This window comes from Ictalurus furcatus, chromosome 6 (genome assembly GCF_023375685.1).
Source record: "Ictalurus furcatus strain D&B chromosome 6, Billie_1.0, whole genome shotgun sequence".
Lineage (NCBI taxonomy): Eukaryota > Metazoa > Chordata > Actinopteri > Siluriformes > Ictaluridae > Ictalurus > Ictalurus furcatus.
The window spans coordinates 21,704,120-21,775,882 of record NC_071260.1 but is presented as its reverse complement, the minus strand read 5'-3'; the positions used below and the strand labels follow the sequence as shown (position 1 = coordinate 21,775,882).

The 71,763-nt window shown below is 38.9% G+C and overlaps 3 protein-coding genes across 8 annotated transcripts; all 3 read left to right on the top strand.

Moving 5' to 3' along the window:
* Positions 1-7,779: 7,779 nt before the first annotated feature.
* Positions 7,780-14,184, top strand: slc38a11 (solute carrier family 38 member 11). The gene is made up of 11 exons (XM_053627911.1): positions 7,780-7,888; positions 8,930-9,004; positions 9,231-9,365; positions 9,877-9,942; positions 10,048-10,154; positions 10,306-10,385; positions 10,720-10,790; positions 12,317-12,478; positions 12,621-12,733; positions 13,306-13,437; positions 13,635-14,184. Exons 2-11 carry the CDS (start codon positions 8,944-8,946, stop codon positions 13,926-13,928), a joined length of 1,221 nt encoding a protein of 406 aa, XP_053483886.1. The 5' UTR covers positions 7,780-7,888; positions 8,930-8,943; the 3' UTR covers positions 13,929-14,184.
* Positions 14,185-17,141: 2,957 nt separating this feature from the next.
* mbnl2 (muscleblind-like splicing regulator 2) lies at positions 17,142-54,776 on the top strand. 6 transcript variants are annotated; one of them, XM_053627103.1, is made up of 11 exons: positions 17,142-17,429; positions 24,954-25,533; positions 40,531-40,695; positions 41,284-41,493; positions 43,027-43,263; positions 43,996-44,049; positions 44,369-44,522; positions 44,851-44,886; positions 46,618-46,785; positions 48,412-48,500; positions 50,832-50,982. In XM_053627103.1, the coding sequence occupies exons 2-11, from the start codon at positions 25,360-25,362 to the stop codon at positions 50,844-50,846; spliced, it is 1,302 nt and encodes a 433-aa protein (XP_053483078.1). In that variant the 5' UTR covers positions 17,142-17,429; positions 24,954-25,359; the 3' UTR covers positions 50,847-50,982. The 6 variants fall into 6 exon arrangements, with proteins under 6 accessions (XP_053483078.1, XP_053483080.1, XP_053483079.1 ...); XM_053627105.1 differs by lacking the exon at positions 46,618-46,785 and having other exon boundaries at positions 50,832-54,776; XM_053627104.1 differs by lacking the exons at positions 46,618-46,785; positions 48,412-48,500 and having other exon boundaries at positions 50,832-54,775.
* Positions 54,777-56,794: 2,018 nt separating this feature from the next.
* LOC128608918 (ras-related protein Rap-2a) lies at positions 56,795-71,141 on the top strand. The gene is made up of 2 exons (XM_053627110.1): positions 56,795-57,822; positions 69,446-71,141. Exons 1-2 carry the CDS (start codon positions 57,509-57,511, stop codon positions 69,681-69,683), a joined length of 552 nt encoding a protein of 183 aa, XP_053483085.1. The 5' UTR covers positions 56,795-57,508; the 3' UTR covers positions 69,684-71,141.
* Positions 71,142-71,763: the final 622 nt, after the last annotated feature.

The following is a 71,763-nucleotide window of genomic DNA, read 5'->3' as shown; positions in this document are numbered from 1 at the left end:
TATAAAGGTATGTACACGCAGACAAATAAATATGATTACTATGTATTCTTTATTAGGATAAATAATGATTGAAAATTTATTAATTGATTCATCTTCAGTAACCGCTTAATCCTGAGCAGGGCATGGTGGATCTGGAACCAGATCCTGGTACTGGTACTGGATACAGGTCTATCACAGGCTACCATAAACACACCCATTCACACACACACACACACACACAAACAAAACTTGGGGGAATTTAGCCTTTGGGAAGAAATCACAGAACCCAGAGGAAACCCACTCAAACAAGGGGAGAACATGTGAAATTCTGGGACCCTGAAGCTGTAGGGCAGCAATGCTACCCAAAACGCATTTACTCCAAAACTTACACCCTCTCCCCCGGATTTTGAAGGGCCAGCAAGAGCTCACCAGATGCCACCAGAACCGCGGCACTTTTCACAAAGAAAAGAGATCTCTTCCCGGGGCCCCCGCCAGCGTCTCCGGGTTCATTTGCGTTACCGCACTGGACACCTCGCAGCGCCTATCTCCGCCTCTCCGGGTTCGGAGATCTGAACCCTACTCCCTTTCGATCGGCCGGGGGTGACCGAGGCCATCGGCCCACCCTTCTGAACATTCGCCCATCCCTTAGGACCGACTGACCCATGTTCAACTGTTCGACTTTTACTTCCTCTAGATAGTCAAGTTTGATTGACTTCTCGGTGTTCCGCCACGGCCCGCGAGGAACCCCGGCGGGGCAGATCCGAGGACCTCACTAAACCTTCCGATCAGTAGTAGCGACGGGCGGTGTGTACAAAGGGCAGGGACTTAATCAACACAAGCTTATGACCCGTGCTTACTGGGAATTCCTCGTTCATGGGGAATAATTGCAATCCCCAGTCCGAATCACGAATGTGGTTCAGCGGATTACCCGCGCCTCTCGGCATAGGGTAGGCACACGCTGATCCAATCATTGTGGCGCACGTGCAGCCCCGGACATCTAAGGGCATCACAGACCTGTTATTGCGCCATCTCACGTGGCTGAACGCCACTTGTCCGTCTAAGAAGTTGGACGCCAACCGCGAGGGGCCGTGTAAATATTTACCATGCCGTTGTCTGGTTCGTTATCGGAATTAACCAGACAAATCGCTCCACTAACTAAGAACGGCCATGCACCACCACCCACAGAATCGAGAAAGAGCTATTAATCTGTCAATACTTTCCGTGTCCGGGCCGGGTGAGGTTCCCTTCTCCTAAGGACTAATCACACACACCTGTTCCCAATCACACTGACAATCACACCACAATATATAAGAGACCACTCATTCACAATATTTTTGCAAAGTATTACGTTCAATTGCTATTGTCTCTGTCATTTCCAAGTCTTACTTAGTGTTTGATATTCTGGTTTTGACTTAGTTTACTCCATCGACCTTGATTCTCTGCCTTGCCTGTTTTGAACTGTTTGCCTGACAGTGTGACCCTTGCCTGTTTTGTGTTTCAATTTCTGCCTAAACATTTGGCTTTGTTTGCTGATTAAACTGCCATACCTGCAATTGTTTCCGTCTAAACCCTCATTACGTGACAATAGTGCATGCAAGGTTATGGGTGATGTTGTCCGTGGTCCTGAAATCTCAACCACAATAGGTTTCTAAGCATAAATCAAATGTAAAATACACACTGAAAAACAAGAAGCCTTGCGTAAGTGTGGAGACATTTCCTGGAGTGAAACTAAAAACCACTAATAGAGCTCTTGGCAGCAAATCCCCGAAACACTCACTGCATTTGATAACAGGTCCAACCGCATACACACTCATATGTGATCTAACATAAAACAACTAACTCCTCTTTAAAGATGTAGTAGTCAGAATGGAAAATAATGAACATGTGTTCGCTCACTGAATTTCTCTTACTTACTTACACATTAAAAATACTTTTATGCACCTTAGGAAGACATAAGTTATATTACTTGCTTTTGAGGTGAAAAGAATAGCAGAATAGAGCAAAAGGCAAAAATATTATTCACTAAGACGTACATCTATGCAAAGAAACTATCTCTGAACCAAAATGTAACACTTAACTCTATACTGCATCATCACAATATAAAGATGCACTATAAACTCTCAGAAAAAATTCTACTAAATTGTACTTTTCCTTGTCATACTCTTGTCTTTTGTGTGCTAATATGTAAATTTCACATGGAAACATGGGTATAATGTACATTTAAAACAGATTTATGTTACATAGGCTGATTGGACCATTTAGAGTTAAGCTTTAAAGCTATACTATTTGCACATTTCTAGATAAAGGATGCTACAGTTAAGTGGACATTTTTCAAAGAGTGTGTTAAAAACTACACTAAGACATGGAGGAAATATAACAAATAAATTCAAATGTGGCATAATTTAGATCGCTCTAAATGTCACTCACAAGTGATGTGTTGTTTCTTGGGTCTATTACTGTGCACAACATAGTTTAATATATAAAGATTTTATGTCAATAATTTGCCTTGACCAGCGTGGCTGACCAAAAAGTGTAGCCTGATTTTAAAACTTACACAGGCAAAAAAAAAACATCCAGGATGGTGCCTGGGCATGCAAATGGACAATGCAAATGGACATCAGTGCTATAAGTGTTAATGCTGGGACAGATTACTACTGACCATGCTGTTTACTTTAATATATATATTTTTTTTTTTACACACCCTTAACATTCATAACTTTTTATACATACATTTATACATACATAGAGATTTCTTATCAACATCCTGGGGTTTTGCCATTAAACTATTCATGCAAGACATGTTACACAAATGTCAAAAACAACATCTATGCGTTCATTGCTTGCAAGTCTGGAATATGCCAAACCCGCCCTGTTCAGGATCTGATTTTGTTTTGTTACCAGACTGATTATATACCATCAAATTGATCTATTTTTAATCCCATTGGGATGGAAAATTGTCCCTCGGGTGATAGACACAATCTAGTTTAGCTATAATTTTGTTGACAGATATCATTTATAATTAGGTAGATATAATTTAATTCATGCTGTATTATGGTGAATTAGGCAGGCTTTAGTCGGTTGGTCTAATCTGGCAACCCAAACCAGGTCTATGATCTCTCTGGCTCTTTTTACACAACAAATTCTTTTAATAATGGAGAATAAAATAATCAATAATTGTAGAAGTGTATAACCTGTAGGGCTTTTGGTTAGAGTTCATGACAGTGTCTGAATTATTAGCCATAAATATATTTAGATTAGATTATATTTAGGATATATGAGGTTACTTATTTATATAAATTATATATATATATATATATATATATATATATATATATATATATATATATATATATATAATCTGTCTCTAGTCATTAGTCTTATTACTACAATTTGTTCTAACATCAAATATAATACTTTTACATTAAGTTATACATATTTAAATGAACTAGGTTTAATTGCATTGCATGTAAGATAGATATGCAACAGGATCTGCTCAGATTCTTCAACTTCGCTCTGCATAAAGAGACAATTTTTAAAAGATATATATTTTTGCTTTAACTATGCCAAGCCAGCTGTTAGTCATATTACATGTGGAGCTCCCCATCTTCAACATCAAATCAGCAAAGTGGTCTAGCCTTAAAAGTATGTTAGTGTATTATAATTGTTGTGTAATTGAATAAAATGGTATTTTTACTATTTCATTTCAGATGCCACCCATCCACACTTTTGACACTCACCATCATCACTCAGTAAGTCTGTGCTGAAACAGGCTCGGAGGGAAAACGCCTTAAAAGTCGTATTTTACATTCAAAATCCAAGGCAAATCGACGCAGCAAGACAAAAACGAGAAATAAATACACAGAACTCGCACTATATGTTCTGTTGTTTTTTGTTTGTTTGTTTGTTTTCAAAAAAGAAGAAGAAGAAGAGAAGTTAAATCCGTGTGTTTTCGAGCACAACAAAGGAATCACAGTGGACCCGAGTGAGATGCATTCATAACTACATTAAGACGCGCCTGAGAAAGAAAGCGAACAGCGGCACTTCCGGTTCTTCATTAGAGAGAGGTTTAACGCTGACGCCACTGTCTACTGGCCACATCCAAAAACCGCATACTGAGAGGTTTGGGAAATATGACACACCACCTGTGGTAGCCACTGGTTAACCTCTCTCTCCGGCATGCAATTTAGTACGGTAATATATAGTTTTAGACATAGGTTATATGCACCTGCGCGATGTGAGACTGAAGTTTAGAAGTGATTAAATTATCCTATATACTGCGCGACATGAAATACATTAACCTCTCATAAGTGGAAATATAGAGCTACTCATCCCTTGTCGTGATTTCTTCTGCAGCACGTTTCTTCGAAACAGCTCTTGGACATATTTTGGACTTTGTTTGTGTGAACTAGCTGTTGAATGAATGAAGTTTCAGACTGTGTATTAACGCTTTAAACGGTGTGTGCGTGTGTGTGTGTGTGTGGTGAGCAGTGCACAGTATTCACTCGTGGCAAGTTCGTAAAAGCAGACTTGGCTTCATCAGTCTCCAAACACTAAACTCGTACCTCATTATGATAAACCCATACCTCATTAAAATAAACTCATACTTCATTATAATAAACTCATACCTCATTATTGTAAACTAGTACCTCATTATGATAAACTCATACCTCATTATAATAAACTCATACCTCATTATTGTAAACTAGTACCTCATTATGATCAACTCATACCTCATTTTGTGTCAAGTGTTATAACGACATCTTGTGGCTGAATATAGCCACCATAGGCCTACTCCAGACTATACGGGTGTTTCACACTTGTGAAAAAGTTTGTGAAGATTATGTAATGAAAATATAACAGCTTGCCCCTTGGCTGAGGCAAGTGAAAGGTTATTCATTTAAACATGAAGCGACACGCAGGTCTACACAAAATAAGCTTCCATCAGCCATCTTATATTATTGAATGGTTTAATCAAGCTCAGTCATGGAAACAAATATTGATTGCTTGATTAATAAATAAATAAATTCATTCATTCATTCACACGGCACGATGCACATACTCATGCACACCTAGGAGCAATTTTGGAGCAATTTTGGTTTTGGAAGGTGGGAGGAAACTGGAGAACATGCACAATTCTACACAAACAGTAACCCTAGCTGAGGACAGAACTGGGGATACGATGAATACAATGTCTTTATAAAAAATATAAAAAAACAACAATTGATAACTGAAAATTAATTTCACAGACCTAGAAGTTTAGACTGAACTGTTTAGTTTAAAAGAGGGTCCACTGGTGACTAATAAACATAAACTAATGTTCACACACCAAACTATTGACCAATAAACTAATGACCAATAAGCTAATGTTCACACACTAAACTATTAACTAATAAACTAATGATCAATAAGCTAATGTTCACACACTAAACTAGTGACTAATAAACTAATGACCAAGAAGCTAATGTTCACACACTTTCAGCAATCTAGATTATGGTACCTATTTGCTCAATTTTAAGAAGGATTCATGCAGAAATCCAGATGATTCTGCAACTTTTACACATTTCTATAGTAACAATTATAATAACAATTAAGTACCATATATGTTAAAGTAGCTCCCTGGGATTGGCTCCAGGTTCCCCCGCGACCCTGAAGAAGGAGTAAGCGGTAGAAGATGGATGGATGGATGGATATGTTAAAGTAGAAGTGAATGTTTTTGAACCCGTAATGTGATCAAGTCATGATCATAAAATAAAGATTCACAAATCCAGATTATTCCATTTGCAATTATTTTAAAGAATTTACATGTACTGTGGTCTGCAGACTGTTTGATAATTTTGTGTAATTCGATTACAATTTGATTTCAAAGCCAAGTTTTCGAACAGTTTATTTTTGTCAGTTTAAGTGTTTTATGTCCTCACTGCTAGGTTTTAACATTGTTTTGTTAGTTTTTTTGGGTTTTTTTATGTGCACCTGAAGATGTGTGAGTCTTGCCAATCAGTGTGATGGAACCTGCAAATCTCCAAGGAAACTTCTGACAGATCAGCCAGATGTCACATGACAGTTGCTTAGCAGCAGCAGAGATGAGTCAAAGCTTAAAGATGCAACACTCACGAGGAGAGTGCAAGGAGAAAAGAACAGAGGATGGGCCCGCTTTGCTTTTTCTATCTACCCTGCTCTATAGGGATTTGGAAAGCTTTTCCTTAATTAAAAATAGATGATAAAAGGCTAACACTGATAGACATTTGATAATATTAGAACAGTATGGGAATAAGAAATGTTAAATTACAAAGATAGATAGATAGATAGATAGATTGTGTTCACACAATCACATGAATTGCACATGAATGGTACACAGTTTAAGTTTTCTTATTGTTTTTATTTTCCACATATCTAATGTGCAGTTTCAGGACATAAAATAGTGCAATGCACCTTCACTTGTTTTGCATATTATTCCATATCATTCACATGTCACACGTGAACAAACATGATCACATGTCAAATGCATGGGATTTTGCTGCAACAAGTGATACAAAGGCACATAAGTAAAATGTTTTAATAGGTGTATTGTTTCAAATGGTCTATGTAGTTCCTAACTCTGAGTGGGGGTAAATGGACAGGCCTGTTATACACATATTGATCTCAAATCAGTATTAACTAAGCATGTTATTCTACACTTTCTTCTTTTATTTCTCATTAAGCCAAATTATTGTAGCACATTTAATAGACACTGTTAAAATGGTAAAAGAAGGCAGAAGAAATGCAGTAACTACAGTAGCATAACAAAATATAACTAAGCACACCAATTCCACGATATAATAAAAGAAGGCTCAAATATTTATATTAAAGTATTTTTTTAAAGAAAGAAAGAAAGGGGTTATTATGGTAATGCCTACATTTCAATATGTCATATTTTCTAACTGTTGAATGAACCTTGCAGCTATTTTTACTTTTCATTAACAATTTAGATGGCAGCACCATGGTTTTAGCATTGTCACTTCACAGTTACAGGGTCCCTGGTTCGATCCTGAGGTTGGGTTTCTGTCTGTGTGGAGTTTCACATCTTCTCCCCATGTTTGCACAGGTTTCCTCAGAGTTCTCCGGTTTAATCCAAGTGTCCAAAAAAACAACCCCAAAAAACATGCAGATAGGCAATTTGGCTAAATTGCCCCAAGTGTGGATAAGTGTGAATATATGTGTGCATGGTTCCCTGTGATGGACTGGCATCCCATATAAGGTGAATTCTCCCTGCCTTGCACACAGTGTTCCTGGCTCCAGGTACAACACAACCTTGATCAGGATTAGGCAGTTAATGAACATGAATGAACGAATTAACATTAAAGATTGGACAAAAATGGCTTTAAAAAGTGGAGACGTTGTTAATATTCTAAATTTATTAATAAAATACTTTTTTTATTATATACCTAATGCGTTATGCTATGATAATTCTATTGTTTATCAAAAGACGTCCCAACATTCCTCTTCACAAATACCAAATTTGAGAATTTAACTAAGTAAACACACTTTTTTTTAATCATTCCATAAAGCACGTGCGGAAAGATGATGCTGAAGCATGACGGGAAACTTTCATCATTAATCTCGATCCGAGTCGGGTGAAGTACAGCGCCCCCTGTTTGTTGATGCACCTGAAACTTTTTCACGTGTTGAAATGGAGAAGAAACCGAATGAAAGGAGTGGACTTATTCACAAGGTATGGCGCATATACACGAGAAAATAAGTTTATCATAGTAAATTATGTGGTGAAGACTAATATTTTTGAACTTTTTTTTTTAGCAGGATGAGGAGCGGTTGTTACTTTCACCGTATGTGGAGCATACTGAGGGTGGCACAAGCTCCAAAACGTCTGCCTCTTTCAATTTCATTAACTCCATCATTGGATCCGGACTTATTGGTAGGTATAGTCATCACTCAATATCTACTGTACAGTATGTCTGCATTCTATAATTAGATTTGAGCTGAGTTGTTAGATCAGTATAAGACCACATGTACTGTGAGATATGTAGGCTCATACACTGTAAAGAGAAAAGACCTTTATTCACATAAATATTATATATTGTATAGTCTAATGCTACCTATATAATATTTTTTAGGTAAGTTTTTAATTATCCCACAGTAAAGGTGATGTATTAAATGTGTTTACATATTTTGCTATGTAAACATAATACCAGTAATATCACCAGGGTTGATGCATTTATTTATGTTTTATTATTATTATTATTATTTATTAGATTTTTAGATGATTTTCAAGGCGAGGTCCCATTTGAAAATTATTTCATTTCTGGACAACAGAATAACTGACAGTCTCACTGTGCCCCCTGGGGCAGGATCATATGACTCAGCACGAGGGTCTATTATTTAATTATTTCTAACAATAGAAACGTGAAATCCTACTTATGGTTGCAAAATAAAGTTATTATAACTGCATAACTATGAACACAGGAATGTATTGCATGTGTGTGATAAACTTGATCACATTTTATAATTGGCCCACCAACAAAATAATCACAATGAACAATGAACAATGTTCCACTTTCTTCAAGGGCAGGTTGAGAAATCTTTGACCTAAACTTGTCCTTTACTCTAAATCTGTTCTTAGAACTATTGAAACATAGCAAAAACTGTCACAAGACTGAACAACTGAAAAGCCAGGTCAGCTGAAAATCATTCATCGTTCATTCATTCATTTATCCTCAGTAACCTCTTTCTCCTGGTCAGGGTCACAGTGGATCTGGAGACTATCCTGAGAACACTGGGATAGTGACAGACAGGAATACACCCTGGATGAGACTCAAATTCAAATTCAGCACGTTTCAATATAAAGAATACGAATCAACTACCTCAATATGCATTTGTGTAAGCTTATTTTCAAAAGCTAAACAAGTTGCAATAATTTGGCAATAAATACATTTTATAGTGTGTTCTCTTTGATTAGGCCTGCCATTCTCAATGGCTCAGGCCGGCCTACCTCTGGGACTGCTGCTGCTTTTTCTGGTTGCGTTCATTACAGGTGCAAAGTCTTTAACTGTCTTATTCCAACACTAGCTAATATGCAAAATCTAACATACTGTAATCTTTTTAATGTTTCATGTCTTGATTTCAAGTGTAATATATTAACTATATTTTATAATTGTGTTTTTATAAATGGGAAACAATTATATTGATTGATATTATCAGAAATGTTTTACTGTTTGGTACTATATACTGTGATGATACTGTTTGTCTTTCCTCAACAGACTACTCAATCATCTTGTTAATAAAAGCGGGAAACTTATCGGGGACACAGAGTTACCAGTCTCTTGTACGCAGCACTTTCGGCTTTGTTGGATATCTCATTTTGTCAGTCCTGCAGTTCTTCTATCCATTCATCGGTAATTACTACCCTTTTATGATCTGTTATAGACAAAAATGCCAAAAAGTTATTGATGAAGGACCATTGTACCTACACATTTATCTCGTACCATGTAGGTAAATTTTTTGGCCATTTTATCAGGCAAACTGTATTTATACAGGCACACTTTGTAGCCATGGATTTATTGACTATAGTCCATCTGTTCCTATGAATAATTTGTTGCGCTGAACAGTTGTGCTCCGCTTTGCTCCTTTTTTGTGTGTGTTACTTGTTTCGTGGTCAGACTCAGACCACAGAGCTGCTGTTGATTGGGTATTTTTTATTTGTGGCCTATTCCCATTCACCAGAGACATGTCAGAGAATGGTCCACCACCCAGGATATACCAGGTTAATGGAGCTCCTGTGGTGGTCCGTTTTAACTGAAGGACAGACTAGTGGGATCTCCCTTACTATTATCTGTTAAAATGGCCAACACACACATATGGGTAGTGAGAGATTAAAAGTAACATTCTTTTCATCATTTCATCCAGCAATGATAAGTTACAACATCATCACTGGAGATACTATGTCCAAAGTGTTTCAGAGAATACCAGGAGGTATGCTAATTTATATAATAGTAATAGCTCAGTGATATATTGTGTCTATAGCCACTTGCATTCATGAGGTTTGATACATGCTACTGCTTCTGGTGTTTGTTGCAGTTGGTCCTGATCATATTCTGGCAGAGAGGCACTTTGTTATTTTGGCTTCTACCATCCTCTTCACAATGCCTCTCTCACTGTACAGAGATATGGCTAAGCTGGGAAAGGTAGATACATGCAGACTATAACTATTACTTACAAACAGTGATTTTAGTCATTTGAAGATACTCAGATTCAATAGTTTGGTTATATTCACAATAAAAATAAGGATATTTATGTTAATGTGGAATGAAAAATTACAATGACTCTCTCTTTCAGGTCTCATTAGTATCCATGCTGTTAACTCTGTCCATCATTGTCATAGTAGCTGTGAGGGCTGTAACACTGGGACCACAAATGTACTATGCTAAGCACAACACTGCATCATATAACATGTGCTAGTGTTACACATGCTCTTCAACTTTTCTCAACCCATTAAAGTAGTAACTACTGTGATTTTTTTCAGTAACTACAGTGAAACTAATAAGAAATGTAGTGAATATAAGTCTGGACTTGTAATTGGGAGTTTTACAGTCTTAATTTGAAATTTATGCTAAGTTATTCATAGTAGATGTCCATTAATTAATGTCTTAATACTGCTATCCTGACTGTCTTCTTCAAAACTGTATAAAATATTAAAGAATTCTGCATGGCTCATTTTAATGTTAAGAATTTTATTTTTTTTTGTAATAGCCCTCCCTCTAAGGATGCATGGGTGTTTGCACAGTGGAACGCAATTCAAGCAGTTGGTGTCATGTCTTTTGGTGAGGTAGCTCTGAATTATATATTCAGATATATAAATCACATATCATCTATAAAGAGCTAACAAGCTCCTTTACTGTGTATCTTATTTAATGTTAACATCCTTTACTTTTCATTGTAATTAGGATTCCTCCATCAGGAGGAAACCTATTGTTATTGTTAGCATTATTCTTCTTTGTATTATTATTATTATCCTTATCTCCCTAAAGTGCCCAATAATTCAAGATCTGAATGGTAAAAAGTTTTGAAAATTGGAACATTAATCCTACAGGCCACGAGTAAATCCCACACCACAAATGGCCCACATGAGCTCATAGGTGGCACTACAGGCCATGCCCAAATTCTGCGTCCGCCCCATAAGTCCAAAATGTCTGAAAATTGGTATGCATGCCTTATTTCTCACAGGGAACAAAAAAAAGCCATTGGGACCCATAAAGTCCGACATGATTGATTTTCCAGTACATTGAAAATTTGTCCAGAACTACAAAAATCTTCTCCTCATTAACCGTAGGTCCGCTTGACTTACATACATATGTGTGGGATACATGTTTTTCTATAGGGTGATAAGCTATAAGGAATCAAATAAAAATTGGCCAGACTATTTACGTATTGGTGAATTGACAACTGTTGCACATATTTCTTGTGTCCATAAATCAAGGGAACATTAACCTATGGACTTGATCTGTGCCACACACACAAAGAGGACACTACAGTATGTTACCATGTGCGATGGCAACCTCATATCTCCAAAAACAATAACATTAAAAGGAATAATAATTTGTCACTAATGCTAAAATAATGCTTTACACATGCGTTAGTCATAAAATGGATACTCTGATTCAATCACTAGTTTATACGAAGACTCTTGACTATGTTGAGTAACAAATCTGAGAAATGGGTGAATGTAAGATGAAAAATAGGCTTATTGTAAATATCTGAACTTGCGGCCATGCACACGCATCCATGGCTTTCTGGCAAGGGTGGGCTGACTGTCTACTAGGCAGACATTCTGTGGCTAAATTGGCCACAGCTAATGCTAACAGAAACAGTACGCCTTCTTCTCCAGAACCATGAAGCTTGGTCAATTTTGTCAATTTTGTTAAATTTTATTCTACTGTGGCACACTGAAACTAGAGACTAGACTTACACTTCTCACAAACCATGGGCCTAAACAGAGTATAGGTGGCAATACAGGCCAAAGTTGACACATTCAAAATGATGGCATTTCGACCCTGCCAGGACAAAATGTCTGAAAGTTGGTATGCATGCGTTGTTGCTCATGGGGCTCAAAAAGGTCTCAAGAACCCATGATGTCTGCATGATGGATTTTTCTCTACAATGATCATTTGTGGAAAACTACAAAAATGAACTTAAAATCTGCCATTGATCCAAATGCGTTGAAATGTTGTATCTGTGGGATACATTTCTCTAACATGTCAATTTTGAAATGGTCTGCAATTTTGAGGAGGAATCCGCCATTGCTGCTTGCAGCTATATTTCACGTTTGAAATGTTGCTTTGTTTTGCAGCCTTTATCTGCCACCACAACACCTTCATGATTTATGGGTCGCTCAAGGAGCCCACTATAAGTAATTGGTCCCGGATCACACATGTGTCTGTGGGCTCAGCTGCTCTAGTCAGTGCGTTGTTTGCTGCTACTGGCTATGCTACTTTCACTGGGTACACACAAGGTAAAGCCAATTATGCACAGACACAGAAAAACAGCAATATTTATATACTGTACGTATGCCACTGTTTTCATATGCAAATGATCTATATAACCTTAAATAAAGTGTAAATTGCACATTATTGTTCCTTATTCTCTCATTCTAGGTGATATTTTTGAGAACTTCTGCAATTATGATAACTTAGCCACATTTGGTCGATTCTGCTATGGACTCAGTATAATCACCACCTTCCCTTTGGAGTGCTTTGTGACAAGAGAGGTACCACACTATTTTGAAGATTGTATGTCGTGTTCTTTAGTAAGAACTCATTATTCACTATTAGGTTTATACTGTATATTCATAATATGTTTTTCATATCAAAATGTTCACCAGACACTTCAGTATATATAAAGCATTTATTACTTCTATAATGTTCTAAAGAGACATAATGTTACTCATTTGTGTATCTAAACCCTGTAAAATATATATATATATATATATATATATATATATATATATATATATATATATATATATATATATATATTTGTATGGAGTGAAGCATGCCTTGTTTTAAAGACACAATGTATAGTGTGTGTATATATATATATATATATATATATCATGGATTATATATAGCAGTCAGACTAGATTTTAGAAGTATAGAATAGAATAAGTAATATCTACATCTATTCATAGTATTGGTCAAAAATGATTTCTTCAGGCACACTATTGCACTGTGTGCAATGCGATGCCATTAAAGTGCACGATTGCATCCTTTAGCTGCACGACTGAGAGCACACTGAAATTGTTGCTCATTTATGGAGACTCTTCCATTTTCTGTCTTTCAGGTGGTGTCAAATGTCTTTTTTAATGGACTACTTAGCAGCACAGTCCACATCGTGGTTTCCTTGGTGATAATATTAGTGGTTACAGCAATATCCCTCTCATACGACTGTCTTGGTGTTGTGCTGGAGTTGAATGTTAGTGTTGACATTTTACAATGACATGATTTACAAAATACATGATTCATGAATATGAGAAGCAGGTACTTTAGATATTGCACCAAAAAAACCTGAATGTGCCTGTAACCTTACTTGTTAATCACTAGCTTTTTTTTTCTTTTTGCATATGTACAGTTATTTATGTAAAAGTGTATGTGTGTATCTGTGTCTTTCAGGGTGTTCTATGTGCCACGCCTCTGATCTTCATCATTCCCTCTGCCTGTTTCCTGAAACTCTCCAGTGGGCGCTGGTTTCAGATGAAGAAGCTTATGCCAACACTTATTCTCATTGCTGGAGTTTTTGTTATGACCATCGGTTTGATTATGACGGGACTGTCTCCTCAGGACTGTTCACATGGAGTGGAGATGTTTTACTGCACAGACTTGAACTCTTCTGCTTCACTAACTATGACTCCAGCTAGTAGTGTGCTTTCGATTATAAATTCTACTAGGAACATTAGCATTTTCTAATTTTAAATAGGACTTTGAAGTGCTATTTTGAATATTCTGTATCTTTGTTTTCATGATTTTCATGCCATAGTAGACCTACTTTGTGACAATGTTGTGAGTTCACCAGTGACAAGTCTTCTACTATGTTTGTTAATGTTGTTTTTCCTTAAACCTTGTGCGAATATTTAATTTAAATTCAGAAGGAAGATAATCGCACAGCTTTTGCTTTTTGCAGTTGCATCACAAAAATTACAATAAAATAAAAATTTGCATCCTGTTGAATGTCCAGATGTGCTATAGTTATGCCACAAGGTGTCGCCAAATAGATAAAATGATATTTCATTGGTTCTCTGATATAACATTAAGTCGCAGTAATGATGTCAAATTTCCATCTACCCAAGCCAGTAAAAATCTTCTATGCCTAACAGGTGTCAGTATAGCATGCATAGCATGCCTCCACTATATACCCTGCTGCATTTCAGTACAAAATGGTCAAGATCTTTATCTAAGCCAGGAATGTCTGACTTCAGTACTGGATGGCCATGGGAACTGCAAAGTTTAGGGGCTGAATTAGATGTTAGGATCATGAACATGCAAATCTCAGTAGTTTTGCCTCTCCAGAACCAAAGGTTGGACAAACTCACAAGTTTCATTTTTGTTGCACCTTGACATGAGTCCATTCTAATGAAAAGGTGGTAGAGATACGAATAAGCTTAACGATTAGGCAGGATGGGCCTGACACACCATTCATGTTTGTACTACCAGTCATGTTTCCTCTTGTCAGTGAATAGTCAAAACACAGCCTCACTATTCCATGCATACCTCTCTCCGTAATCAGTGGGAATGGACCTGTGATCATGAAGCCGCTGTAATTCAGGGCTGGTATCCCGGAAGCAGCTCCAATCTCATGGATTAGAGGACAAGAGAGCGCATTGCCCAAGGCTGGGCGTGTGTGAATAATAATCAAAGGACTCAAAAAAGCAAAATGAAAAGTAGGCCATAGTGAGTAAATACACACCAGGATTCAGTGTTTATGCAGTACACATTGCTCAACTTGCTCTTTTAATTAGCTTAGTATTAGTTTTTGTGGTGATGACAGTTTGTTGATTATAGCTTATGGTGGGATACTTTGAAACAAAGGACGGTTCACACATGTAGGCAGTAAAATAAGTCCTGTATCACAAGACTTGTATTCTTATATGCTATGCATCTACATATTGAGTATATACACTTTACTTACTTTTCCCCGTGGTCTTTGGACCAAAGTATCTTTTAAGTACGTGACACACTTAAACAGCAAGTTAAGTGTGTTACACTTTTAACTTATTGCACGCTAATGCACACAGCCTTGGGGCAATTCTGAACAGCCAACTATCCTTTTTGTTTCGTATTGCTAACATGTCTCAGCAATGCAGGTTTTGTCTTTACAACACCAAAAGAATCTAGCTATTTCTCTCCATGGAGGCCAATCAGGGTCTTGTTCAGTCACTTATCATCTTGAGTCTGGACTACTGCAACTCACTCCTGGCAGTTATACCCATGCATGCCATCTGATGCCTCCAATTGACCCAGAATGCAGCTGCATGACTTCTCAAGTTTTCTTACATCACCCAATTGCTGTGTTCCCTTCTCAGTCTTTCTTTAGCTGCCCTCATCAGAGGTAAAACACTGATGTTTGCCTAAAAGGCAACAAAACAAACCAGCCCCCACTTACATGATGGCACTTGTCAAACCCCCCTCTATACCTCATTCCCTCTAAGCCGCAAGCCTCTAGCACAGCTCCACTGGTCCACCATTCTTAAAGATTAAATGAAGACTGTGGTGGAATGAATTTCCTCTGGCTGCCCAAATATTGAGTCACTGGCTGTCTTCAGAAGACTGAGGACCTACCTCTTGACTTAGCACTTAAATGAGGACTAACTAACTAACTACAGTAGCAAGAAAAAGCATGTGAACCTTTTGGAATTTCATGGTTTTCTGCATAAATTTGTCATAAAATGTGATCTGATCTTCATCTAAGTCAAGGGTATTGACAAATATAATGTGCAAAAAAAAAAAAGAAGCTTTTTTGAGGTCATTAACTCAAGGGTTCACATACTTTTTCCACAAGCACTATGAGGGTTTTTTTTTGGTTGTTCTCAATAAAGACATGAAAGATCAGAATTTTTTTGTGTTATTATTTTAGACACATTATATTTGTCACTACCCTTGACTTAGATGAAGATCAGATCACATTTTATGACAAATTTATGCAGAAAACCATGGAATTCCAAAAGGTTCACATACTTTTTCTTGCCACTGTAAATAACTAATGAAATAACTAAATAAATACATGCAAACAAAAAACTAACAATCAAAAGATGACACTGTGGCCCAGGGGGTAGCATTATTGCCTCACAGCTCCAGGGACCCTGGTTTGATCCCTGAGATCCAGTTACTATGTGTGGAGTTTTGGATGTTCTCCCTGTGTCTGTGTGGGTTTTCTCTGGGTTCTCGGGTTTCCTTCCACCTCCTAAAAACATGCTAGTAGGCGGCCTGGCTATATTATCAGGATCCATTGATGATCAGGTTCAAGCAGTTACTGAAGATGAATGAATGAATCATTCAATCATTCAGTCAGTTGGATTGTACTGTATTTGCATTTGTACCCTGTACAGGCTTCTGTACTAAATCCTCGCTAACAGGGTTTTAGATTGGTAGTATTCTTAGACCCTTTGTACTAGCATGAACATATGATATCTGAGGATATGATGGACACTATAAAGCATTTCTATATGTGTCTCTCAATAAGGGTGTCTGCCAAATGCAAATTCACAAATAAATTAGCCGATGAAGCAATGGTAATGACTGCGTCATAATCTTGTTTATCAATTTCTGCCCGATCCCTTCAGGAGCAGCACTTTTAATGCGATGAAAATATCTGCCTACGTTTACTCTACAGCATCACTGTTACCCTAGCAACAAGGAGGCCGTTCTCACGGCGGCTGACATTCGTTTGGCTCGTACCAAATATGAGACCGCGGGGGTGTCCAGAAGCTCCGAATGAAAAACAAAACCATTTTTACTCAGACAGTGCGAGACAACCGGCGAACAAACATCTTCCAGGTATGTAACTGTTTACCACACGTTGCGTTTTTATTTATTTTTTTCCCTCCGAGGCTCCTGCTAATAACGATTTTTGGTGGTACCCCCTCCCCCTTTTCAACTTGGGAGCCCTTCCTGAAAAACAGAGTCAAGCTGTCAAATGCTTGTTGCTCGAAGGAAAGTCGGCGCTAGTGTTTAAAAAAAAAAAGAAAAAAAAAGTATCGCGTTAACCGTAAAGGACGTGCTCTCGCTTCAAATTCTGTTCGGACGATAAGATGTTTAATAGTGCGTCGAGTTTTTAATTTGATGTTTAAAATAAACTCGTTAGTATATATAAATCTCTCTATATATTCGCTCCCAGTTTGGCTGTACTGGGTGGGTTGCCGTGTCGGCTCGTGACTGTCGGTGAGGCTAGCGGCGAGATTTCGTGGCAATGAGGTAAGCAGGTGTTAAAACTGGGGAGTTATTCCCGCTAGCTAACTCTTCGTTCTCCTTAAAAGAAAAACAACTTTATGAGCTGCGTGTGACACAAGTAACGTCAATGCACTAACGTTAAACATTTATAAAAAGCACAAGTGTGAAGGGAACACGCAACTGAGCTGAAGTGAACGCCGGCCGGCGACATATAGCTGGCTAGCGCCTGTATCATTAGCCGTCATGCTAGCTAGCGAACTACAGTAAGTTTAGCTCGCAAACTGTATCTAGTACCTCAGCTAACTACCCGCGTTTAACGCTTGTGCTAGCTAGCTGTGTGTAGGTTACATCCACTAGCGAACTGAGCAAGTGTTCTGGACTTGGACAAAAACATAACATTGTACGTTTTAGCGTAAGTGTTCAAATTTGCTCAGTCATTATTCGTTGTGTCAGTTCCAGTTAAGAACAGTCACAACCATGTAATAATAATATAATTAGGCGTTATATACTTTATTCATTAACTCGCTTGGGGTTTGGAGGTACATATCCGGGACATTTATAGCTTTAACAGGTAGTAGTGCTTTCTGTTTTTCACCTGCAGGCGATAATTTAGATATCAAGTGGGTTTCAGTTTGTAAGGAACTTGCCTTGGTGCACAGATCTGGATCATCAATGCAAATGTTTTTTTCTGCAGCGTTCAACAGCAGGAAGTGCTTTTCAGGAAGCAGGAGCCAGAGGAAGGGTGAGGTCGGATAAATGTTGGATAAGAAGGCAGACTTTCGTTTTCGTGTCACGAGAAATCTTGTTTAGGACTGGACTGAGATTATGGTTCAGTACTGCGATTGGTGGTTTAGTGATAGTCAGGGTTTTTTGTGTGTTTAAACAATACTCACTGAGCTCATATGCAATCCCTATTCTCTAGACTATTTTATAGTGTTTAAAAAAATATAATAATTTTTGTAGGAATGGAGGGGGGAGACTGAGATGAAAGGAATAACACTTTATTTAAACATGGTCATGATTCACAAGTATGTGGATTATATTCAGAAAGGGTTTATCATTGTGAAAGTGTAAATGCAGCAAGTTCACCTTTAAAGCAGATTTAAATCTGATTGCTCAAATCTACTTCATAAGAGATTTTGAACCATGTTCTTCAGGGGTAAATGCGTTGTACGTTCTCGCCACATTTAACAACCAAAATAGTCCATTATAACATGCTCTAGACAGTATTATTATATCTTAATGTGCACAATGTTTTATTGATGAAGGTGATTGAAACCAGTGCACAACTTAACGGTGAACTTAACCTTTGAATATCCTGTTGAGGAATAATAAATGCAGAGAGCATTTTGTCAACTGTTACAATAATATATAAATACAAGAGACTCGTTAAATAAAGTGTACACGCATATGGATAAAATCTTTTTCGATTACAATTCAGATACAAGATGCACGAAACAACCAGCTTGTAAACTGGTAAAAATTTTGTCATTTGTACAGTATTTACTGAACACTAATTGGCAATAACCATATAATCATAAGCACAGTGTGTGTGTGTGTGTGTGTGCCACAGCAGATACAGCGAGTTCAGCCGTTTTCATCAGGGCAGATCAGTACTGGCCTAATTTAAACACAACGCCTCTGGCTCAGAAAACTCAATTACAGCATCATTTGACCATTTCAGCATAACCAGCGATCATGCATTGGGGCTTTTAGCATGATCCATAATTTCTATTTTAAGCCGTATTTTGAGAACCTTAATGAAGAAGTACCAGTTATTTTCCACATGTGAATAGGGATAGTGAAGGATATGATACAATATGTTTCAAGGTTAAAGGGGATATTATATGTATCTCATGTCTGACAATATAGACAAGCCAAAGAAACTGCATGGCATCATTCAGTTATAGACCTTACCTTACAATAGGTAAAAAATAAAGAAATCAAGCAAATAATTATTGACAGTAATAACTATATATGTGTGTGTATATATATATATATATATATATATATATATATATATATATATATATGTATAGTTATTACTTGGGCGCTGAATTTCAATACAAGTTTTTCGTTTGTTTTTTTAAAATAAAATCCACAAACTGAGTGTTACAAATATAAACTTCAGACTAAAACTTTACACAACTGTTTGTCCGATTAAATAAGACTGAAAAGAACCGAATACACACAGACACACATCAGAATATATACACAGTAAAATCTCTAGTGTTGAATTAACACCCAGAGTGTTCATTTGTGTCCAGTGGACTTATATAAACACTGTATGGTGCAAATTCAACAGCATTTAGGACTGTAGTTTAATTCAGTGCTTTTTGTGCATCCATAACAAATAATGCATAAATACTTGTGTATATAATATAAATTAATATAGAAGTATATATTATATAATAGATTGTATGCATTACTTTTTATAAAAGGTAACGGTGACATAAACAGTAAAGTGAAGAAAGTCATTGTCGGTGACTCTGGGTATCTGCTAAAGCTAGCGGCGTCACATTACGTATGATGTCATGCGCCGTCGACTAGGAAGCGGCTTATATTTCCAGTTAGTAAAAAAAACCCGCTAGTTTTCCATTTGAGACGATATTACCTTTCTAAAATTCATACACTAAATGGTAGAGTGCACAGTGCATAGTGTAAGTGTATAGTACGTCATTTGGGACACAACTTTAATATTCACTCTCCTATGCGTGTTTTCGGAACAGAAGTAACATAATGAGTAAATCTCCCCCGTGCCGCGCGCAGACCAACTAATCGATAATGAGATTCGTTGACAACGATTTTCATAATCGATTATAATCAATTTTATCGCTTCGTTGTTGCGGCTCTACTGAGTATAAATATGTACTCTAAATGGCCAAAAGTATGTGGACATCTGACCATCACACCCATATGTGGTTCTTCCTCAAACTGTTGCCACAAAGGGGGAAGCACAAAATTGTATAGGATGTCTTTGTTTGCTGAAGCATTACAATTTCCCTTCACTGGAACTAAGGAGGCCAAACATGTTCCAGTATGACAATATCCCTGAGCCCAATGCGAGGTTTTTAAAGACATGGTTTGCCAAGGTTGGAGTAGAAGAACTCGAGTAGTCTGCATGTAGGCTTGACCTCAACCCCACTGAACACCTTTGAGTTGACCTGGAACACAACAACATCTAGTGGAAAGCCTTCCCAGAAGAGTGGAGTTTATTATAACAGCAAAATGGAACTAAATCTGGAATGGATGGGTGAACCGCAAACCTTCAGCAATATAGTGTATATCATGAAGTTGATTTCAGTAGCGTGTCAATGTAATATGTTATGGTAATATTGGCCTAGCTGCTAAGAAAGGAACTGAGGGGTGATTCTCAGAATAAACCAGGCATAATTTAGGCCAGGGTTTCTCCTGGGGAGCTACTGCCCAGCACAATTTCACGTTTTCTCTTCTTCGCAATAATCTTCATCTAACTGATGAAGGGCTTAATAATTAACTCAACTCCCAAGACTCATTGGTAGGTCCAGACTTACTTCCTTACTCTTGTAACTATATACCACTTCCTCTTAGCTTCACTGTAGTTACTGAATAATAACTGAATAGTACATACTTTAAGATGAATAACTGATTTAAAAGCTGGAAAGTTAGAGAGCTAAATGAGTAGTTGTATTAAGTGTATTAGAGCAGAGAACTGTCCATATTTATGCAAAAATGTGTCCTTGTCCTTTCACCCACGTTTGTTTGCATCTGAAAATATATCTTATACAACAATAACATACTGACAGAGACAGTAGTACTGCCAGTATCACAGTCATGAGTTGCTTGACTAGTTTTTTTTCTAGATAAATCTAAAGTAATAAAGCAGCAAATTGCATGTGACTGTCTGACCAAAGTGGTTGATAATGAAAACACTTCAGCATTTCTATGCAGACAATAAAAATCTCAATCTCAGTATCCCAAAACTCTTCATTTCAAATCTCTTCCCCAAGGTCATAATACTCACACGTCAGAGCTAATTAGTATAGCACAAAACCCTGGCACACTCACTGGTTTAGGTATTGCAGTCCCAGTGATGCTGCGAAACAGCAGCAGGAAAAATGCTGGAACGCCTACACAGCGCCAAAGGTCGGAATATTGAGCAGCAGAATGTAAAACAGTATCTTTGCCCACCATCAGCCAGTCAGATATCCTGTTTACATACACCTACACAGTAACTATGCACATCTTAACTTTCACTAATGATGCTGATTAACATGCTGACTTCTTTTTAGACTTTAAACAAATTAATACATAATATGTCTGGTGATAGATGCTTTTTTTTTGGTTGCTCTGAACAGAGATTTAGTTTATAAATATTGTTTTGTTCTGTCACTGAGTATTAAAAACACAATTGCCCCAATTATGTTTTAATCCTTTGGGAGAACAAAGCGAGGTTCATTTAAATGAGTGAGTTGATGCCTATCTCAAATAGGGTAATGCATGTGGCCTACTTACCCTGCTGCCGTATTAAACTAGCTGTTGTTCATTTATTATTGAACTAAATAAAAAACATCTGCAAGCAAAGTGTTCATGGAAAAATATTCCTGTTGGAATTAGCAGTTGTCTACCTGGTTTTGACATTTTAGTTTAAACTAAATGGTGCAATACTGAGATGTAATTCCTGTGAAATTGATACCTAGTGCACTTTCTTAAAAAAAAAAAAGCAACTCCTTGTTTTTTAAAATGTTGTTCAAAAGCACAGACTGAGATTCACCTGAATAATTTGCCATGACTGAAATGAACATACAGTGAAAGTGAGTATACCACATGGGATGCATTTGAATAAGTCACTGTGATCGGCCAATCTCTGTACAACCCAACCAGCTCATAGGGTGCTTCCCAAACCACAGAGTATTGTTCTAAATGTAAATTTAACTCCTCTAAACGATCACGATGTCAATTCATCAAGTCATGACATTTTATCTAACATGGCAGAACACAGTAACAGTAGACAGAAATTAAGATACAGTATATATTACAGTATAGAGGCTAATGACATTTCTCTTAACAGTGCTAACATAACATAATGTAATGTAAAGACTGGGATCCAACCAATATATCAGTTGGCTGACATAATTTTTCTAACATTAAGTTTCCAAGCATGGGTAGGCAACACCCATTCTTGTTTAGGCCAAGCTTAGGAAAAAATAGGCCAGAGTCAAAGAGATAAAGTGACGAAACAAACAGAAAGAATGAATCTAAAATGCTACCATTTGCCACTTGAACTGGGCTGGCTAGCTTTTCATTGCCTACTTGATAAAGTGTGTGCATACTAGCTAACATGCAAAAATCAGTATTAAAATTTAAACTGTGTCTCAAATAACGTACTATACACTATGCACTTACACCATACACTATATACTCTACTGTCTAGTGTGTGAATTTTAGAAGGGTAGTATCCTCTCAAATGGAGCACTGATGTTTATGTCAACATTATATGTGTTTGTGCCCAACATGACCTTTTTTGATTCTGAGCAAATTTGAGCCAGCATCAGCGCCCAGTAGCCCCTCCCCTCTTCCGATACGTAAGCAAAGCTGCAACCGTTGATTGTATGAAGTGTCCAACATTCCACACTTAGTTTTTTCGGTTGACTAAGCATATCATCTGGGTACTTGAAGTGCACTTCTTCTTGGAATGTTCAGTGTGAACACACTACTTACACTATTTATACTAAAACTGGCATAGAATAATGCATAAGTATGCAATTTGGGATGCACCTTTAGTCTTGGCAGAACAGTTCGGATTCATGACGTTATGAATTTTTACTAACTAACTAACTAACTAGAGCTACAGTCATGCTTTTAAGACTGTACACAAGTATTTTTGTATGCTTGTCCTATAATTTAGATACTACTAACTAGATCTAAATTTAGTACTAGATAGTACTAAACTAAACAACAAATTAATTTACTCGCCTTTGACTCAGCTGATAGTTTATTGATGTTTTTTTTTTCTCCGTAGTGCTAAATTTTTCTACACAGCACTGATTTCATTATAGTTGGCACTCTTACAAATAATATTGGTCAAGCCTCTTCTGGAGCACAGAGTCTCTTCCTGTAATTCAACTTCATATGTATACCCCCGTGAAACAGGACATGGTTAAACAGACAACAACAGTTCCTGGGGACTGAGAGCAAATGAAAATAACATAACATTCAAGAATGACAATTTGTTTGAATTTATTGAAAATATTAGGGGCATCAATACATTTAGTACATGTATTTTTGAATAGTTCTAAAGAGAATGATCTTTGTTACAACAATATAATACAGCATGAAACATAAATAATTTAGTTAGTGTGTTTTGAGTAGTGCTGTAGCAATTGAAGTAGTTCGGTATTAAAGTTTCTGAGCAGAAACAGGCCCAAAGTCAGCAGTGTTTATCAATGTCAGATTTATCACTCCAATCAGTAAGAGGCTGGTGTATATGTATATATGCAGAGTGAGAATTGACTTAACAGACACATATCACAGTCTTGACTGATTAACAGTAGGCTTTACAGATTCATTATCAATAATTTACCCATATTTCCCCAGTCAAAACTCTGAAAGATTTGTGCATTTGCATGCTGGCACATACTTCCCCTAATCACAAACTGACTTAACTCTGTAGATTCATGTATTGGATGGCTATTAATGCTAGTTGATAATATTTGGGCAAGGATAGTCCCCCAAAATAAACCCTTGCCCTTTAGCTGAGGTTGTCAGTTGGCCACAGTGCTTCCTTTCTCAGACAACGTGATTGGGCATATTAGGAATTGACCTGCTCTGCTATCCTGACATTAGGAGCTCAGATTGCTCAGATCTACTCAGACTGTATTTGAACACAACATGGTCGCTCATGCACCAAGTGATCTGGGACCAGGCTCAAAAAGCCTTTAAAAGGTTATAGTCACTTACTAACAAAGCTCTGCCTAGAATTACCAGAGTTCACAGTTTGTGGTCTGAGGTCTCATGCAAAAAAGAGCTTTGACTGCGCATGATTTTTGGTTTGTCTTGACATTTGCATGGGCAAAACTTGGCCAAGATATTGCATCTGTTCCAGTCCTGATGAGTAAGTAGGCCTTTATTGAACATTTTTTTCTACAAATTAATGAGATTATAACACCCGATGCATTTAGGAAACAGAGCCTAGGTTTGATAGCATCGTTGTCAGTGCTATGTGTTTCTGTGTTTGCTTGTTGCCGGGCAGTCTTAGCCTGATTTCTCTGAAGTGAGTGCTCACTCTGTCTGTTCACCAAATCCCCTTGGAGTATGTGATATAATAGGATTTATGCTGTGCCCTGATCCGATACAGGTCTGTCAGGCTGCCGTGTGGGGAGGCCTTATCTCCAAGCCTTGGAATGCAGCAGGAAAAACTATACTAAAATATACTAAATTGTGTACTTCCTTATGTTTCATCACTGTGATGAGTTGGCTGTGTTCCTTATTGATGAGGTTTGCCACAGTGAATAATTTGTGTTTTTAAAATATCCTTTCTTTTTCTCTTTTCTTTTTACTTCCTAACAGACCGTTATCAAGAAGTGCCTTTCAGATGACTCCCCGTGTCACTGATCTCTGGTCTCTGCCTGCCTGTACCACCCACACTCCTCTCTCTCCACCTCAGTCAGAGTACTAATCCTCCCACCTCAAACCGTTCCTTTCTCCACCTGACTGCAGCATTCAGTCCCACCCACAGCCACAGGAAATCATAAAGAGGGGAGGAAATTATAAACTGAGCCTGCTGTCAAAGTAGTCAGAGGATCATGCTATGCAGGAACATTACATTTCTTGAATAAAAACAGACGTGTGATTCACAATCCACCAACCTATTACAGTGCCCTTTTGCAGCAAATAATTAACTCAGACATCTTGAACGTAGTGCACAAGTGCCCATATATCTCGTTTAGTGAGTTTCACTGTGGCTGTCAGCAAAATGTCTGTGGCATTGCCAGCTGTGCGTGACACTAAGTGGCTGACTCTGGAGGTGTGTCGTCAGTTCCAGAGAGGCACGTGCTCTCGCAGTGATGAAGAATGCAAATTCGCTCACCCACCCAAGAGCTGTCAGGTGGACAATGGTCGAGTCATTGCCTGTTTCGACTCCCTCAAGGTAAGAAGCTCTGTAAAGTAATTACTGTGTAGCATCTGTATACACGAGCCTTGACACTGCTGTCCTCTGGAGTTAATAGGGTCTCTCTCATGATGTGTCTCACCAAACAGTCTTAGAGAATTACTTTATTTAGGCAGTAGGAATAACAATCAATATCTTATATTGTCTAATATTTCACAAAATATTAGCACAGTAACATAGACATGAAGCATGCATCTCAGTTGTTTAATTCTACAATACAATTTCATATAATCTTTTAAAATTGGTAATGCAAGCTCCTGGCAAGACCATTTCACAACGTGTGCTGTTCTGCACTGCACCTTTCTCCACTACACAATGGTTAAAAAGGTGCTGCACATTCAATGAGTGGTCAAAGGTGCATCCCAAAGCACATTCTATAAATACTATAAATACAATGCAGTTTAAACAGCAATGACACCATTATTGTACTGACAAACTGTAGTTATTATACTGTGGGATGCAGCCTAAGTATTTGAGACTCAGAGGATGTAAATATCCATTGCTGGTTTCATCGTCTCCTTAGTATTAAAGAAGTGCTACAGTACTGTAACAGGTACAGAGTCCTTGGAGAATGAACAAGCTCTCTTTTAAAAAAAAATGTTTGCCTTTTTTATCTAGTGCTTTAAGTTTAGCCGACTAGCTCAATGCCATCGGTTGTTTGTGCACTTTTGTTATTTTGCACTGCTGTGAGTCATTGGCACAGTCTAACTAGGGCTGCAACAGCTAATCGATAATAATCAATAATTAAAATGATCGACAACAAATGTCATTATGGATTAGTTGGGTCTGTGACGTCACTGTGAATAACCCCTCCGTCAGTGACGTTACTGGGTGGGGCGTGGAGAGCTCGGAAGGGGGGCGTGAATGTTTTCAAGAAAAAAACAAACAGGGCATCATTCTGTACTCTCTGTATTTTATTGCTTTTCAAATAGAATGTGCATAAATGAAAAACCCCGCGTTCCCTCTCCGTCTGCATTTTCTTTTTGCTGGGGAGAGGCGGAGCTAAGCCTGCCTTTTATCTAGTGGTCTAGCGGTTTTTTTTTTGGGGGGGGGGGGGGGGGAGTGTCTAGTGACAAATCTAGCAACTTTTTGGACAAACCTTAGCAACTTTCCAAATGTGGCAGTACTGTCCTGCAAGCATGAGGTCTTGCTTTCCCGCTGAACTCTCACCTCGCTCTGCGTCTGCTCTGTTCAGTGAATGGCTGAGAGCCGGAGATTTAACAATGTCATGGATAATGACACGCGCCCTACGTCCCGGTTTACATCATTCGTATGTGACATGTTTTACATGTAAAATAGTACACGTTATTACAGCCTAGTTCTCTTGTTCAAAGTAGTAATAGTGTTAAGAAACATTTTGATCATTCATGTTCCATACCTGCCTGTTATATAGTTTTATAAAAGTCATAAAATTATTTTTATGAATTATTATGAATTAATAGGGCGCACGGTGGCTTAGTGGTTAGCACGTTCGCCTTACACCTCCAGGGTCGGGGGTTCGATTCCCACCGTGACCTTGTGTGTGTGGAGTTTGCATGTTCTCCCCATGCTGCAGGGGTTTCCTCCGGGTACTCCGGTTTCCTCCCCCAGTCCAAAGACATGCATACTAGGCTGATTGGCATGTCCAAAGTGTCCATAGTGTATGAATGGGTGTGTGAATGTGTGTATGTGTTTGTGTGCCCTGCGATGGATTGGCACCCTGTCCAGGGTGTACCCGGCCTTGTGCCCGATGCTCCCTGGGATAGGCTCCAGGTTTCCCCGTGACCCTGAAAAGGATTAAGCGGTATAGAAGTTGGATGGATGGATGGATTATGAATTAATAATAATTATTATAAAGTTATGAAAAGTAATTTAAAAAAGTACAAAAACACAAAAGCAAAATTAAAAAATCTAGCTATATCAAAAACAGATTAAAGATTAGGTGTATATATGTATATATATGTATATATATATATATATATATATATATATATATATATATATATATATATATATATAAAATATAGAATAGAGAATCATTATACCTGGTCTCCTTCAATATGGAGGGGGGGTCATGCCACTTGATAGGGAAGGCTTGGGGGGTGCTTTAGTTGCAAAAGGTTGAGAACCTCTGTTTTAAATTAAGCGCTTCAAACAAACTTGTAAGTGTATTAATGTGACTTGTCATGTCAGAAGCTGTGACAGATGCGTGTGCTGTTTAATGTGTTCCAGACATGTTTTCTTCAGCTCAGAAATGACATTTTTACCTTTATATCCTTATCTGTAAACATTAGAAATTCACGCCAGTATTTCCATTTTACATAAAGGTTCATCCTGACAGCAAGGGAGTCTCCATTAAATTCACTGAATGAGCGCGAGTCCACGCATACACGTCAATCAAACAGCGTGCAATAGAAAGGAAGCGCTGTAATGGGGTTATAGCATGTAATTGTATATAAATCTAAGAAGTGTCATACATTTACAGAATAAAGGAACATGTTACTGTGTTCAGATGAGTGAATGTGTGTTCCTTCAGAACATTCAAAATTCTTACCAGTTAACACTCAGTTTGTGCTTTTGTTTTTCTTTTTTAGCATTTTTAATATAGTGACTTAACTTCTGCTTTAAAGCTTGTGGACAATCAGTTGTTTTTTTTGTTTTCAAAATATAATGTTACTATTTTAAAAAATCCTTTGCACAATGTATAACATAGTTCACATAGATACATTTAATAACGTTTTCATAGCCTTCAGTTTGCACAATGTTTGAAGGACAACATTGGGCAGAATGTGAAATAACATGTTTTGGAAAAAAAAAGTACAGAACATAAAAACTGGCCTTTTAATCCAACTAATCGATTAATCGAAGTAATAATCAACAGATTAATCAATTATCAAAATAATCGTTAGTTGAAGCCCTAAATCTATCTATATGAGATCAGTACGGAAGCACAGAGCTTAACACTAGCTAGTTAGTTAAATTGTTAAAGGTTTTTTTCACTTATGTTCCATCAGCGAGCTGCTCGGGCATCCCTAAAGAGAGAGATTACATGCACTTTATGGGGCTCTGTGCTGCTCTGAAACCAATGTTGCCAAGCTTGCTGGTTAAGTTTAGCTAGCTACCTACCTAAAAGACAGTTTTGGCATGTTTTCTGTATATTGGATTATCTGATTAGTGTATTTTGTTATCTAATCTGATTTGGATTCTGTGGTTTGTCTTTTAGCTAAGTAGTTAACATTACAGGGAGGGACCCTACCCATATTTCTTTCGGGCGTGATGATGTAGGACATCTGATCTGGGATATCTGAGTAATGTCTGAATTACTGTGAGTCTTAGGAGTCCTAGAATGACTCACAGTACCTCTGGAACATGAATTGTTAGAATATTTTTTTTTTATTAATCTTGGCACCTGAATTATTTTGGAGACAAGTGTTTTTAGTTTGTATCATCCAGTACAAAGTGTTCTCCTTCTAGTCTGCCCTTACAGTTGTGCTTGAAAGTTTGTGAACCCTTTAGAATTTTCTATATATCTGCATAAATATGACCTAAACCATCATCAGACTTTCACACAAGTCCTAAAAGTAGACAAAGAGAACCCAATTAAACATATGAGACAAAAATATTATACTTGGTCATTTATTTGTTTGGGAAAATGATCCAATATTACATATCTGTGAGTGGCAAAAGTATATGAACCTCTAGGATTAGCAGTTTAATTTGAAGGTAAAATTAGAGTCAGGTGTTTTCAATCAATGGGATGATGATCAGGTGTGAGTGAGTATTTTATTTAAAGAACAGGCATCTATCAGAGTCTGATCTTCACAACACATCTTTGTGGAAGTGTATCACGGCACAAACAAAGGTGATTTCTGAGGACCTCAGAAAAAAAGAGTTGTTGATGCTCATCAGGCTGGGTTCTCTTTGTTTACTGTTAGGACTTGTGTGAAAATCTGATGATGTTTTAGGTAATATTTATGCAAAAATATAGAAAATTCTAAAGGGTTCACAAACTTTTAAGCACCACTGTATGTGCCCCTATGTACCAGGGAGTATCAGATTTTTTCTAATGCTAAAGTTGACAGAAATACTGTTAGAAACAGGAGTGGATGTGGTCATCTGCTTCAGGTCCTCCACAGTAGCATACTAGAGAGACGTCCCTGTGTGCTCAGTACGCCTTCCTTACGATGACTCATGTCATTTTAGGTTGCTTAGCACATGTCCTAGAGACTATTGGCGTAAATGCCTGGGTGAAGTACTGGGAAGAATTCAGAAATATACAATCATGCACAGCCCACACACAGCCCTCAGTCAGAGGGACAGTATACTTACTACCTTTCATGATTTAATTGTGTTCTGCTATTATATCTCCCTTCTTCTCTCTTTTTCCCCTGCTGAACCCCCCCGCCCCCAACACCACCACCACCTTGTGCTTTGTCATAATGATGTTTTCCTCTGTTATGCAGGCTGTCAGCCACTCTCTGTTCCAAAACCTTTTTGTGAGAGAATCTCTGTGAAATTTTGAAGATGACAAACTTTAATATTTATGCCCACACGCAGACAGGACTATGCAGAATTTAACAGTTTAAATGTTTGCACCAATATAACAATTTTGTTTTTTTATGAAGCTCACAATTCATCTTATTACACAGACACAATACATCAAATAGTAAACCCATAACTGGATCCTGATATTGTATGACACATAATTAAAAGTCAGCTGTCAGCATCGTGTGGGTGTAGGCCTGTCACGATTAGTATGACATTTGGTTGAGGACTGATTGTCATACACATAACAACTTAACAGTTTAATTGTCTTTTTTGTTGACTTTATGCCACTATTATATGACAAGCATAATAGCGTTGCAATAATGCACACCATTTTCCAACTTGTTGGTAAATTAAATTTCTCTCTGGCTTTTAGACTGTAAGAAACAGTAAGAAAGAGAAAAAGGAGCACAAATAGGCTACCTGCTAATAAACAAAGTGTTGTAACTTATTATAAATTCTAATGATTAACTGCAACCAGTTGAAAGAACAGTGACAGTAATAACTGTGACAGACATAGGTGGGTGTACAACTGAAAAATATTTATGTGAAAATTAGATTGATGTTAACTTTAAATCCTTCCTTATTGATTGGCATCCGAACATTAAATCTCTCTAATCTCATTATGAAACCTTTGGCCCTTTATTATGAGATTTATAGTGTAATGGAAAAGCTATTTTAAAGTATGTATAATTGTTTTTTGTTATTGTTTTTCACATCTGCATCATAATTAACATTAACATTGAGCTGATATATTCTCTTGGGAGCGCACGTGTTATGTTCTTTCTCTGTGTGTAGACTCAGTTATCCTCTCTTTCTAGCTCTCTGTCTCTCTCTTCCAGTGGAACGATCATATCCTCTCAGTGATGATGTATAGGTTTCAAGAGGCAAGGTCAATAGATTTTACAGGCCACCGGCTCTACATCGGACTTATTGGCAAGCGCAGTGACTTACTGTAGTACCACAGTGGAAAGGCAATATATTGTTGAAGGTAAAGTGTATCTTGAGGTGTTTGGTTTTTTTTTTTTCCAGCTGGATGTTTTGACCTTTATACTGAACATGTCTTGTGCTTCAGGCAGAATCACTTGGGCATAAAATATTGTGGTGTTTTTCTTTCTTTTTTTTTCTTCTTCTTTTTTTTTTTTTACAAGCTAAGAGGCTTGTAAAAAGGCTTGTTGTCATCAGATTGTATGGAATATGTGACACACTATGATCATTATTATAAAGTGTTAGAAGCACAACAGATGGCTGCTGTTGGTTCAGGTGCTGCATTAAACATAGTTTAATGGTCAAATAATATTCAGCCTCCTGCTCACCGCAGCACACAGTTTCACTGTGCTGTCACTCCCTTTCAGTCATGACATCTGCCATCACTGCATATCTCTCTTGTTTTCCATCCCCCACCCAGTTCAGTTGAACTGATGTTTATTTTAATAGCATGTGTAAACCATGCCTCACACCTGCATAGTGTCAGGGCTTACCTTAGAAGAACTCAAATAAAAGCTAAACACGTTTCATGACTGTGACACATTTGTGTTACAGGTAGACCTGGTACAATTTTTGGAATTGACAAATGTGTGACCCAACCAATAATGTAAACGTGTAAACCACATTACTGTAGTACACAAGAGGTTATTCATTAGTACAGGGGTTCCCAAACTTTTCCAGGGCAAGGCCCCCCCAAATGGCATTAACATTTGACTGAGGCCCCCCTTTTGCAAGATGTCTTTAAAACACATTAAAAATATAGACTTCTGAATATATCCCCCTTTTTTATTAATAATTACATCTTACATCTTTACATTACATTACATTAGGAATTGATTGTGTGTGTGTGTGTGTGTGTGTAGTTGACTGAGAGTGAGAAAGAGAAAACATACTAGTGGGAGGGATGGGCACACCGAATTGTTGAGGCCCCCCGGGCGCCCCCTGGGCCGCGGCCCCCGCTTTGAAAACCACTGCATTAGTAAACCATGTGCTACATCGAAAATAATGTAATTGAATAATCCACTACACCAAAAGCAGATGATGGCTTTTCATCTACAACAGGTTTTGAAGATTGGGACTAAGTTACAGCTCCACTAATCATTACTATATTACACAAAAAATATACAACCCCAATTCCAAAAAAGGTTGGGACGCTGTGTAAAATGTAAATAATTTCTCCAGATTCTCTGAATCTTTTGATGATATTATGTACTGTAGATGATGAGATGTTCATAGTCTTCGCAATTTTATGTTGAGGAACATTATTCTGAAATTGTTTCACAAATTGTAGACGCAGTTTTTCGCAGATTGGTGAACCTCTGCTCATCTTTATTTCTGACAGACTCTGCCTCTCTAAGATACTCTTTTTATATCCGATCATGTTACTGACCTGTTGCCAATTAACCTCCGACTGTTTCTTTTCAGTAACACTTACTTTTCCAGGCTTTTGTTGGCCCCGTCCCAACTTTTTTTGAGATGTGTTTCGGCCATCAAATTTTAAAAAATGGATTTATTTTTTCCTTACAATGTTAGATTTCCTCAGTTTAAACATTTGATATGTTTTCTATGTTCTATTGTGAATAACATGTGGGTTTATGAGATTTGCAGATCATTGTATTCTGTTTTTATTTACATTTTACCCAGCGTCACAACTTTTTTTGGAATTGGGGTTGTACAACTAATTCATAATTCATAGTTTGTAGAAATATATTGCACAGAAATTTGATTATACTGATGAACCTTGTGTTTATTGATTTGTGGGCGTGTTCTGCCAGACTAACTACATATATTTATGGCATTTGGCAGATACCCTTATACAGAGTGACTTTTATACAGAGTGATATTTATCTCATTTGTACAACTGAGCAGTTGAGGCTTAAGGGCCTTGCTCAGGGGCCCAGCAGTGGCAGTCTGGCGGTGCTGGGATTTGAAATCACAACCTTTCAATGAGTAATATAATGTCTTAACCACTGAGCTACTACTGCCCCTATATATGACAACCAAGGCTCAGGTAAGGACTAAAAAGTCAGTCATTCACTCTGCGTAGAACCAATATTTTAACGTTTGCATTCTTGCATTCCAGCCCTAACACTGCATTCCTAAACATGGACCAATACAAAAACCTTTTATATAGTCTGTATGGGGGGGGGCGCCGGGGGGGGGGCGCCGTAACGTTGGGGGGGGTGCCAAGTGAATGTGTGCGTTCCCTTAAGATGTTCATGGATTATTCAGAAACGTGGCACTTCACAGTTGTGAGTTGTTACATGCATCAGGTAGATGGCAAGAGATGGCACAGACAAAATCGGGATACCAAAAGAGGAAAGGAAAACATGAAAAAGAGGAGAGAGCAAGACGGGGAAGACAGCTAGTCACCCAGTTTTTTTAAAAAATAAGGTGATTTATGTTTCCTGTTTTGTGCTATGATTCTGAAGGTAGCCTGTATGAAGCTGTTATAATTAACATAAAATAGAAATGCTATCAGTTACTCACCCTGATGTTTATCTTTGGAAGTTGGAACACAATATTTCCAAGAATGTATGTTTTTCGAGCAATAGTATTGGAGCATTGAGCTCCAAAAAGGACAGAAAAGCACCAAGGACAATAAAACTAGTCCAGTGATGTATATATTCAAGCTTTTTGAAGCCTAGCAACAGCTTTCTGTGAGGAATCGATCGAAATTTAATGTAATCATATAAATCTGCTTTAATTGTTCCAAGTGAGTTTATGAGAGAAGTGTTGTAATGATGTCTGATTCATGAGTGATTCGTTTGTTTGATTCGGTTCATTTCAATAAATTGGAGAATCCCGTTCATAAAACCAGTCTGAATGATTCATTCACAAATAGAACCGATTTGATTCTCGAGTTCAACTCACTGGTTCAATGATCCTGTCACTGTTTTAGCTGATTTCCACATTTCTTTCTGGAGCTGCTGGTGTGTGAAACTTATTATTCACTCAATGAATAATAATAATAATAATAATAATAATAATAATAATAATAATAGTAAAGTTCATTGTTCTGGGTACTTGGGGAATAAGAAATTACAAGTCGACAGCTTACAAAGACATCCAGACAGAGTTTCTGTAATGTCTGTGTATGAGAGAGAGAGAGAGTACAATGGTGTTAATTATTGTCCTGTATATATAGTCACTTGTATATAGTTATGAATGCATAATTTCAGTTAATTTAATAAACTGTTCAAATTTAGTTCCTTATAATCTCTTATAGAATATGCAATAATTGTTATTCTTATTGATAATGATTGTTTTTACACGTGGTAATAAGAAATTATAATTGGGGGGTGGGGGCTTGGGGCCCGGAGTACAAATTAGCCAGGGGGGCCAGAAACCCTAGCGGCGGCTTGTCTGTATGTAGTATTATTTTAATAAAATAGTTTTCGAAAGCTTCTGGACAGCTGTGTTTGTATTGATAAGGACATGTCCTCACACATACAGTAACAGAGGCTGTGGAATCCCAACTGCAATGTTACAAGTTGTCAGCAGAGTTAGCATATTCTCCGTTTAAATTCTCATATAGACATGCAAACTGGCTGAATGCTTGTCCATAGATTGGGTTAACTAACTAAGCTGTTATATCCTATTCTCACAAACACAGTGCAACATCACACTCCCTTGGTTATCTGTAATGCAAACTCCCAACAAAATGAGGTTTTATGTTCAGAGATTATTTGTAGTAGATCTTAATTTAATTCATGAACTGAAGCCATGTGACATTATAGCCTATGATGCACGGTATATGTAAAATGATACATAGAAAGAAATCATTTAAGACATTAAGACAAAAAAAACATCTGGGGAATTTGGAGATAAGATATAAAAAAGAAGCTACTATGCGACATTAAAAGTAAGAAAAATAACATTATTAACTTGTAACAGATTTAAAATTAAACATGTGGTTTAAAATGAAGAGTTTGAGGATAATCCATGTTTGTACCAATCAAAAAATGGAAAACAAAAAAATTACTTGTTTGAAATCGTAAAAAAATTAATCGTAATCGAGAATTGTTCATAAAGTTGAAAAAAAATCAAGTTTTTTTTTTTTTTTTTTGCAACATTGCCCAGTCCTATTTTTAAGGTACCTTATTTGCCCATTCTCTATTAATATATTTTCTATATCGAGTCACGAGTAGTAGAACAGAAAGTTCTTGTAACTGAAAGACAAAAGAAAATCTGAATCTCAGCAACACCACAGCCATCTTTGGCCGAGAGAAAACATAATTAGCCCTGCTCTCTGGGTGGGGACCGAATTACTCTCTCCCCCTGCCGATTAAGGTGACAGAAGCCAATTGTGGGTGTCTGTGAGCTGTTAGTAGGCAGTTAACATCTCCTCAAAAAATGTCCGGCTGCCCAGCAACAATTTGAAAAGATGCAGTGGAAGTGCAGTCCATATCACAGAAAGTACTGTGTTAGCTCTCATCCTCCCCAGATATTCCTTAACCTGTTTTATTTTAGTCATATCCCTTATCTTTTACACACTATTGCAAATGTACAAATGTATGCAAATATATGCAAATGTATAAGATGCAGAAATGTGAAATAATGAAGATAATGTTCTGTTGTCACTGGGTCAACTGTAAATTCCCTAATTTCAGCTCTAGAAAATATTATATGTAAATGTAAGCATATGGTTTTATATTCTCAGACAACACAGTTTTTACTTTCCATACTGTTCTTACTCCTTCTGTGTGTGTGTGTGTGTGTGTGTGTGTATATATATATATATATATATATATATATATATATATATATATATAGGGTGTCTCACAAAAGTGACTACACCCCTCACATTTTTGTAAATATTTGATTATATCTTTTCATGTGACAACAGTGAAGAAATGACACTTTGCTACAATGTAAAATAGTGAGTGTACAGCTTGTGTAACAGTGTAAATTTGCTGTCCCCTCAAAATAACTCATCACACAGCCATTAATGTCTAAACCGCTGGCAACAAAAGTGAGTACACCCCTAAGTGAAAATGTCCAAATTGGGCCCAATTAGCCATTTTCCCTCCCCGGTGTCATGTGACTTGTTAGTGTTACAAGGTCTCAGGTGTGAATGGGGAGCAGGTGTGTTAAATTTGGTGTCATCGCTCTCACACTCCCTCATACTGGTCACTGGAAGTTCAACATGGCACCTCATGGCAAAGAACTCTCTGAGGATCTGAAAAAAAGAATTGTTGCTCTACATAAAGATGGTCTAGGCTATAAGAAGATTGCCAAGACCCTGACACTGAGCTGCAGCACGGTGGCCAAGACCATACAGCGGTTTAACAGGACAAGTTCCACTCAGAACAGGTCTCACCATGGTCGACCAAAGAAGTTGAGTGCATGTGCTCAGCGTCATATCCAGAGGTTGTGTTTGGGAAATAGACGTATGAGTGCTGCCAGCATTGCTGCAGAGGTCGAAGGGGTGGGGGGTCAGCCTGTCAGTGCTCAGACCATACGCCGCACACTGCATCAAATTGGTCTGCATGGCTGTCGTCCCAGAAGGAAGCCTCTTCTAAAGATGATGCACAAGAAAGCCTGCAAACAGTTTGCTGAAGACAAGCAGACTAAGGACATGGATTACTGGAACCATGTCCTGTGGTCTGATGAGACCAAGATAAACTTATTTGGTTCAGATGGTGTCAAGCGTGTGTGGCGGCAACCAGGTGAGGAGTACAAAGACAAGTGTGTCTTGCCTACAGTCAAGCATGGTGGTGGGAGTGTCATGGTCTGGGGCTGCATGAGTGCTGCACTGGGGAGCTACAGTTCATTGAGGGAACCATGAATGCCAACATGTACTGTGACATACTGAAGCAGAGCATGATCAGTATGCAGTATTCCAGCATGATAACGACCCCAAACACACCTCCAAGATGACTACTGCCTTGCTAAAGAAGCTGAGGGTGAAGATGATGGACTGGCCAAGCATGTCTCCAGACCTAAACCCTATTGAGCATCTGTGGGGCATCCTCAAATGGAAGGTGGAGGAGCACAAGGTCTCTAACATCCACCAGCTCCGTGATGTCGTCATGTGTGATGTGGAGGAGTGGAAGAGGATTCCATTGGCAACCTGTGAAGCTCTGGTGAACTCCATGCCCAAGAGGGTTAAGGCAGTGCTGGAAAATAATGGTGGCCACAAAAAATATTGACACTTTGGGCCCAATTTGGACATTTTCACTTAGGGGTGTACTCACTTTTTTTGCCAGCGGTTTAGACATTGAGTTATTTTGAGGGGACAGCAAATTTACACTGTTACACAAGCTGTACACTCACTACTTTACATTGTAGCAAAGTGTCATTTCTTCAGTGTTGTCACATTAAGAGCTATAATCAAATATTTACAAAAATGTGAGGGGTGTACTCACTTTTGTGAGATACTGTATGTATGTATGTGTGTATATATATATATATATATATATATATATATATATATATATATATATATATATATACACACACACACATATATATGCATACATATATATATATATATATATATATATATATATATATATATATATATACACACGGAAGGAGTAAGAACAGTATAGAAAGTAAAAACTGTGTTGTTGTCTGAGATTTGTCACACACTGAACTGAAGATCAACATACCAGACTGTTGTTGTAGCAGTGTAAGAACTGATGACTTATGTCATCATCTCAACCATAAATAGACTGATGTGTGAAATAGCTTTGTGCCTATAGAAAGTACTGTGTAAACTACTGTATTTGCTGTAGTATAAACAGACCCAGAGACCTTGTTTAACCCGGAGTGTTCTATTGGGTTCCAGAGTTGTCCTGCTGATGAGCACTGAATTTTTATTGTTTGGCCTGTTTCAGTGTGATTGTGCTGCTTCAGCAGTCAGTACTGTTACTGTAGTCTAAGAGTATTCTTTACAAACACATTTTAATTAGAGCCACTCCTGTGCATAAAAATCACCACCCATGCTCTCTTGTTGTTCTTTGTACAATTCCCATACTTGCTTTCCAAGAACCAGAAATTCCAGTTTTGCCTCCATTGTGCTTTTCTGCAGATGATTGATTACCTTAGCTGCTCTTAAAAGAAACTCCACCGTAAAAGGATTAGGGCTGCAACTTACGAGTATTATGATAATCGATTAATCTGTCAATTATTTCTTCGATTGATCGATTAGTTGGATTAAAAGGCCAATTTTCCTTTTCTGTATTTTTTGGGGGGAAAAAAAACATTATTTCACATTCTGCTCAGTGTTGTCCTTCAAACATTGTGCAAACTGAAGGCTATGAAAAAGGTATTAAATGTATCTATGTGGACTATGATATACATTGTGGATTTTTAAAAATATAACCATACAAAGGATTTTTAAAAATATAAACATTATATTTTGAAAACAAAAAAACAACTGTTTGTCCACAAGCTTTAAAGCAGAAGTTAAATCACTATATTAAAAATGCTGTATTACTTTTGTTTCTAAATATAGCATCAAACAAAATATTTGATCAAAATAAATATTTTAGTCAGAGTTATTGCGCTTCCTTTCTATTGTGCGCTGTTTGATTGACGTGTATGGGTGGACTCGCGCTCATTAAGTGAAGTTTAATGGAGACTCACTTGCTGTCAGGATGAACCTTCATGTAAAATGGAAATACTGGCATGAATTTCTAACGTTTACAGATAAGTATATAAACGTAAAAATGTCATTTCTGCGCTGAAGAAAACATGTCTGGAACACATTAAACAGCACACGCATCTGTCACAGCTTCTGACACGACAAGTCACGTTAATACACTTACAAGTTTTAACATTTTATTATCAAATAGACTCCTGTAATTATGGGGACTGTTAATAATTTTAACGGCACTGATAGTGGATGGATGGATGGATGGATAGAAAGCCATTCACGTCTTTTTCATGTCTGTCACTTTACCTATCTTTGCAACACATTTATAAAATGAAGGGAGTCCTACTGCTTTCCATGCCCTGAACATAATTTGCCTGCCTGTAATTACTAATTAAATCCAATTTATTAAGTGTTTGTCACCAGCAGATACACTTTCTGGATCTTTCAAGATAGACAGTCTTGAGCGAAAGAAATTTTAAATACCAGAGACTTCACAAATATAATTATGAATTGTCACAATCCAAAATCCCTGGGGATTGGCAGTATTAGCACATGGCCATGGACTGATAAATGGCTTGCTGCCAAAAATGACTACTTTCTCCAGTGTTGTTTAGCAAGTTTTGTTTGGGGATGAACACACTGCCAATACTGTTGTGCGATGTGGGCGATTTAGTTATTCAAGCTGAAGTTATCTGATGTGGAGATAATGGAAATATGAGCTACAGATTACATGGACTCAAAGCAACTATAGATAGTATTTTTCATTTCTCAGGGTCCAGTAGTATTTATGGACACAAACTCATAGTTTGCAATACAGATTGACCTAGCTGAGTGTTTGAAAAGAAACATGTTGCTCCAAAAAACAGTGCTAACTAACATATTAGCTGAGTCAACACACACACACACACACACACAATGTGTAGTTTAGTAAGCTCAGTTTAAATTTGCACATGAACCAGTTGTCTGGTGGTGTGCTTAACAGTGAAAGGGAAAGCTAGTGTTCATATTTCTTGAGGTTGAGGAAAAGCATGTTGAGATTCTCATTATTCGGAATAATTCTCTTTTGCTGCTTTCCTACATGATTAAGTGATTATTGCTGCAGATCCATCTCACAGTTGCCGAGCTTATCTGTTCGGTACCCGACTTCTGATTGCTTACTGGAGGTGGACCCTTTCCAAAGAGCATAGGATATGAGTTCACAAACACACACGTTTCAGCCCCTCCTTTCATGTTCTCTGTGTAGTCCAATTCAAAGCTGCTGACTGTTGCCACAGCATATCAATGTCCATGTCTCTGCTACCAGTTTATGAACTATATTTAGTTTTGACCTCTTCTCTGTATTGTGTATATTTTCTATCTAGTCACTAAAGCCTCAGTACAAAGACATGCCCTTGATTTTATTAAATGGTGGTATATTTGGATCAAACTCATTTTTATGAAATCTTCATTTGTTCTACATACTGTGAAATATTTGAAGTGTTTGAGAATATGTTCAGATATATTGCCATTTTTCTCTTGAGACCAGCTGTCATGTTGGTAAACAGATGCATGTATAGTAGCATTGACTCATGTTTTATATATATATATATTTATATATATATATAAGGGGGGAGTTAGTTTACCCTTGTTGTAACTGATATTGCCCCAACTGTTACTAACTGTTAATAATACTTGCATCTCCATTCTGCTATGTTTGTCAGTCCAAATCAATATAAATTCTGTTAAATTAATTTGTTGAACTTGCTGACTCTAGATGGACGTTTTACAAATTCTGTCACATTTCAACAGGTGGACTTGTTTAACCTCAATCTGAGAACGTACCATACCCTTTTAAACTGATTTCATGGCTTGCATTACAGGGTCGGTGTTCAAGGGATAACTGTAAATACCTACACCCTCCATCTCACCTGAAGAGTCAGCTGGAGATCAATGGAAGGAACAACCTGATCCAGCAGAAGACGGCTGCAGCCATGCTGGCCCAGCAGATGCAGTTCATGCTGCCAGGATCCAGCCTGCCTGCTGTGGTACGTGTCACCCCTATCACTCGTTTCATATTGGAAGCCTCCCAGTGTCTGGGACTTTTTAAGCTGTGTGTGTGTGTCACATGAATAAATAAAATTTGGCCGATTGCATTGGACATTTCACAAAACGTCTTGCTATCACATCCACAAAGGGTACTTTATTTATATTAATATCATGATCAGTGTAAGCTACATGAAAATATAGTACTGTATATGCTATGTACTCTGTTGTTCCAAATTAATCACTTGAGCATCTTTGTTTGGCACAATTACTGAGGCATCTTGGCTTGCCTCCCCACAGTCAGTCTGTCAGAGATCGTAAAAGAAGCAGCCATCTTGCACATTGGGATTGTAAGCTTGCCAGGCTCTAGGTGAAGCATAGAATCCTGGGGAGTGAGTTTAGCTCAGCTTGAGCCCTGGAGTTCTTTGGCAGTCTATTGCTGTTCAGCTTGGATGGAGGTGCCATTTGGATCTTTAGGCCTTTGCATATTAATCTTGTGGGGAAAAATGCGTATAGTATTTTCTCCACATCACATGTTTCAACAGGTAGCACTAAAATCAGTTTTGGTCACTATGTTTTTGCTTTTACAGTCTTCCTTTCCTGTTGGTCAGAGTCTGGGGCCAGGACCTGGGATCAGCTACTCCCCCTACCTCTCTCCTGTCACTCATGGGATGGGGCTGGTTGCCACGGAGATGCTCCCGAGCAACTCTGTGATTGTCCCTGGCAGCCCTGCGTTAGCAGTGCAGAGCTCAAACTCCTCTTCCTCATCCCAGAAAACACTGCGCTCTGACAAACTGGAGGTACAGAAACCATTTACACAATCACAATTAATGGTTTCACTTGCTCTCTGTTGTATGCAGACAGTATTCTACGGTACACTAAAAACACACTAGCACTCACACAGAGGCACACATACAGTTGCAATCACAATTATTCAACCCCCATTGCAAATTATGTTTATTGTCAAAATTTAGACTTTCAGCTGTTTGCGATGAACAAATCAAACAAAGGCAATTGAAATAGTTCAACACAATGAATGCTTCAAGTGGTTTCCCCAAATTCAAATGAAAATGCAGCTTATAATAACTTCTCCAAAATTATTCAACCCCTACATGGCAAGCATCTTTAGTACTTGGTAGAGCGCCCTTTTGAGATGCATAGCCAGATACCAGCTTCTGGCAGCATTCCTGAGCAATCTTAGCCTATTCTTCATAAGTAATGGCCTCCATTTCAGTAATATTCTTGGGTTTGCGTGCTGCAACCTCCTTCTTCAAATCCCACCAGAGATTTTCTGTGGGGTTCAAGTCAGATGACTGTGATGGCCCTGTAGAATCTTCCAGGACTTCTTCTGCAACCAAGCCTTGGTGGAATTTGAGGTATGCTTGGGATCATTGTCCTGTTGGAAGATCCAACGACACCCAAGCTTCAGCTTCCTTACAGACCTCATGACGTTTTCTCCTAGGATTTCCTGATACTTCAATGAATCCATCTTGCCTTCCACACGCTGCAGGAATCCAGTGTCAGAGGATGCAAAGCAGCCCAGAGCATCACCGAGCCACCACCATGCTTGACTGTGGACAGAGCCTTCTTTCTCCAGACATACCACTGATCCATCGTGCTGAAAAGTTTTGTTTCATCGCGCCACAGAACAGAATCCCAAAACTTCTGTGGCTTATTTATATGGTTTTGAGCCGACTTTTCTTGTGCTTTTGGGTCAGTATTGGTGTATGTCTTGGAGTTCTGGCATGGAAACCTTCTATGTGTTGTATGTGCCTTACTGTGCTCACTGAAACCTCAGTGCCTGTTGCCACCAAGTCTTGCTGCAGGTCTTTTGCATTCACTCAAGGGTTTTCCACAACCTGCCTTCTCAGAAATCTGGTTGCAGCCATTGATAGCTTCCTTTTTTATGCCCCTAGCCAGTTCAGGTATTTCATGTGTTCCAGCTCAAGCACACCTGGTGCAACTAATGAAGCCCTTGATTAGTTGCATCAGGTGTGCTTGAGACAACACCTGTTTTGTATATTTGTCCTGTTCTGAGGGATTCGATTCAGGGGGTTGAATAATTTTGAAACTGGAGAAGTTATTATAAGTTGCATTTTCAGTTGAATTTGGGGAAACCACTTGAAGCATCCTTTGTGTTTAACTATTTCAATTGCCTTTGTTTGATTTGTTCATTGCAAAATAGCTGAAAGTCTGTAAATTTTGACAATAAACCTGATTTGCAATGGGGGTTGAATAATTTTGATTGCAACTGTATATCCAGGCTTCAGTCCTTACATTGCATCGGATCTGAGAGTTGCTATTTTTGTTGTTGGCTGATGCTGTATGTGTAGGTGTGTAGAGAGTTTCAGCGGGGGAACTGCTCCCGAGGAGAGACAGACTGTCGGTTTGCCCACCCTAGCGACAGCCCCATGATTGACAGCACTGATAACACAGTGACAGTCTGCATGGACTATGTGAAGAGCCGCTGCTCCAGAGAGAAGTGCAAATACTTTCACCCTCCTGCTCATTTGCAGGCACGCCTCAAAAGCTCTCAGAGCACCCAGAGCACTGCTGCAACCGCTGCTATGGTAAGGCTCAGTGAACACACATGCTTGCATCCTATATTACATCCTATACATTGGACTCAGAACCTCTCATTGCTGTTTTTGTTCTGACTTTGTGCACACCCACAGATATAAACATATATTGAAATGCAAAGATTCAAAACCAGCACTCCAAACACTGCAACTATTGATTATCTAGTGAGCATACAATCACCCCCTCAAACATACTGCCTCAAACCCACACAGACACACACAAACCCAGACTGCTTCTTTTTTGCAGACAAATGTAAAGCATCGAATGGTAATTGTCATCAGACAGGATCACCGATCATGCTTCATTCGTTTATCTTTACTATTCCAGTAGCTCTAGATTTAAATCATGGAAGGTATTGTGTGCGAAAAGGGAATTAACATCCTGATTTTTCATCAAGTTATTGTGGTTTTGTTGAGCAACTAATGAAGCATCATGCAATTTCGTGCTGTAGTAGTGTTTTCTGCAGCTTCTTTTTAATAGAACTATTCATAGGACTTAACGAAGATAACACTGATTAAACTTGTTTTGTTTGTGTGCATGCATATTGTTTATGTAGTAAACAGCATTCTGGTTATTTCATTTTTTTTTTTTGTGCTTTTTTTTCCTCTCACCTCTCCACAATGCAATGCTGTTCCCATGATGCACCTGTGCTTGCTGTTTGTTAATACGCTTGACTCCCATTGGCCCACTGCCATCATGTGTTGGCTGCGTGCTGTGTGCAGACTCAGTCAAGTGCCAAAGTGCTGAAGCGACCCCTCGAGGCAACTGTTGACATGGTACTTCACCTTTCACCTCTGGCTTCGCATGGTCTTAAAATCACTGTTGTTGTACTGTGGCTATTTTCAGATTTGATTTTGCTTCCTTGTTTAAAATTCTCGAATTGCTCATCCTGTTTGTGTGGACATCCTGTGCTCTATGCTAAAAATTTACCCTCAAATCCTCATGTCTTTAGAGGTTATGATTTAATTTAGCATGATTTGATGTTAGTCCTCAGTGTAGATAGGTTAGATGTTTATTGGATGATTTCATACACTCATTTCCTTACCCTGTCTTGCTCTCTTGCTTCCCCTCTCTCTCTCTCTCTCTCTCTCTCAGGCTTTTCATCACAGCATGTTGCAACCACTGGCTAAGCGAGTGGCTCTAGAGAAGAGTGCAGGGCATGGTGGTCTATTAAACCCTAGTGTTCTTCACTACCAGCAAGCTCTCGCCAACACACCTCTGCAGCCTTCTACTGCACTGTTCCCTACAGGTACACACAAATCTGAATGTACACATACCAATACACATACACATACATACAGTCGGGTTTCTTTCGCGTGTTGGCCACAGTATCATCCATTAGACTGGGCACACCAGATGTCAGCTACTGCTCACATTTGTAAATCTTCTTACTTTAGTCTGGCCTAAATGATTTCTTTACTCTGTGCCTGTGTGTGGGCTTTCTCGTCTCTCATTACCAAGACCTATTATTGTTATGTCTGTGCAGTGAGCTTTGCCTTCTGTGAAGTAGATGCATGTAAAACAATCTATAACTGGGTGGTTACATTAACTCTGTCTCCTCTCTACTGCTGCTGCAGGCTCAGTCTTGTGCATGTCTCCAGGACCTGGCATCGGTATGTTTTTCTCTGCTGGTTCTCTATGACATTTTCCAATGATCTCTATTTCTTCTGCTCTCACTCTCTATTCTGATAAAATGAGTATGACTATGCTTCTCAGCTGGACTATGTATCAAAATTCCCTTTACACTTGGCAATATAACAATATAGTACAGTATGACATTACTGTAAGACATTACTACCATATGTATTTCTGTATGATATTAATAGTTATTACTAATTGTTATAATGCAAAAAAAAAAGAGAAAACAGAATATTTTTTCAGCTTGGAACTTATCTTATGTCCATCACCAGAGCATTGCACTCATGTTCTTCTGCATGCTCGGCATGTCATGGCTGTGGTGTCTAGCTTGAAACACACAAAATACAATGTTAATAATATAATTTGCAGTGTATCCCATTAATAGTCCCAAAACATTGCACACTGGCTATATTTCAGGCTGGATAGATCATATTCAGTGGTAGAGCATGTTTGTCAGAATCTGAGTTTATATGTTTAATGAATAGCAGTGATTTGCAATAGCAAATAAGTGCTTTGTTGATTCTGCACTTATTTAAAGTATTTACAGTAAAGCACTGAATTTTCAAAGTAGTGGGCCTATAAGTTGAAGCTTACTAGCAAAAAAAAAAGCATAATAACAATAACAAAGAAAATAAAACCTTTTATTATCTTAAGTGTTCATGCTGAACATTTTGTTCCTAATTTGCATCTGTGGTAAAGTGCCATTCTCGCTCAGTGAATCAGTTTAGAATCATTTAGAAAAAAATGCAAATCTCAGACGGTTCAGTAGCTCCACCCCTTTTGCTATGCACAGCAAGCTGCAACCGCTAAGTGCATTTCTCAGACATTCTAGTACATCATCCAGAAATTAGCACTCTTGCTGCATTTCCCAGTGTGAACACACTGCTTACACTAAGATGTGTCAAAGTACAAGATTTGACCATTTTAAATCATGAGATTGACCTCACCTTGATTTTTCAAATGAAGCCACAACGCTGCAATGCAAACGAGCATTGATCTGGTGCTTCCAAACAGTTCCGTTGACATTTATATTTTAGCACGTGTGCAAACTGTAATTTTATAGCACAACATTCCAGTTACATCAAACACTACCACTGTAACCAGTCTGAGACGTGAAAGTGTTTATCAATAATTTCTATTCATATGCCAAAATCAAACATATCAAAATATAATGATATACTGCATGAGCTGACAGATTATCCAGTTACAGTTTTAAACGTTTATGACTTTATGTCCTTATGCTAAGCTGAGCAAAATAACTATCTTATTGCTTAAATGTTATGATAGAGAAAGCAATCTGTCATTGGTTTGTTGCATGTTTGCCTCCATGACACTCACATTTTATCTGAATATTGCTGTTGACAGAAGTAGTGTTACCTTATTTTTGTCTTTACAGTCACTTCACTCATAGTGGTGTAAATATATATACAGTGCCCTCCAGTAATATTGGCACCCTTGGTAAATATGAGCAAAGAAGGCTGTGAAAATTGTCTTTATTGTTTAACTTTTTGATCTTATGTTCAAAAATTCACAAAAATACTCTGCTCTCATGGATATCAAACAATTACAAACAAAACACAGGTTTATTTAAAAAAAAAATGTTGAATATAGGTGTGCAACAATTATTGGCACCCTTTTAGACAATACTTTGTGCTAACTCCCTTTGCCAAGATAACTCTGAGTCTTCTCCTATAATGCCTGATGAGGTTGGAGAATACATGGCAAGGGATTGGAGACCATTCCTCCATACAGAATCTCTCCAGATCCTTTCGAGGTCCATGCTGGTGGACTCTCCTCTTCAGGTCACCCCACAGGTTTTCTATGGGTTTCAAGACAGGGGACTGGGATGGCCATGGCAGGACCTTCATGTTGTGGTCAGTAAACCATTTTTGTGTTGATTTTGATGTATGTTTTGGATCATTGTCCTGCTGGAAGATCCAACCACGGCCCATTTGAAGCTTTCTGGCAGAGGCAGTCAGGTTTTCATTTAATATCTTGATATTTGATAGAGTACATGATGCCATGTATCCTAACAAAATGTCCAGGTCCTCTGGCAGAAAAAATCCCCAAAACATTAAAGAGCCACCACCATATTTAACCGTGGGCAAGAGGTACTTTTCCATATGGCTACCTCTCTGTATGCACCAAAACCACCTCTGGCAGTTAGTGCCAAAAAGCTCTATTTTGGTTTCATCTGACCAAAGAACCCAATCCCATTTGAAGTTCCAGTAGTGTCTGGCAAACTGAAGACGCTTTAGTTTGTTTTTGGATGAGAGTAGAGGCTTTTTTCTTGAAACCCTTCCAAACAACTTGTGGTGATGTAGGTGATTTTGGATTGTAGCTTTGGAGACTTTCTGACCCCAAGACACAACTAACTTGTGTAGTTCTCCAGCTGTGATCCTTGGAGATTTTTTGGCCACTCGAACCATCCTCTTCACAGTGCGTTGAGAGAATATAGACACACGTCTTCTTCCAGGTTGATTCATAACATTTCCAGTTGACTGGAACTTCTTAATTATTGCCCTGATGGTGGAATTTTTTCTTATAGCCACTTCCCATTTTGTGAACTCAACAACCTTTTGCTCCACATCTCAGCTATATTCCTTGGTCTTACCCATTGTTATAAATGACTAAGGGAATTTGGCCTATGTGTTACCTCATATTTATACCCCTGTGAAGTCATGGTTGAACAATTTCCTGTTCCTAGTCACCCAGGTGTGCTAAAAAAAATTTTTGAATATCAATGGGACTATACTTCAAATATATTTTTCTTATATGAATTCATAGGGGTGCCAATAATTGTGGCACACATTTAACAAAGATATATTTTTGTTTGATAAACCTGTGTTGTGTTTGCAATTGTTTGCTATCCATCACAGCCTTATTTGCTCATATTTACGAAGGGTGCCAATATTAGTGGAGGACAGAGTTAAATAATTACAGAACAGTCACTGTTAGTGGTGGCTCTATGAAAAGAAAATAATCTGTATTTTGGCTTGTACATGGGGTCTGTGGTTGCTTATTAAAATCAGGTTGAGTTTACAGTTCTTATTGTGTGCTTGCATTTGGTTACATGTACGCTTGTGCTTTTATGTGTCTGTTTCTGTTCTGGCCTTGTGCCGTTCTTCATAGTGATTGTGCTTTTACACTGTTTTGTCATTGTGAATTTAAATTTAATTCCCAAGCATAAACATTAGTCTTATTAATTATCCTCTGTTGATTTTCTATGTTTCGCACCAGTATAGTGCCTTCATGAATTGTAACTAATTGAAATAATAAGGCATCAATTATATCTGATCGACAAAGTGACTCATTTTCTCCCTTTCTTTTTGCTTTGCTCGTTGTCTGCATGCCATCTGCTGGTCTGATTTTATAGTAGTGGCTTTACCGTTTTATCAGATACAAACACACGCATATACAGATATATATCCCACACAATTACCGTAGTAACGCTGCTCCTCCTTGTTCATTGCTTTCATGGTTCCCTTCCTGAAAAAAAGTTCCCATGATGCTCAGTGCCCCGCCTGCTACCGCCTCCGCTCCTGCTGCAAGCCCCTACGCTGCTGCCGCCGCGGCAACCGCCAATCAGGTTTGCTCCTTTACAAGCTCTCTCTCACTGTTCCCACCCTCTTAGTTCAGGAACAGAATACCCTCTTTTACAGGAATACTTCCTTTTACACAGATCAGACGTCTCTGTTAGCCCTCTCTTAGCTTAAATGCATTTAAACATAAGCTATCAAGAAATATTTCCTGATAGCTTATTGGCTGCTTTTCTAACACAGGTTGCATTCTGCAAACGGTCATTAGAGCTAATTACCTTATTTTAAGAAAGACGTGCATGTATGTGGTTAGAGTATCAGGTGTGCAGTGTGACCCTGTTTTCTGAGCTTTGTTGGTTTGGCTCTTGCTGGCGCTATATTGCTGTTAGTAGTCTGGATCCATAATCTGCTCCTGTCACCTCAACCACTCACAACAGCTGTTTGGAGCTCCCCCAACATGCAGTGTGTAGTTCCGTTTTTGCTGCTTCATTGCCATCATTGTTTTGCATGTGTTTGCCTTTATTAAAGCTGCCCTTGTCATTGGCACACAGAACACAGGTTCTCTTTTTGCAGAACAAGAGAACACAACCAAAGCAATCAAACTGACAATTTGTCATTAATGAAAGCACACTGAATAATGCTATCTGCCCTTGAATTCAGTTTTAGAGCGTGATCTAGCAAATTCATAATCCATGTATTACTGCCCTCTGCTGGTCATTTCACAGGCTCAGCACATACAGTAAGCTTTAAAAACCTAGAAGGGAGATTGTTGGTAACTGTGTAACAGTTCCTCAGTCGCTTCATTTGATTTCATAGTGACACCCACACTTACCCATATCTTTTTTCTCTCAGAAAAAGGCGCGGCCATCCGAGGCCACCCATTTACCTTTAGTCAGTTAACAGACAGAACATTTTACTAGACCTGCCTAATTAACTTACTTAGAAGAAAGGTGAATACAAGCTGTGTTTATATTAAGATCAGTTTTAACAGCTTTTAATGTAATTTGGTTTAAGTATGATTTCTTATTTATTACCCACAATGCCATAAATGTGAAGTGACTTCACTAGGTTTTTACTGGATCACTATTCTCCAGTGGTTATACACTTCGCTCATTTCAGTCAGTAACTTTATTAAGGACTAACACAGTTGAATTTTATTTTTAAATTACAGATTGTTTCAAAGCAGTGCTTAATCCCCCAGTAATCAAGCCAGAGGCATTAGTGGTAAGCAAACTTTGTAGGATAGCGGTCCAAGGAGTAAGAAAACATGGGAGGAACCAAGAATTAAGGCAGTTGCAGGAGTCGGAGGTGGAGGTGTTATGCCGTTTTACTTTTTTGAATGTATAGGACTTCATATGGATTATGAATTTGCTGACCAGTGGACGAGCATAAAAGTCGACCGATTTTACCGATACCGTTAACTAAGTTTGGCGGTACCTGCCGATAACTGATTAGTCGACCGATAGTTTTTCAAATTGATACTGAATGAAAACAACACTCAAAGTAAAATACTGCTGAACTTTATTACAAAAATAAACAGTACTGACTGTACCAGGAAAATGTACTGTACTTTTTTAATGAAATAACTAGTAATATAAACTATTAATAAATATTAAAGTAAATAAAATATATACCTCCAAACTGAAAAAAAGTAATACTCGAAACAACAAATAAAAATGGATACATACAAAATTAATTAAAAAAACACTTCAAATAGCACAACAAAATTTGTCAGTGATAGTTTTTATTTCGCCTCTGGAGGCCGCTCTCGTACTGTATAATGACAGCGGACCTTCTCAGCCGCTCCTGCAGCGGACGCAACCGGGGGAAAACTGTGTGGATTTTTGCCGATAACCGATATTATTGGCAATCAGTTATCGTGCCGATTAACATGCAAAACCAATCAATTGGTCACCCTTTAAATGGCAACCAACTGATCGGTTTTGTATGTTAATGCTGCGGCAAAACAAATCTTCTTTTACACATAAAAAAGTTGACATTCGAATCATGGTGACCCCTAAAGCACTCATTATCAGGCACAAATTACATTTCAGATCATGAATTCCATGTGTAAATTTGCATTGATTAAACAACTTCCTTTACACAGGCTCTACTTTAATTTCCCACAACGCGGTTCACTTTTGGGGCAACTTGCAGTGATAGAAACATTGTTTTTAGCACCTTTACTGCTCACATGACAGGTTATATTATGTAATTATTAGAGCTCCCATTACAAGTTGTAGTTATTCAAAATCTCGAAGCTTTCAAGAATTCTTCAGTTCCTAGCGTTGTTCAGCTGTTTTTCCCCACTTGTAATTTCTGTTTTCTAATGGTTTTTTTAAACAATATTTTAACATGTCTTTTTGTTCTTTCTGCAACAGATCATTTTGAAATAGAGCGCAGGAGAGGGACAGAGTGCCAGCGCAACACACACACACTTCTTAAACAGCGAGTGTGTGGATATAACATCCTCAACTCCACAGAATTACTGCTACATGCATGCTAATACACACACACACACAGAAAACATTTTCCCTACAGTTATGCTCAATAAATACATTGTACAGACATATATACAATATATACGCAACAAGAAACTAATCAACAATATATGTTTCTAAACTAGTTTCACTGAAACAAAACATACTCTTTTTGCTTGTTTAAGTACATTATATAATTATACAGCTATACACAGTATCATCACCAGTGTTGAGTAGGAAGTCATTCAACACTTGTTTTTACTGTGTGACTCTATTTGCACTTTTTTTTTCAAGAAAAAGGGCAACATCTTGAGAAAGACTATTAGAAGCCTAGTTTGAGGATTTACACAATTATCTCCAAGCTGAGTCCAGAGATACTGATTTATGAGAGTATATCTGCCTGCACCGGCATCAGAAAGGACTGTATAACCCAGTGCCGAAGCACGTCAAAGCCATGCAGGAGGATGGCAGGCAGCACGTCAGAACCCTGTAGAAGAATGTCAAACGGCATGTGAAAGCTATGCAGGAGAAGGACAGAGTGAGTTCACCTCTCAGCTCCACACTTAATGCTTTGCCTGAGCACTGCTGCAAAACAGCAGCCTGGATAAAGAGAACTCTGTTAGCCAAATTATTGATAGAGAAAAAAACAAACAAAAAGATTTTCACCTTTAACAGTGGCCAAACAGAATAGTGACACACTAACCCTTTAAAACTTGATGTGAATCTGAACTTTATTACTTTACTACAGCTGTTCTTTTATAATTTCTTTAGCTGAAAATTTAGCATTAAAGTTTCGCCACAGTACAGGTTATTCTCTTATTCTCTTGATACTGTGTCGTCGGAAGCGAGTGAAAAAGAGAGAAACAAAGAGATGATTGCGTGCACCTGTGTGATTTTATGTGTGTGTGTGTTTGTGCATAGTAACAGAGCATAGCATAAGTTACTACATCTGGGCTCTACAGCTAGGCTCAGCGTCTAGACGTCCCAGCAGTATGATCTGTGTGTTTAGTCGAGCCAAACTGGCCTGCGTTCACCCTGTTTTTGGTTTCTGTATTTATTCTGTTATGATTCTGTATAAGTGCCTAACAATGTTCTTTACAAACATAATGTGGATATAGATCTGAACTGTTCATGTTTCATTTTGTTGCTGCAATCTGTCATTCTCTCTCAAAAAAGGTAAAAAAAAAAAAAAAAAAAACTGTTTAAAAGGTTGACCATGGAAGTCATGTACACTGTTGATTTTTTTTTTTTAATCATTGTTGAAAAGAATAACAGATTTCTTAGTACTAACAAAAAATGATGTCCTATATAAGAGGAGTCTGTGACTGCTGTGTGGGAAAGCCCTTTCTCTACTCTGCGTATAGAATTTTCAAGCCCTTTTATTACAAGCTGAATCTGAGGTGGGAAAGCTGCAGATTACTGAATCTCAGACTTATAGCACCTGTAGAGAAACGGTCCTCCCAAAGTAGCACTTCTTCATTTAATCAGTATCTTTGGGTCAAAATCATAATTAAAATAGATGTTTTATTGGTCTTGAATCCCATAGGCCTGTGTAAGATTCTACTTACATTTATTTCATTTCCTAGAGCAGTGACTGACAACAGTCTGACATGTAACTGACCTAATACTTAATAGCTCTATTATTCTAATCCACTTTTATTTAGCAGACAGTCAGTCATATAATTTTATATAATTTGTATGTGTGTTTATGTGTTTTTATGAGCGTTTTAATTCAGGGCGGAGATAAAATGCCATGTGAGAACCTAGACAATCTTTAGTTTAGATACGCAAAGGCACTGCTCAGACTTGTAGTCATTTAACTTCTCAGCATTGCCTGAGGATAATTTATGTTGTGATCTATAAGATATATGAGAACTATTCTGTAATGTTATGGTATTGATTGTGGTTAATGGACCATTGCTCTGTTTTGTTTTGAGATGAATGTAATTTATTTGATGTAGGGCCTTGTTGTTCAGATGCTGTTTTAAAAGGCCAGCTTGGTGCCACCTTCCTCTCCTGCATCACCTGACTTGTGTAGGAAGAGAAATGCAGGGTGCTTGACTTTGGAAAGTTACAGTGTCCTCACTAAAAAGCATTAAGCTTTACGTCGTATTACACAGTTGTTTGTGAATCTAATGCTTTGAAATAATAGTCGTCGTTTGAGGTGTGTAACTACGGCAGAAGTCGGCTTCTGTGAAAGAGAAGCCTAGCAGTGATTAATGCAGGTAGCCAGCTGAGAGAAGCACTCAACGCTGCATGACGCATCAGTGCAGGTCAGGCTGCAGAAGTGTTCATGTAATGTCAAATTAAAGTTAACACAGCATTTCATTTTATAGTTCAGTTTTGCGTGCTAATATTTTAGAACAGTACTAATTTGTTAATGTGACAGTTCAAAATTGCTATGAATGAAACTGTTTTTGTAAGTGATGTTGCTGTTATGTTTTTTCTTTTCTTTTCTTTTTTTTTTTCAAGATGGTAGGTTCAAGTATATCTTCCCACTGCTGGAAGAATACTTAGTTTCAATGCCTTATTGTCATGGACCATACTATTTAATTGAAAAAAAAAAAAATACTAGTCTTAAAATTTTTTCACTTATTCTAATAAATGTTTATACAGGTTTATTTCCATTGTCCAGGTGTAAATGCACATTCATTGGAATTTTATTTTATTTTTTTTTCATTTTTTTTTTTTTTTAAAAACAACATACTAGTGCTAAAAAAGCAGTGTGTCATCACTCTGGAGCATGGGCACAATCCTGCTGTAACACTATGACTATAACAGATCAAACATCACTGACATTACAATAGAATTGTGGTTTTGTTTCAGAGATAATCATAGAAATAGGAATGTTTACTGCTTTGTCCCTATGGCTGATCTAGAGTTAGAGAGCCTCATGTTCTCTCTCCCATTACAGAAATTTTACTAAACACGTGAATGTGTCTATCATCAGTGTGTATCAGTGTGTCTCCTGCTTTCTTCGTGTCAGTCTGGTGGATAAGAATTTCAGAATGTAATTTATCTCTTGACTGTTGTAGCACATTCTGGACAGGTTTATGACTCGAGGGCTACAGTGCACTCACTACCTTAGTCTGTTCACGTGTGATCTTTGCCTTATCTTCTATGTGTTGCTCTGACCATTTTATGTCTCTTAATGTTGTTTGAAAGCTTTTGTAAAACAGAAGACCGCATTGGCTCTCCTACACCTAAATGTAAAATAACTAAATATTCAACAATCTGATGCTAAAGAAGGGTCTGTATAGTAAAACCTTTTTCTCCACACCTTGAGGGAACATGTAGGTTTAGTGCCCAAAGATTGCTAATGCACGCAGGATAAATACCTGGATATGTTGCTTCCTGATGTGGAGAACAGGCTTTCAAATAACAGATGTACTAAGCTGTACTATGTTTTCTGAGCACTACCTTGTTCCTAGGCTCTATTCAATACCAGATACGAGGAAGGATTCACACTGTCAATTTCCATGCAGATTAATTATGCCACACATTATAAGAATTTAAAGAGCTTTTTATATGTTTCTTTGTGTAATATTAAGTAGTTTATTGCTTCTTTTGGTTCTGTAAACATAAAGTTTGTAAAATATATTGTCACAAAGTGAATAAAATCCTTTAATGACCACCATGTGTTTTATATTTGTGAATATAACAGGGTGACGAAGCTTGATCAATTGTGCATGCGTTTCTAAAACACACAAATTCCAGGTGCACATATCACAATGGAGTCACATCGCCAATCAATCATCTCATCAATGACATATTTTATGGATATAAAGACACCTGGTTTGAAGAGAACTACACAGACTGGTAGCAAGAACCTTTTAACTACCTTTTTTGACATTAAGATGAGCTAAATAATGATATTCATTACTCTTATGTGAGTTATGTGAGGAGTCCAATGTAAAATAATTATTGGGTAACATACTGTCTGGGTTAATAGAACCACAGCTAAATATGTAACTAGTGTTCTGTTTCACCGCTCCTAACTGTCGGGGGCAGTGAGAAACATCTGCATAATGTATGCCAGCTATGTCATGAGGAACAGGACTCACAATAGGATTAACTGGAAAGGTGTTCAGAGATGACCAGCACGTTCACTTTGCTGGGAGAGGTGATGGTATGCTTGTAGACGCTGGAGAAAGTGCATGGTGATGCCCAAGTAGCAGCAGCACATTTCTAAATAATGCCCATGAATAGGAAGCACTCCTCATAGAGTGGCACGTCACTGTAAGGGATGGGTGTTCAATCTCACTAGAGACCATGGTGCATGATGCAAACCTACACATATACAAAAAGGGAGGGTCAATAAGAACCAGTTTAAATCTCTGAAATTTAAAATTAGATGAAAACCACCATCTTCATTCTCTGAAAAAGGAAGAAAATTGAGTAGAATTCTGTTTTGAACCGTGGGGGTCTACCCTTTTGAGAGAATGGACCTCTCGGGTCAAACTAACCTGAATATATTGTGGTTCATGCGGGGAGACTACTAGTGATGTGATACAGACATGAACTGCAGGCATGTGACTCGAACTCCTAGTGATCCATCATATTCACTACAAAGCACACCACAGAGTTCAGTTCAATAAAATCATTGCACTGTCATGATGAATTCTGTCGTGACCAGAGCTGTATGAACAGGTATCATCCATTCCTTTAGCAGCACCTGCATGCTAGATGGGACTGACCTAGAACCATTTTTGGACTTTGCAGAGTTTAACTACTTGGTAGAATTGCTTAAACGTGCCAGTAGACATAGCATCCTTGCGTTCCTTCCAGGAGGAGTGAGGAGGATGACTCATCATTGGGCTCTTAAAGGACATGAGCCCAGATGAGTCATTACATTGCCTTTTTCTGGCCTTTTATTGCTTATCAGTTGACACCAGACATGGGAATTTGTAACTAGCAAGCTGTTTGGGCTGCAGGGCTCGAGTCAAATTCAACTCTGAAGGGTCCGAATCTGCCAGCCAGCCAAGTGCGCTATATGAGCGCATGAGCTTGGACAGTGTCCTTTAGCTGGTTAATGCCAGTTTTCATTATATTTACATTTATATTTATGGCATTTGGCAGACACCTGTATCCAGAGCGACTTACATTTATCTCATTTATACAACTGAGCAATTGAGGGCCTTGCTCAAGGACCCAACAGTGGTAGCTTGGCAGTGCTGGGGCTTGAACTCCTGATCATCTGATCAGTAACCCAGAGCCTTTAACCACTGAGCCTCTTCCAAAATCTAGTGGAAAAACCTTCTCAGAAGTGTGGAGGTTATTATAACAGCAAAGGGGGACTAAATTTGGAATGGGATGTTCAAACTGCACATATTGGTATGATGTATGGTGTCCACATACTTTTAACCATATAGTGTAGCAGGCGTTGGAGGACAGTAAGTCTATATCTCCATATGGTGAATGTGTGTGTGTGGTACGAGAAGAAGGGAAAGATGAGTTGCATGACAGTGGTATTACTGTAAATAATACGGAGATGAAATGTCTTGGCATGCATGTACACATGCACAAAGTATCCAGGAGATGCTGGCTCCAGCCTTCTGGGGCATTGAGTAAGATTTCAATTGGGGTTCAGCAGAATTGCTCATTTTGCCTCAACAACTACAATGAAACAACAGTCTGAAACAACACACACTGTTGCCCTTTTGGAAGGCCTGAGCGTTTCCATAGCAACAACATCCAACGCGCTGCTCTTTTTGGCGCGTGTCCTCGAGCTTGTTGGCTATTGGACAGCAGCGTCTCGCCCCGCCCCAGACAGCTCCAACACTGAGCGGAAATCCGAGTTTGGAAATCCTCCGCGCTTCTTCCACACAGGCGCGGGGTGCGGTTTGAAGAGCGTGGCCGCGCCTATCAGCCTCCCGTCGCAGCTCCCATGCATGAGACGCTGATGACGTCCTTCGCCTGGCGCTGGCTACGGAAGCCGTGTAGGGAAACGGGCGGTAACGCGGCGGCGGCGGGCGCTTGTGGGTCTCCACCCGAGAGCATGGCGGCCGCGGATGTGTCGGTGCGCAGAAGAAGAGGCGAAATGAAGACACAGACGAGGGACTGTTTTCTCTAAACTTTCGACCTTGTGGTTGCTTTAAAGACGACCTCGTTTTTCATTTGCAGCTCCGAGATTCCGGGTGAAGCTTTGTTAGCTTAGCCAGTACTGCAGCTAATGTTACTCTGCGCAGGAGTAGCGCCGTTTTCGCCGTGTGGATGATTTAGGACCGTGAGCTCAGCAAATGAAAGAACCTGAGCTGCCTAACGCGCCGACGCTGGAAATCGTGCAGCAGGTAACCGGATTGCGGTAATAGTCGACGCCGGGCAGGAGCGCGATAATGCACCACCGCGTCTTCTTCGTTTCCTTGTTCGGGCTCCGCGCCTTTGTGCGCCGCTTGTTTACTTCGCCTAGCTAAAAGCAAAAGAAGGGCGCCAGGAGCAGCATGGGACCCGCTTCGTCACTGGGACTGTAGCTAAAACGCAGCTTTGCCTTTTATTACGTGTTTTTAAATGACGAATACCGGGTGCTGGTGCACGCTCTGTGTTGTTTTTGTTTAAGTTTTAACGGTCCGCTAAGAGCTATGCGCGAGTACAAAGTGGTGGTGCTGGGCAGCGGCGGCGTGGGCAAGTCCGCCCTCACCGTGCAGTTCGTCACCGGCACGTTCATCGAGAAGTACGACCCGACCATCGAGGACTTCTACCGCAAGGAGATAGAGGTGGACTCGTCGCCCTCGGTGCTTGAGATCCTGGACACGGCCGGCACGGAACAGTTCGCATCCATGCGCGACCTGTACATCAAGAACGGCCAGGGCTTCATCCTGGTGTACAGCCTGGTGAACCAGCAGAGCTTCCAGGACATCAAGCCCATGCGGGACCAAATCATCCGCGTGAAAAGGTAGCGCCTGGAGGAACCGAGCCTGCAGTGCACTGACGTAGCAGTGATGGGTTCTGCAGTACTGCTTTACTGCTGGGTCTCTCTCTCTCTCTCTCTCTGTTTGTCTGTCTGTCTGTCTGTCTCTTACACATTCAATCACTCTCACACACTCTTACTCTCACACACTCTCACTCACACTCTCACTCACACACTCTCTCACTCTTACTTTCACACACACATTTTCTCTACCTCTTTATCTTCCTAAGATTTACCACAGATCCTTAGGGGAAAACACCTGGCCTTTGGGCACTGAGTCGATGATTTAGCTGTGATTTCACTCTGGAGTGATGCTAGAATACCCCACATACTAAAGCCTACTGTTGAATTTGTGTGATGCTTTGCCTTCAGGACTGATCATTGTATGATTAACTACCATACCTGCTCAAGATGGCAGCTACACATTGATAGCAAGAAAGCAAATAGTGTCTGACTTACCCCCCCCCCCCCCCCCCAAACACCTAACCCCAGTTGTGTAGATCTCTTAAGGTGTCTGTGTTAAAAGTTGTGTGTGCGTGCGCACATGTGCATTCGTGTGTCCTATTCTAGTAGTATGGCATGTGATACCACATTTTTTTCCATTATTTCCAGACTGTGAATTATACATCGACTTTTTGGGGTCTTATTTTTACCCCCCCTACCGTGATTATACAGGGATTCTATGTAAAATGTGCATGTTTAGTCGTTGGTCTTAAGTGTCTGATCTCTGTTAGCTGTAGGCCAGCTGATCTACACATTACTAAGCACTATTGTCACAGAGCTACTAACACAATCCAATAACAATCATATATTGTATAAATCAAGGCAAAATGTTTTTCAGTGCTCTTTTCCAGCTTGCTTCCAAATCAGCTGAGAGTTGAGACGAGTAGGGATCTACTGCGTGTGTGTTCGAAAATATTGTTGCAGAATAATGCACTATAATGTGAAGCTTTATTTCTCACTAACTCCATGTTTCTTGATCGCTATCTCGCCAACACTTTCTCCTTTACACTTCATAACAGCACATATACTATAACATACAGCAGCGCAACATAATATGAAAGACTGAGCGACACAAAAATATAAATAGGACACCGCTCTTTTGCGCTCTTTCTTTTACGAGGACAGATCTGTGTTCTAAAATAACAAACATTTAAATTCAATTAAATAGGCCTGTATTACTACAAACAATAATCTTAGCAAAGATACTAAATCAGAAGAAAGGAAGAGCGCGCAAAAATATTTCAGCTGTGTTGTGATTGGCCCGTGGAGCTGTGCGCTGTGTTGTGATTGGCCCATGGCGTCAGTACTAAACCATATAAACAAGTATCTGTGCTGAATTATTCTACCCTATTTGTAAGGATGCCAAGAGCGCTGAACCGGGTCCTGCAGCTAGACCTACAAATAGTACAAACTGTTGATAGGTCATACAACATGCACAGAATTGTCACAGACAACCACAGTTTTCATAACGTAGGTTAGTGAGGAGTACATTTTAACGCAGTCTCCAGGAGTGTCTGATAACATTCCCATTTTTCTCAAACTTGCTGTCTCCTTTCACATAAAATCAACTGCAGAGTACAAAAAACAAACAAACTTGAAGCTCCTCCATTACTGCTGCAGTTGTTCAGGCCCTACGAGATTTCACGATTTTGCAATCACAGAAATGAACGTAAAATCAAGCAAACGCCACAATATTCTAAGAAGTTTGCAGTGTTTCAAAATTAGCGCAGATTTGGGCAAAGACGCGACATGTGACATCACAGCACACATTCAGGCAAAGCCCTGTTCGATTCACGTGCGTCGAATATGAGTAGAGCTAAAAGATCTCATTTACCAACAAACATCACTGAAAGACGGTGCAAAACAATTTTGTGCGATTGCGATTTTGCCAGTTAAAGTGGTTGTCTGCAAAAAAGCACAAAAAACTCTGCAAGTTACAGCACAAACTTCGGGGGAAAAAACGTAACAAAATCAAAACTTTTTGGCAGCAACAATCGCAAAAAAACTTGCCAAAATCCTGTACGGACTGGTTGTTAGTGTTTACTGTTAACGCTAGGATTATGTGGGAAATGATGTCATCACTCTATAACCTCCAGAGAGCCCCTCTCAGCGGGTAGTGTTACATGCTGGGGGAAACTCCAACAGGTTGTGGATAGTTCTGGATTCAGATTCGTTGACGTTATCCAGTGAAAAAAAGTGATATACATGTGCTCTACAATGCTCACACACTGATACTGCCACATGTGCATTTCACAGCTGGAAGTGCACAGGAAACAGGAAACTCTGGAAATGCTTAGCATCCCTTGTAAATGTGTGTGTGTGTGTGTGCGCGCATGTTATGCAGTTGTGAAAGTGTTGTTTTTTATCTATTAATAGAGTGGCTGCGTGATTATGAAACCGTAATGTGCTTGAACGGCATCGAATTTTATTTAATAATTTTTTGGGAGCGTTACACTAGAATATGTAACACCCAGATGTCAAGACTATTCATAGATGTAGCTAGACCTTATGCCTAGATTGTCTGTCATCATCTGGAACTCTCAAGTAGACTTGGCAGAGCATTAAGAGACCAACTGTACAGAGTCATTTAGTCTAATTCATTGCTTGTCATTGACTGGGATAAATTTGGATTGGAAGACATTGTTTGAAGTGTTTCAAACCTCAAACATGACTAATAATACCAACAGTGCTTTCACTGAATGACTTTTCCCCACACTGTACAGTCTGTACAGGAGTTTTTTTTTTGTGATTGTTGTGGCAAAAAATACTTGATTTAGCTGCAGCTTTTTTTTTTTTTTTGGGCGATGCAACTTGTGAAGCTTTTTGTGCTTTTTTTTTTTTTCTTTCCCCTCCCCCCAGAAAACAGAATACATTTTAGTTGTACTCATGATCTACGCCTGTGAATCAAACGGGGCTTTGGCTGAATGCACATTGTGGTGACATCACATGAAGCGTCTTGGCCCAGATCTGCGGTAATTTTGAAAAATAAATGTCTGCGATCGCGAAGTCCTGGAGGGACTGACTGTATGGCTAATCTATTTTTTTCTGAAAAATGCATGCATATACTAGTGCCGAGCAAAGCTCCAGCTAGCGATTTTGCTACCATTTTACATATTGTCCTATCAGGATCCTGAGCACGTTTTCCCCATTTACTCCCCAGGTCCCACCCACTAGCTAACTAGCACTATTGGCCAGGTCCCACCAACTAGCTAAGTCTCCCTTATCACATGACTGCTACCAACTGGGGAGGGTGAAGGCTAGCACATGCTTCCTCTGAGACATGTCAAGCCAACCTCTACAGCTGCGTCCGAAATCGTGTACTGTATCAGTACGTACTCCATTCGATGCAGTACCTACTGCTCGGCCATTGAAACAGTACGTACTAATCAGTATGTGTGTGTAGTATGAATACAATCCCGGCCGTACTACAACCGCCATGTTGGCATTGTCATGTGACCTTGCCATCATCATAAACACAAAAATCTTAAAGGGACCACCAGATTAAAGCAAGCGCACTAACGGCAAAACGCACATCAGGAAATTTAACTGAATTTGTAATGTAATGTGGGCGGGGTTAACAGGCATATATATAATATTAAACATTAAACAAGTCCTGTTTAACCAAGGTTTAATACTTCAAAAGAGCCGACGCGCTGTCTTCCGCCATTTTCTTCTAAGCTCATCCGCACCAGTCCCGTTGCATTATGGGATTTTTTGACTCGTGTAGTGTCCATCCGTTACTGCAAAATCTCTCCGGAAGCAGTACGCCATCCGGGTATTTCTCGCCTACTGAGAATTCAGACATACTACCCCTCTGCCGTACTGCTAATACGTGATTTCGGACGCAGCCTACAGCTTTTCTCTGCTGCTGCATCACAGGGCAGCATAACACATTCAAAGGAATGTACTAACTGCCCTCTTCCACATACGTGAGCTCACAGATGTCCATGATTGGCTAGTGTCACACTGGTTGATATGGGAGCGAGAGAATGCCATCTCTCCTGCACAGACAGCACGGCCAGTTTTGCTCTCGTGTACTCCTGGCCATTGAACACGTATGGCGTTGTAGATTCAAAGTCAACGATGGAGCGTTTCGTTTTTTTTGTTTTTTGTTTTTTTGGGGGTTTTTTTTTGCATTTGGGAGCTGATTCTGAGCATGTTTGGCAAGAAAGGAGGCAGATCAACTTGTTGCTTCTCTAAGCGGGACAGTTAAGCTCAGTGGGTAAGATGTTGGAATACTGATTGGAAGGTGAGCAAGGCCCTTAACCCTCAATTGCTCAGTTGTATAAATTAGATCAATGTAAGTCGCTCTGGATAAGGGCGTCTGCCAAATGCAGTAAATGTGTCGTAAACGTAGGAGCCCACTAAATGCCCATTTTCATGTGTTGATGTTCCTGTCACAACTTGAAGATGTGAAGAAGCATAATGCAATAAATTACAAAAAAAATGTCCAGAAATGTCTTCAAATCAGTCGTAAAATTTGCGACTGAAAATTTTTTTAGTAAAGAAAATATTTCCTGTTCAAATCAGATATGCTAAAAATAGGGTTTGGAGCTACGTGCCTGATCATAGTCCATGTCCTTACATTGTATCTTTTCACTGATGCACTTCAGACACACTACTGAAATGATGTCTTGATGTCTGTCAGTGAGAACTTTAGTGTTTATAGAGTCTTTGGAGCTGGCAGTGCAAGGGACAGGTCGTTAGCACCAGTGATGCAGGTGGTGAAAAGCTCTTTTTGGATACAAGGACAGAAGAGATGCTTTAGTCTGATCAGGACAAGACCCTGGGTTGTCCAGTCGGGTTTAGGACCAAAGGATGATCTCTGCTCTTCCCCTCCCCCTTAGCTGGTGTGTATCAGTAGAGTAGTCATGTATTATATATAAGCTGTGTTTGTGTATGCCTGAGCTGCTGTGAATCTGGGCAGAAAGAGCTGCAGTGTGCCTCTGACAGACCTGAGTAGTGCAGTGGGAGTAGATGGATGTGTTTGTAACCTGAAAACCTACAATATAGATATCATATCAGATTACATGTACTGATGTGTATTTACACATACACACTGATGTGCATGTAATCCTGTCCTTCTTAATACTTGGGGATCAAAAAGCTCTTGAAAGATAATCTCTCGTGTTATGTTCTACCAAGTTGTAGATTATGTACCAAATGTAATGTACTGTGTATATACATATTTCTTAAAAATGGATTTAACTGGAATATTGCAGGAAGATTGAGCCCACGGCCTTTGGTAGTGAAGCTCTCGTGTACACACACACACACAGAGTGCAGGTGCTCTTGTTCTGTACATGTCTTCATTTAAATTCTGCCTCTATACGGAAAATGTTTGTTTTCGGTCGACCTCCCAGCATGGATAGACTGCTGCTTGCTTTATTTTGCTGCTGTGCAGAGCACTATAAACCCATATGAAGTGCAGATATACGACCCGAGGGCACGTTATGTTTTCCCTTCATCAACCATACATTAGCGGTCTCTCTTTTCATCAAACTGGAATCATTGAAGAGGAGGATCTACACTGTGTCACTCAATATTTCAGTTACTTTTTTTTTTTAGACATTATTTTTTTCAAATGGTTAATATTCAAAAAGGTGGCATTGAGCGCCATTCGACCTCTGCAACTGATCCAGAATGCAGCTGCTTGACTTATTTTCAACCTTCCTAAGTTCTCCCACACTACCCCATTACTACGTTCCCTCCACTAGCTTCCTGTAGATTTAAAACACGGAGGCTTGCCTACAAGGCAAAAATGGGACCAGCACCCACTTACCTCAAATCACTTATCACACCCCACACTGCACCTCGCTCTCTCCGAACCTCCTACACCACTAGACTGATCCCACCATCTCTCAGGGTACAAGGAAGGCATGCAACAAGACTCATCTCTGTTCTGGTACCTAGGTGGTGGAATGAATGTTCCCTAAATGTCTTCAAATGACGTCTAAAGACCTACCTCTTCATAAAATACTTAAATTAGCACCTTTCATTTAAATATATATATGTTGTTTGTGTTTTTCTTTCTTGATTACCTCCCAAAAGAGATACAAGACTGATGGTATTTTTAGTCCGTGACTTAGTGAACCAGTATCGGGATGTATTTATTGATGGACTTCAAAGCACTTCAGTAATTCACTCTGGATAAGGGCGTCTGCCAAATGCTGTAAATGTAAATGCCCTAAATCAGTGGTCACCAATCCTCTTCCTTGAGATCTACCATCCTGCAAGTTTCATCTCCAAACAAAATCTAACACACCTATTTTAGTTGATCAAGAACTTCTTAAGGCAATGATTAGATGGTCAAGTGGACACAATTATGGTTGGAGCTAAAATCTTCAGGAAGGTAGATCTCCATGAACAGGATTGGTGACCATTGCTCTAAAATGTTCCTGTTCATTTTAATCACCTCGTAGCCATTCAGAGACTGTAACTCACATGACCATCATCACCTATTAAACTATACCAAATAAGTAGGCTAAAAAGATAGAAAATGCAAACACCAATACTTGCAGTATTCATAATCTAACCCCAAGAAAAACAAATGGAAATGTTGAACCACTTCCACATAACCGCTTATGGGGGTAGCTCATTTTTTTGGGGGATTAATTCTTCTTCCTCTGTAGACGAGTCTTCTCGTTCTACGTGAGAGATGCCTACGTTGCGGCGCATAACGTCACCAACTGAACTGGAAATATCGCGGAGTGACACATTCTTATCATGGGGAGGAATTGTAGCGGTATTTCACAGACGATACGATATGGCACAGCCCTACTATTTAGCCAGATAGCAAGTCAATCAAACCATCTGCTTCCTAAATGACTTAGTGTAGAAAAACAGATCGGAAGAAACAAATGTCATTGGTGGCATATTTTGTAGCAAATCTGTTTTTTTTTTTTTTAATTAGCAGATTTGTATAAATGTGTCCTAAATGAGGTACTTCATGCCACAAATTCCAACCGGGTCTTATCATGATTATTCTGTGACTGCATCTCAAATGATATTCCACTGTGCAATGATTCAATAGTTATTTTTGGTCCACTAATTTGAAGTGGCATTCCAAGAGTGCTGATGTTTAGTACAACAGGTCCGGTATGTTAAAATGTTTGTATCACTCTTGTCTGTGTACAGTACTTAAAAAGCCAATCGCACAATAGTTCATTACACTGAAGCCTTTACTCCGCTTACTACGGGCTGTTGGCATGGCAACACGCAATGCTCGGTCTCAATCCAGCTGTAGCTTCTTTGGGAACTATTTTCACTGATGGAAAAATAAACAAAATATTTGGCCATATTGTGTCTGAAATGTCAGTTAGTAAATATTAATTTCTTGTTTATAGAACTGTCATAGAAAAGCAATATCACACTCGCAACCGCACTGCTGTACTGAATATCAGCATGGCTGTGATTACCTGTGGCTTCATGCCTGAAGCTGAATCGCTGCTGATATTCATTAAATCAGCGCTCTTGCTCATGCGATATTGCTCAAATAGCACACTGCACTGCTATTACACCACCCTTACGTTGAAAACTATTGTAGTAAATAAGAAGGCATTTGGGATTCATCCCATGTGAATTATTTGAATTGAATATTCAGGTGTGTATGTGGAACTTGGGTCACCTGAGACGTTTAAAATCCTGCTGCATGCCAGGGACAAAGAAAATAAAAGCAGTAGGCAAATAATGAGGATGTTGCAGTCCTAATGCTGAGTGTGAGTGAATGAAAGCCTGGATCAATAGTGAATTATATTTGATGAGCTTTAGTATTGCTGTAGTATTAGAAATGCAAAGACGTGCGATTAGGGTATCCCTTGTAAATAGATGACATGAATATGTATCCTATATAAAGGAATAATAAACGAATGCTCGGCTCAATAATGTTAAAGTACGTTCTATTACTAAACCTTTTAACTAATTAAAATGACATTACAGTTTTTTAAGGAATTTGACAGCTCTCATTTTCTCACATTTTCTGTGTGTGTGTGTGTGTGTGTGGCCAAGGCGTGTGTAATCAGTAATAGGTAGTGGCTGGGCTTTTTATTGTGATGGCCACCATCTTAGCACATCACACCACTCCTCCTCCTACTCTTCCCCTGCTGTATTTTCCCACAGAAGCACACGTACACACCACACATCCTCATGAAAGACAGCTCCCCAAAACCACTGCCATGTCCACACGCCCTCATTACACACACTGCACAGCACAGCGATCAGTCCACCACTATAATCAGTGATTTATTTAAAGAGCTGTATCGTGGGAGTGTGTGTCTGTGTGTGGACAGGATTTTTTTTGTGTGTGGGTAAAAATAGTTTAGTGTGGCGCTAGGGTCTGATTTCCGCACAGCCTCTCTCACACCCACACAACATCTCTGAGTGGCTGTCCTGTCATAAATTCAGCGGTTTAGGAACACAGCACTCTACAGAAGTGAGGTTCACTTGTGAAGGACGTGAGAATGTGATTGTTTTGTGTGAAGGACCTGTTGGTTTGTACCGTTTTGTCACTGGCCCACTGTTGTGTAGTGTAGTGCTTCTATTTATGCCAGCTAGGATTAGGCAGGCCTCTTTTTGCCACTGCACAGTCCAATTTGACATTTGACAAGTAGTTCACATCACCATAGCAACCATAGCAAAAGACATGACCCCCCCCCCCCCCCCTTCAGTCTGAGTGCAGAAGTTTCCTCCGACCTCCTCAAAACATGTCAGGGAGTGGATTGGTATGTGTGGTGCCATGTGATTGCTCCTGGGATATACTACAGATCCACCACGAGCCTGACCACGATAAAGCAGTTATTAAAAATGAGCAATTACATGAGGTAGCAGTGTTCCTTGCTTTTCCAAATTTATGGATGAACTCCTGGTTTTAGCTGTAAACTGCCACAGAGTCAGTCACTGAACTAAAATGCCTCATGAATTGTCTGATGAAAAAAAAAAAATTGCTTCACATTATTACAAAACTTTACTGCTCCTCTGTTTTATCATTAAAATGGAAATGAGATGCTCCCATAGAGACTCATCTGCTAATATCCCATATTCAAAACATTATGCTGAGGCTGCTCCTGCTCATTTCCTCAGACAGGAAATGACCAAGAAAAAGAGAATGTAGTTCACATTATTTTTACAGTGCCAAGACTTTACCCACTTCCTTACAGTGATGGGGTTTGCGGGTTCTGAGCTCAGGAACGGCAATTCAGATCCCAACTCCACTTTATTATGTGCAGACCTGACCAGCACAGTGCCACACCGTAGTGTGTGTTTGTGCCTTTCACAGCATGGTGCATGACTTAATGTCATGCATATTTCATACAGTAAAGCCAGAGCCTAATGAGAGAAGTCCATTCTGTTTGACAAGGAGGCAGAGTGAGACGTTAACACACTGTTGGTGATCTGTGCATTGAAATGAGTAGACCATTAAAGCAAACTATTAAATCTCTAGTCATTTCTCTTATGATTAGAGCATCCAGGAGTATTAATGCTGCTGCCCTGCTGATTCCTCATAGTGTCGTTGTCTTGCTGCGTGATCCACTTTCTCTTGAGATATAGTTCATGAACAGATGTCCTGATATTTTCCTTTCTAATTCGCTGGTATAATTTAGAATTCATTGTTTCATCAATGATGGCAAGTCATCTTGGCCCAGATGCAGCAAAACAGACCCAAACTATGATACTACTACCACCATATTTTACAGATGAGATAAGGTTCTTATGATGGAATGTAGTGTTTTCCTTTCTCCAAACATAGTGCTTCTCATATAAACCAAAAATTCTATTTTGGTCTCATCTGTCCACAAAACATGTCTCCAGTAGACTTCTGGCTTGTCCACGTGAGCTTTAGCAAACTGCAGACAGGCAGCAATGTTCTTTTTGGAGAGCAGTGGCTTTCTCCTTGCAACCCTACCATGCACACCATTGTTGTTCAGTGTTCTCTTTTTGTTGGACTCATAAACATTGGCTAATGTTAATGTGTGAGAGGCCTTTAGTTGCTTAGAAATTACCCTTGGTTTCTTTCTGACCTCGCAGACTATTACACATCTTGCTCTTGGAGTGATCTTTGTTGGTTGACCAGTCCTGGGGAGGGTAATAATCGTCCTGAATTTCTGTCAGATTGTGGATTGGTCAAGTCCAAACGCTTTAGAGATGGTTTTGTAACCTTTTCCAGCCTGATGAGCATCAACAACTTTTTTTTTTTTTCCTTTCCTTTTTTCTTTTTTTTTTTTTTTTTTACCCCCTGAGGTCCTCAGAAATCTTCTTGGCTCATGCTGTGATACACGGACATGTGTTGTGAAGATTTTGATAGATCCCTGTTCTTTAAATAAAACAGGGCGCTCACTCACACCTGATTTATATATTGAGTGTAGATACGAGCTAGTAAACTGACCTCTGAGGAGCAAACGGTCATTCTTGGATTCAATTATGATAATGTGCCACCAATTACTTGTTTGTGTACTGTTGTTTTCACAGCTGACAGGTTATGATGTAAGGGATAATCCACAGCTAGGTGTGCATTACACGATTTTAAAGCACGACATGGAGGTGAATAATCACCCGACGTGAAGCGGAGTGCATTAAAATGGTGTAATGCAGGCCTAGCCGTGGATTATCCCACTTATACCATGGTCACTTGCCAGCACTGACAACTTCAAGCTGTCACTGATGTTTGCAGAGCAAAATTTGACTGAAAAGATAAAAAGAATGGTTAATATACCGGTCATTAGATCTAGAATTCTACCCACGCTAAATCATACACAGAGATTAAGTAGTGCGAGGAGATTACATTTATGTGAATGAATTTCAATAAAGTTTTTAGAGAGAGATTGTGTGTGTGAATTAACTGTGTCTGTGCTGCGTCTCTATTAATAATGAATCTGAGTTTAACTACAGTGTGCAGCTGTAACTGTATGTTACTATGGTTATAGTTGTTTATAGGCAGCGCATTAATCCTGAACGGAGATTACACTGACTAGAACTACCTGTGCATTCAACACCTTCTAGCCAATCAGAATCAAGTATTCAGACACACCATGGTATATTTGTGATGTAAAGCAATATAGCACAAGGGATTGTGGGTAACAGTCACTGAGGGAATGGCTTCATATGTTGCCATCATTCTGATTACTCGGCTACACCGTTTGTGGGTGTGGCTAATTCATACTTAACAACAGTAATTAAGGAAATCACAGAAAGGGTTTTATATTTTCTTGAGTACTTTTTGTAACATTTAGTGACGTTCTCTAAAACACTGCTCTCTGTGGAGCTACACGTGTTTATAAAATAAATAATAATAAAAAAAATTTGTGAACCACCAACATCCGACCAATCAAGATATGAGGGTGTCTTTGATTTTCTTACGGTCATATTGTCCATCAATTCAGAACGCTCACATTTTTTGCTCTAGCATTCATTCAAAACTAGACTGCATGCTTGTTTCTTCAAAGTGACTGCATTTGTTTTCATTTTGAGTTTCAATACAGGTAGCTTCAACTAACTTCCACCATCATCGCTGAATGGAACTGTCCGATTATTTTGTTCTAAACATTTAGTCATTAAAAGGTTTAAGATATGAACAAAAGGCCTGAGTCTGACATTTGTTTTCCCTCCGCAGGTATGAGAAGGTGCCGGTGATCCTAGTGGGCAATAAGGTGGATCTGGAGAGTGAGCGGGAGGTGTCAGTGAGCGAGGGTCAGGCTTTGGCTGAGGAATGGGGCTGCCCCTTTATCGAGACCTCAGCCAAGAGCAAGACCATGGTGGATGAACTGTTCGCCGAAATCGTCCGACAGATGGACTACGCAGCGCAGCCAGACAAAGACGATCCCTGCTGCTCCTCCTGCAATATACAATAACCCTCCAGTACGAGGGCTCGCGCACGCGCACACACACACACACACACACACATGCACAAACATGCAGGAACAGTCATATACATTTACAAAATACACATAAATTTCAGTAGATGTTCTTTCTGGTGCATCAGATTTCTCATAGTGTAATTCATTCTGGCGTATATATGTCCGAATGAGGAGTTTTTGTCACTTTACTTGACTGACTCACAGAGAAGTGCACTGGCCTTATGAGTGAGTACCCTGTTTCCTGATGGAGTTTAGTGTCCACTTCTCCTGACTTTGTTAACACTATTTAGCCATTTGGTTTTTTTTTGTTTTTTTCTTTTCATAAATTGTTTTCCTGTTGACTTGACCCATTTTGATTGAAGATGTGTTTTTAATAATGTAACTTAGACGGAGCTCTTATAGCCGAAGGATCGACCTCCACAACCTCAACCATTAAACTTTAATAAAAGATTGATTAGCGGTAGAAAAAGATAGGATGAAACACCCACTCCAACACTACAGAAAAAAACATTTCAAACATCTCCTTTCCCCCTTTGGTTTCAGTTGTGCTGAAGGATGAACTTGTAGACTATTATGTATTTTTTTTTTTCTTTCTTGAGCATCAGTGTGATGTTGTATCAGTTGTGTGTTCTCTTTCTGAGCGATGAAGACAGGACTCTGACCACAGAAATCCCAGGCCTCTTTCAGTTTCTGTGGAGTTTTCATCATCCAGCATTTGAATTTTGCTCCTGAGTTGGGTTAAACATTCTTCACATGGTGCCATCCAACTCCACTATAGTGCTAGCGTTTCACAAAAAAAAAGGTGCACAGGGAGAAACCCCATTTCAAACAGAATGAAAATGAAAATCATTGATGATGATGCCGGTAGTCTAAATATAATACGTGGATGTTGCCAGTTCCACTCCGGCTCCTCCTTCCTGTGAGCCTGTAGACTACGTGCATGGCCAGAATACAGAACAGCCTGAAACAGATTTAAAGCGTTTGAGCCTAAACGACGATCACTCCGGTCAGACCAGAGCAGTGAGGTGCTGTGTATTCATTGTTGATTTTATATTTTTTTATGTGAACATTTACTCTCTCCTTCCTGAATGAATGGTGACACTCTTTCATCTGGCACCTCAATAAAGTGTGTTCAACACATCGTCCTTGCTAACACTCCTTTTAATAAAAGTTATGACTGTAGGGAAGGTCATTTTACAGAAAAGAGAGTTTGTCATGTACAATCTGCCCTGCTTTTATTTAAATGATGGTAAGATGGTGTGTTAATCTGTACATGTGGGAGTGCGAAAAGACATTAATCAGATGATGCCAGTGTGTATGTGTGGGCATGTTTACATATCATGGTGGGGAACAAATGTCTGACAGTTTTGACCTTGTTTGGACTTTTGTCTGGTCCCTATGAGGAAAACTGATTTTTACAAAAACTGACTTTTATTTATATATATATATATTTTTAAAAAGCCCTTTTGGTTACTGGTGTTAAGGTTAGGATTAGATTGTTTGTTTTGTGTTTACTTTTTATGGTAACATTTTCATAAGAGAGTAATATCAGTATTGCAATTTTTGAATATGGTTTTTTTTCTTTATTTAGTTTTTTACATGCACACATAAACCAGATTCATACATTTAGTGGTGGGATTCGGGTTCAGATTCCATCCTCATGGAGGAAAGCAGTTGCTGCACTAATAGCTATTTAAAAAAAAAAATCGAGTGTGTCAGTTAGTCCAGAAGAGCTCTGGTTGTAAAATAAACGCCCCATTTAGCATTTTTACACTAATAGTAACAGTTCCGCTGTGCTACAGATGGTAAAAGTGATGAAGGGTGAAAGAAAGATGTTGATTGAGGGGAATATTAGAATGAAATTCCTCTTGTTCTTCTGTTCTGGCTGCTTTGCGCACCCCCCCCCCCCCCCCTAGTTTCCTCTTCTGAGACACTAGTGTTAATAGATTTGAATGTGTGAACTCGTGTAGTGTCATGGCTGTAAATGAGTGTGTGCTTTGAGTATGGTCCCATGGATTATTACTCACACACAGGACATTTACATTTGTTTGGGTATATTATATGTCCTTTGTAT

Bases quoted from the DNA above. Each gene is read 5' to 3' on its own strand.
- mbnl2 (XM_053627103.1), top strand. From the start codon at position 25,360: ATGTCTGTGGCATTGCCAGCTGTGCGTGACACTAAGTGGCTGACTCTG. The intron at 25,534-40,530 runs GTAAGAAGCTCT...CTTGCATTACAG, and splicing joins CCTGTTTCGACTCCCTCAAG to GGTCGGTGTTCAAGGGATAA. The intron at 44,523-44,850 runs GTACACACAAAT...CTGCTGCTGCAG, and splicing joins TACTGCACTGTTCCCTACAG to GCTCAGTCTTGTGCATGTCT.
- slc38a11 (XM_053627911.1), top strand. From the start codon at position 8,944: ATGGCTCAGGCCGGCCTACCTCTGGGACTGCTGCTGCTTTTTCTGGTT. The intron at 9,943-10,047 runs GTATGCTAATTT...TGTTTGTTGCAG, and splicing joins GTTTCAGAGAATACCAGGAG to TTGGTCCTGATCATATTCTG. The intron at 12,479-12,620 runs GTAAAGCCAATT...CTCTCATTCTAG, and splicing joins TTTCACTGGGTACACACAAG to GTGATATTTTTGAGAACTTC.
- LOC128608918 (XM_053627110.1), top strand. From the start codon at position 57,509: ATGCGCGAGTACAAAGTGGTGGTGCTGGGCAGCGGCGGCGTGGGCAAG. The intron at 57,823-69,445 runs GTAGCGCCTGGA...TTCCCTCCGCAG, and splicing joins CAAATCATCCGCGTGAAAAG to GTATGAGAAGGTGCCGGTGA.